The sequence below is a fragment of the Periplaneta americana genome, unplaced genomic scaffold (genome assembly GCF_040183065.1).
Source record: "Periplaneta americana isolate PAMFEO1 unplaced genomic scaffold, P.americana_PAMFEO1_priV1 scaffold_20, whole genome shotgun sequence".
Taxonomy (NCBI): Eukaryota; Metazoa; Arthropoda; class Insecta; order Blattodea; family Blattidae; genus Periplaneta; species Periplaneta americana.
Window position 1 is genome coordinate 1,146,793 of NW_027185501.1, and position 71,867 is coordinate 1,218,659.

At 43.5% G+C, this 71,867-nt stretch overlaps 12 non-coding genes across 12 annotated transcripts; all 12 read left to right on the forward strand.

Moving 5' to 3' along the window:
• The first annotated feature begins 2,008 nt into the window (after positions 1-2,008).
• On the forward strand, positions 2,009-2,080 carry TRNAN-GUU (transfer RNA asparagine (anticodon GUU)). The gene has a single exon. It is a non-coding gene; the product is annotated as a tRNA-Asn (tRNA).
• An 18,503-nt stretch (positions 2,081-20,583) lies between these two features.
• On the forward strand, positions 20,584-20,655 carry TRNAK-UUU (transfer RNA lysine (anticodon UUU)). The gene has a single exon. It is a non-coding gene; the product is annotated as a tRNA-Lys (tRNA).
• A 213-nt stretch (positions 20,656-20,868) lies between these two features.
• TRNAI-GAU (transfer RNA isoleucine (anticodon GAU)) lies at positions 20,869-20,940 on the forward strand. The gene has a single exon. It is a non-coding gene; the product is annotated as a tRNA-Ile (tRNA).
• Positions 20,941-24,912: 3,972 nt separating this feature from the next.
• TRNAK-UUU (transfer RNA lysine (anticodon UUU)) lies at positions 24,913-24,984 on the forward strand. Its single transcript has one exon. It is a non-coding gene; the product is annotated as a tRNA-Lys (tRNA).
• Positions 24,985-25,197: 213 nt separating this feature from the next.
• TRNAI-GAU (transfer RNA isoleucine (anticodon GAU)) lies at positions 25,198-25,269 on the forward strand. Its single transcript has one exon. It is a non-coding gene; the product is annotated as a tRNA-Ile (tRNA).
• A 7,208-nt stretch (positions 25,270-32,477) lies between these two features.
• Positions 32,478-32,549, forward strand: TRNAI-GAU (transfer RNA isoleucine (anticodon GAU)). The gene has a single exon. It is a non-coding gene; the product is annotated as a tRNA-Ile (tRNA).
• A 3,167-nt stretch (positions 32,550-35,716) lies between these two features.
• Positions 35,717-35,788, forward strand: TRNAI-GAU (transfer RNA isoleucine (anticodon GAU)). Its single transcript has one exon. It is a non-coding gene; the product is annotated as a tRNA-Ile (tRNA).
• Positions 35,789-38,616: 2,828 nt separating this feature from the next.
• On the forward strand, positions 38,617-38,688 carry TRNAI-GAU (transfer RNA isoleucine (anticodon GAU)). Its single transcript has one exon. It is a non-coding gene; the product is annotated as a tRNA-Ile (tRNA).
• Positions 38,689-42,140: 3,452 nt separating this feature from the next.
• Positions 42,141-42,212, forward strand: TRNAI-GAU (transfer RNA isoleucine (anticodon GAU)). The gene has a single exon. It is a non-coding gene; the product is annotated as a tRNA-Ile (tRNA).
• Positions 42,213-44,537: 2,325 nt separating this feature from the next.
• On the forward strand, positions 44,538-44,609 carry TRNAI-GAU (transfer RNA isoleucine (anticodon GAU)). Its single transcript has one exon. It is a non-coding gene; the product is annotated as a tRNA-Ile (tRNA).
• A 3,453-nt stretch (positions 44,610-48,062) lies between these two features.
• Positions 48,063-48,134, forward strand: TRNAN-AUU (transfer RNA asparagine (anticodon AUU)). The gene has a single exon. It is a non-coding gene; the product is annotated as a tRNA-Asn (tRNA).
• Positions 48,135-67,284: 19,150 nt separating this feature from the next.
• On the forward strand, positions 67,285-67,356 carry TRNAI-GAU (transfer RNA isoleucine (anticodon GAU)). The gene has a single exon. It is a non-coding gene; the product is annotated as a tRNA-Ile (tRNA).
• The last annotated feature ends 4,511 nt before the right edge of the window (positions 67,357-71,867 follow it).

Sequence of the window (71,867 nt, forward strand, 5' to 3'; positions counted from 1 at the left end):
CCAAAGGTCCCGGGTTCGATACCCGGCTCCGGAATAATTTTTCCCTCGAAATTATTCAAATCAACTTTACAGGCATTTATACCTGAAATCTTGATTTGCATAATACACGTCACTGTTCGTTAACAGAAAACCATAATTTAAGTCACACGGAGTTAGTGTGCACTCGAAGTTGGATGCTTGTCGGTTGTCAGCCCACTTTGATGTCTGTGGATATAGAGGGAAAAATTGGATCGGTGTCGGTTAGAGTTCCCGAGTAGCTCAGTGGTAGAGCGTTGGTACGTTAAACCAAATGTCCCGGGTATGATACCCGGCTCCGGAACAATTTTTCCCACGAAATTATTCAAATCAGCTATACAGGGAGTTATACCTGAAATCTTGATTTGCATAATACACGTCACTGTTCGTTAACAGAAAACCACAATTTAAGTCACACGGAGTTAGTGTGCACTCGAAGTTGGATGCTTGACGGTTGTCAGCCCACTTCGAGTTCTGTGGATACACAGGGAAAAATTGGATCGGTGTCGGTTAGAGTTCCCGAGTAGCTCAGTGGTAGAGCGTTGGTACGTTAAACCAAAGGTCCGGGTTCGATACTCGGCTCCGGAAAAATTTTTCCCTCGAAATTATTCAAATCAACTTTACAGGGAGTTATATCTGAAATCTTGATTTGCATAATACACGTCACTGTTCGTTAACAGAAAACCACAATTTAAGTCACACGGAGTTAGTGTGCACTCGAAGTTGGATGCTTGACTGTTGTCAGCCCAATTTGAGGTCTGTGGATATAGAGGGAAAAATTGGATCGGTGTCGGTTAGAGTTCCCGACTAGCTCAGTGGTAGAGCGTTGGTATGTTAAACGAAAAGTCCCGAGTTCGATACCAGGCTCAGGAACAATTTTTCCCTCGAAATTATCAAATCAACTTTACAGGGAGTTATACCTGAAATCTTGATTAGCATAATACACGTCACTGTTCGTTAACAGAAAACCACAATTTAAGTCACACGGAGTTAGTGTGCACTCGAAGTTGAATGCTTGACTGTTGTCAGCCCAATTTGAGGTCTGTGGATATAGAGGGAAAAATTGGATCTGTGTCGGTTAGAGTTCCCGAATAGCTCAGTGGTAGAGCGTTGGTACGTTAAACCAAAGGTCCCGGGTTCGATAACCGCCTCCGGAACAATTTTTGCCTCGAAATTATTCAAATCAACTTTATAGGGAGTTATACCTGAAATCGAGATTTGCATAATACACGTCACTGTTCGTTAACAGAAAACCACAATTTAAGTGACACGGAGTTAGTGTGCACACGAAGTTGGATGCTTGACGGTTGTCAGCCATATTTGAGGTCTGTGGATATAGAAGGAAAAATTGGATCCGTGTCGGTTAGAGTTCCCGAGTAGCTCAGTGGTAGAGCGTTGGTCCGTTAAACCAAAGGTCCCGGCTTCGATACCCGGCTCCGGAACAATTTTTCCCTCGAAATTATTCAAATCAACTTTACGGGGAGTTATACCTAAAATCTTGATTTGCATAATACACGTCACTGTTCGTTAACAGAAAACCACAATTTAAGTCACACGGATTTAGTGTGCACTCGAAGTTGAATGCTTGACGATTGTCAGCCCACTTTGAGGTCTGTGGATATAGAGGAAATATTGGATCTGTGTCGGTTAGATTTCCCGAGTAGCTCAGGAGTAGAGCGTTGGTACGTTAAACCAAAGGTCCCGGGATCGACACCCGGCCCCGTGGTAGTGCGTTGCTACGTTAAACCAAAGGTCCCGGGTTCGATACCCGGCTCCGGAACAATTTTTCCCTCGAAATTATTCAAATCAGCTTTACAGTTTGTTATTCCCGAAATCTTGATTTGCATAATACACGTCACTGTTCGTTAACAGAAAACCACAATTTAAGTCACACGGAGTTAGTGTGCACTCGAATTTGGATGCTTCACGGTTGTCAGCCCACTTTGAGCTCTGTGGATATAGAGGGAAAAATTGGATCGGTGTCGGTTAGAGTTCCCGAGTAGCTCAGTGGTAGAGCGTTGGTACGTTAAACCAAAGGTCCCGGGTTCGAGACCCGGCTCAGGAATAATTTTTCCCTCGAAATTATTCAAATCAACTTTACAGGGAGTTATACCTGAAATCTTGATTTGCATAATACACGTCACTGTTCGTTAACAGAAAACCATAATTTAAGTCACACGGAGTTAGTTTGCACTCGAAGTTGGATGCTTGTCGGTTGTCAGCCCACTTTTAGGTCTTTGGATATAGAGGGAAAAATTGGATCGGTGTCGGTTAGAATTCCCGAGTAGCTCAGTGGTAGAGCGTAGGTACGTTAAACCAAATGTCCCGGTTATGATACCCGGCTCCGGAACAATTTTTCCCACGAAATTATTCAAATCAGCTTTACAGGGAGTTATACCTGAAATCATGATTTGCATAATACACGTCACTGTTCGTTAACAGACAACCACAATTTAAGTCACACGGAGTTAGTGTGCACTCGATGTTGGATGCTTGACGGTTGTCAGCCCAATTTGAGGTCTGTGGATATAGAGGGAAAAATTGGATCGGTGTCGTTTAGAGTTCCCGAGTAGCTCAGTGGTAGAGCGCTGGTACGTTAAACCAAAGGTCCCGGGTTCGATACCCGGCTCCGGAACAATTTTTCCCTCGGAATTATTCAAATCAACTTTACAGGCAGTTATATCTGAAATCTTGATTTGCATAATACACGTCACTTTTCGTTAACAGAAAACCACAATTTAAGTCACACGGAGTTAGTGTGCACTCGAAGTTGGATGCTTGACGGTTGTGAGCCCACTTTGATGTCTGTGGATATAGAGGGAAAAATTGGATCGGCGTCGGTTAGAGTTCCCGAGTAGCTCAGTGGTAGGGCGTTTGTACGTTAAACCAAAGGCCCTGGGTTCGATACCCGGCCACGGAACAATTTTTCCCTTGAAATTATTCAAATCAACTTTACAGGGAGTTATACCTGAAATCTTGATTTGCATAATACACGTTACTGTTCGTTAACAGAAAACCACAATTTAATTCACACGGAGTTAGTGTGCACTCGAAGTTGGATGCCTGACGGTTGTCAGCCCACTTCGAGTTCTATGGATACAGAGGGAAAAATTGGATCGGTGTCGGTTAGAGTTCCCGAGTAGCTCAGTGGTAGAGCGTTGGTACGTTAAACCAAAGGTCCCGGGTTCGATACTCGGCTCCGGAAAAATTTTTCCCTCGAAATTATTCAAATCAACTTTACAGGGAGTTATACCTGAAATCTTGATTTGCATAATACACGTCACTCTTCGTTAACAGGAAACTACAATTTAAGTCACACGGAGTTAGTGTGCACTCGAAGTTGGATGATTGACGGTTATCAGCCCAATTTGAGGTCTGTGGATATAGAGGGAAAAATTGGATCGGTGTCGGTTAGAGTTCCCGAGTAGCTCAGTGGTAGAGCGTTAGTACGTTAAACCAAAGGTCCCGGGTTCGATACCCGGTTCCGGAACAATTTTTCCCTCGAAATTATTCAAATCAACTTTACAGGGATTTATATCTGAAATCTTGATTTGCATAATACACGTCACTGTTCGTTAACAGAAAACCACAATTTAAGTCACACGGAGTTAGTGTGCACTCGAAGTTGGATGCTTCACAGTTGTCAGCCCACTTTGAGCTCTGTGGATATAGAGGGAAATATTGGAACGGTGTCGGTTAGAGTTCCCGAGTAGCTCAGTGGTAGAGCGTTGGTACGTTAAACCAAAGGTCCCGGGTTCGATACCCGGCTACGGAAAAATTTTTCCCTCGAAATTATTCAAATCAACTTTACAGGGAGTTATACCTGAAGTCTTGATTTGCATTATACACGTCACTGTTCGTTAACAGAAAACCATAATTTAAGTCACACGGAGTTAGTGTGCGCTCGAAGTTGGATGCTTGTCGGTTGTCAGCCCACTTTGTGGTCTGTGGATATAGAGGGAAAAATTGGATCGGTGTCGGTTAGAGTTCCCGAGTAGCTCAGTGGTAGAGCGTTGGTACGTTAAACCAAATGTCCCGGGTACGATACCCGGCTCCGGAACAATTTTTCCCACGAAATTATTCAAATCAGCTATACAGGGAGTTATACCTGAAATCTTGATTTGCATAATACACGTCACTGTTCGTTAACAGACAACCACAATTTAAGTCACACGGAGTTAGTGTGCACTCGATGTTGGATGCTTGACGGTTGTCAGCCTAATTTGAGGTCTGTGGATATAGAGGGAAAAATTGGATCGGTGTCGGTTAGAGTTCCCGAGTAGCTCAGTGGTAGAGCGCTGGTACGTTAAACCAAAGGTCCCGTGTTCTATACCCGGCTCCGGAACAATTTTTCCCTCGAAATTATTCAAATCAACTTTACAGGCAGTTATATCTGAAATCTTGATTTGGATAATACACGTCACTTTTCGTTAACAGAAAACCACAATTTAAGTCACACGGAGTTAGTGTGCACTCGAAGTTGGATGCTTGACGGTTGTCAGCCCACTTTGAGGTCTGTGGATATAGATGGAAAAATTGGATCTGCGTCGGTTAGAGTTCCCGAGTAGCTCAGTGGTAGGGCGTTGGTACGTTAAACCAAAGGCCCTGGGTTCGATACCCGGCGACGGAACAATTTTTCCCTCGAAATTATTCAAATCAACTTTACAGGGATTTATACTTGAAATCTTGATTTTCATAATACACGTTACTGTTCGTTAACAGAAAACCACAATTTAAGTCACACGGAGTTAGTGTGCACTCGAAGTTGGATGCTTGACGGTTGTCAGCCCACTTCGAGTTCTGTGGATAGTGAGGGAAAAATTGGATCGGTGTCGGTTAGAGTTCCCGAGTAGTTCAGTGGTAGAGCGTTGGTACGTTAAACCAAAGGTCCCGGGTTCGATACTCGGCTCCGGAATAATTTTTCCCTCGAAATTATTCAAATCAACTTTACTGGGAGTTATACCTGAAATCTAGATTTGCATAATACACGTCACTGTTCGTTAACAGAAAACTACAATTTAAGTCACACGGAGTTAGTGTGCACTCGAAGTTGGATGCTTGACGGTTGTCAGCCCAATTTGAGGTCTGTGGATATAGAGGGAAAAATTGGATCGGTGTCGGTTAGAGTTCCCGAGTAGCTCAGTGGTAGAGCGTTATTACGTTAAACCAAAAGTCCCGGGTTCAATACCCGGCTCCGGAACAATTTTTCCCTCGAAATTGTTCAAATCAACTTTCCAGGGAGTTATATCTGAAATCTTGATTTGCATAATACACGTCACTGTTCGTTAACAGAAAACCACAATTTAAGTCACACGGAGTTAGTGTGCACTCGAAGTTGGATGCTTGACGGTTGTCAGCCCACTTTGAGGTCTGTGGATATAGAGGGAAAAATTGGATCGGTGTCGGTTAGATTTACCGAATAGCTCAGTGGTAGAGCGTTGGTACGTTAAACCAAAGGTCCCGGGTTCGATAACCGCCTCCGGAACAATTTTTCCCTCGAAATTATTCAAATCAACTTTATAGGGAGTTATACCTGAAATCGAGATTTGCATAATACACGTCACTGTTCGTTAACAGAAAACCACAATTTAAGTCACACGGAGTTAGTGTGCACACGAAGTTGGATGCTTGACGGTTGTCAGCCCAATTTGAGGTCTGTGGATATAGAGGGAAAAATTGGATCGGTGTCGGTTAGAGTTCCCGAGTAGCTCAGTGGTAGAGCGTTAGTACGTTAAACCAAAGGTCCCGGTTTCGATACCCGGCTCCGGAAGAATTTTTCCCTCGAAATTATTCAAATCAACTTTACAGGGATTTATGTCTGAAATCTTGATTTGCATAATACACGTCACTGTTCGTTAACAGAAAACCACAATTTAAGTCACACGGAGTTAGTGTGCACTCGAAGTTGGATGCTTCACGGTTGTCAGCCCACTTTGAGCTCTGTGGATATAGAGGGAAATATTGGATCGGTGTCGGTTAGAGTTCCCGAGTAGCTCAGTGGTAGAGCGTTGGTACGTTAAACCAAAGGTCCCGGGTTCGATACCCGGCTCCGGAATAATTTTTCCATCGAAATTATTCAAATCAACTTTACAGGGAGTTATACCTGAAGGGTTGATTTGCATAATACACGTCACTGTTCGTTAACAGAAAACCATAATTTAAGTCACACGGAGTTAGTGTGCGCTCGAAGTTGGATGCTTGTCGGTTGTCAGCCCACTTTGAGGTCTGTGAATATAGAGGGAAAAATTGGATCGGTGTCGGTTAGAGTTCCCGAGTAGCTCAGTGGTAGAGCGTTGGTACGTTAAACCAAATGTCCCGGGTACGATACCCGGCTCCGGAACAATTTTTCCCACGAAATTATTCAAATCAGCTATACAGGGAGTTATACCTGAAATCTTGATTTGCATAATACACGTCACTGTTCGTTAACAGACAACCACAAATTAAGTCACACGGAGTTAGTGTGCACTCGATGATGGATGCTTGACTGTTGTCAGCCCACTTTGAGGTCTGTGGATATAGAGGGAAAAATTGGATCGGTGTCGGTTAGAGTTCCCGAGTAGCTCAGTGGTAGAGCGCTGGTACGTTAAACCAAAGGTCCCGTGTTCTATACCCGGCTCCGGAACAATTTTTCCCTCGAAATTATTCAAATCAACTTTACAGGCAGTTATATCTGAAATCTTGATTTGCATAATACACGTCACTTTTAGTTAACAGAAAACCACAATTTAAGTCACACGGAGTTAGTGTGCACTCGAAGTTGGATGCTTGACGGTTGTCAGCCCACTTTGAGGTCTGTGGATATAGAGGGAAAAATTGGATCTGCGTCGGTTAGAGTTCCCGAGTAGCTCAGTGGTAGGGCGTTGGTACGTTAAACCAAAGGCCCTGGGTTCGATACCCGGCCACGGAACAATTTTTCCCTCGAAATTATTCAAATCAACTTTACAGGGAGTTATACTTGAAATCTTGATTTCCATAATACACGTTACTGTTCGTTAACAGAAAACCACAATTTAAGTCACACGGAGTTAGGGTGCACTCGAAGTTGGAAGCTTGACGGTTGTCAGCCCACTTCGAGTTCTGTGGATACAGAGGGAAAAATTGGATCGGTGTCGGTTAGAGTTCCCGAGTAGCTCAGTGGTAGAGCGTTGGTACGTTAAACCAAAGGTCCCGGGTTCGATACTCGGCTCCGGAAAAATTTTTCCCTCGAAATTATTCAAATCAACTTTACAGGGAGTTATACCTGAAATCTTGATTTGCATTATACACGTCACTGTTCGTTAACAGAAAACTACAAATTAAGTCACACGGAGTTAGTGTGCACTCGAAGTTGGATGCTTGACGGTTGTCAGCCCAATTTGAGGTCTGTGGATATAAAGGGAAAAATTGGATCGGTGTCGGTTAGAGTTCCCGAGTAGCTCAGTGGTAGAGCGTTATTACGTTAAACCAAAGGTCCCGGGTTCAATACCCGGCTCCGGAACAATTTTTCCCTCGAAATTATTCAAATCAACTTTACAGGGAGTTATATCTGAAATCTTGATTTGTATAATACACGTCACTGTTCGTTAACAGAAAACCACAATTTAAGTCACACGGAGTTAGTGTGCACTCGAAGTTGGATGCTTGACGGTTGTCAGCCCACTTTGAGGTCTGTGGATATAGAGGGAAAAATTGGATCGGTGTCGGTTAGAGTTCCCGAATAGCTCAGTGGTAGAGCGTTGGTACGTTAAACCAAAAGTCCCGGGTTCGATAACCGCCTCTGGAACAATTTTTCCCTCGAAATTATTCAAATCAACTTTATAGGGAGTTATACCTGAAATCGAGATTTGCATAATACACGTCACTGTTCGTTAACACAAAACCACAATTTAAGTCACACGGAGTTAGTGTGCACACGAAGTTGGATGCTTGACGGTTGTCAGCCCAATTTGAGGTCTGTGGATATAGAGGGAAAAATTGGATCGGTGTCGGTTAGAGTTCCCGAGTAGCTCAGTGGTAGAGCGTTGGTCCGTTAAACCAAAGGTCCCGGCTTCGATACCCGGCTCCGGAACAATTTTTCCCTCGAAATTATTCAAATCAACTTTACAGGGAGTTATACATTAAATCTTGATTTGCATAATACACGTCACTGTTCGTTAACAGAAAACCACAATTTAAGTCACACGGAGTTAGTGTGCACTCGAAGTTGGATGCTTGACGGTTGTCAGCCCACTTTGAGGTCTGTGGATATAGAGGGAAAATTGGATCGGTGTCGGTTAGATTTCCCGACTAGCTCAGTGGTAGAGCGTTGGTATGTTAAACGAAAGGTCCCGAGTTCGATACCAGGCTCAGGAACAATTTTTCCCTCGAAATTATTCAAATCAACTTTACAGGGAGTTATACCTGAAATCTTGATTAGCATAATACACGTCACTGTTCGTTAACAGAAAACCACAATTTAAGTCACACGGAGTTAGTGTGCACTCGAAGTTGGATGCTTGACTGTTGTCAGCCCAATTTGACGTCTGTGGATATAGAGGGAAAAATTGGATCGGTGTCGGTTAGAGTTCCCGAATAGCTCAGTGGTAGAGCGTTGGTACGTTAAACCAAAGGTCCCGGGTTCGATAACCGCCTCCGGAACAATTTTTGCCTCGAAATAATTCAAATCAACTTTATAGGGAGTTATACCTGAAATCGAGATTTGCATAATACACGTCACTGTTCGTTAACAGAATACCTCAATTTAAGTCACACGGAGTTAGTCTGCACTCGAAGTTGGATGCTTGACGGTTGTCAGCCCACCTTGAGGTGTGTGAATATAGAGGGAAAAATTGGATCGGTGTCGGTTAGAGTTCCCGAGTAGGTCAGTGGTAGAACGTTGGACGTTAAACCAAAGGTGCCGTGTTCGATACCGAGCTCTGGAACAATTTTTCCCTCGAAATTATTCAAATCAACTTTACAGGGAGTTATACTTGAAATCTTGATTTGCATAATACACGTCACTGTTCGTTAACAGAAAACCACAATTTAAGTCACACGGAGTTAGTGTGCACTCGAAGTTGGATGCTTGACGGTTGTCAGCCCACTTTGAGATCTGTGGATATAGAGGAAAAAATTGGATCGGTGTCGGTTAGAGTTCTCGAGTAGCTCAGTGGTAGAGCGTTGGTACGTTAAACCAAAGGTCCCGGGTTCGATACCCGGCACAGGAAAAAATTTTCCCTCCAAATTATTCAAATCAACTTTACAGGGAGTTATACCTGAAATCTTGATTTACATAATACACGTCACTGTTCGTTAACAGAAAACCACAATTTAAGTCACACGGAGTTAGTGTGCACTCGAAGTTGGATGCTTGACGGTTGTCAGCCCAATTTGAGGTCTGTGGATATAGAAGGAAAATTTGGATCGGTGTCGGTTATAGTTCCCGAGTAGCTCAGTGGTAGAGCGTTGGTACGTTAAACCAAAGGTCACGGGTTCGACACCCGGCTCCGCAACATTTTTTCCCTCGAAATTATTCAAATCAACTTTACATGGAATTATACCTGAAATCTTGATTTGCATAATACACTTCACTGTACGTTAACAGAAAACCACAATTTAAATCACACGGAGTTAGTGTGCACTCGAAGTTGGATGCTTGACGGTTGTCAGCCCACTTTGAGGTCTGTGGATATAGAGGGAAAAATTGGATCGGTGTCGGTCAGAGTTCCCGAGAAGCTCAGTGGTAGAGCGATGGTACGTTAAACCAAAGGTCCCGGGTTCGATACCCGGCTCCGGAACAATTTTATCCTCGATATTATTCAAATCAACTTTACAGGGATTTATACCTGCAATCTTGATTTGCATAATACACGTCACTGTTCGTTAACAGAAAACCACAATTTAAGTCAAACGGAGTTAGTGTGCACTCGAAGTTGGATGCTTGACTGTTGTCAGCCCACTATGAGGTCTGTGGATATAGAGGAAAAAATTGGATCGGTGTCGGCTAGAGTTCCCAAGTAGCTCAGTGGTAGAGCGTTGGTACGTTAAACCAAAGGTCCTGGGTTCGATTCCCGGCTCCGGAACAATTTTTCCCTCGAAATTATTCAAATCAAATTTACAGGGTGTTATAGCTGAAATCTTGATTTGCATAATACACGTCTCTGTTCGTTAACAGAAAACCACAATTTAAGTCACACGGAGTTGGTGTGCACTCGAAGTTGGATGGTTGACGGTTGTCAGCCCACTTTGAGGTCTGTGGATATAGAGGGAAAAATTGGATCGGTGTCGGTTAGAGTTCCCGAGTAGCTCAGTGGTAGAGCGTTGGTAAGTTAAACCAAAGGTCCCGTGTTCGATACCCGGCTCCGGAAAAATTTTTCCCTCGAAATTATTCAAATCAACTTTACAGGGAGTTATACCTGAAATCTTGATTTCCATAATACACGTTACTGTTCGTTACCAGAAAACCACAATTTTATCACACGGAGTTAGTGTGCACTCGAAGTTGGATGCTTGACGGTTGTCAGCCCAATTCGAGTTCTGTGGATACAGAGGGAAAAATTGGATCGGTGTCGGTTAGAGTTCCCGGGTAGTTCAGTGGTAGAGCGTTGGTACGTTAAACCAAAGGTCCCGGGTTCGATACCCGGCTCCGGAACAATTTTTCCCTCGAAATTATTCAATTCAACTTTACAGGGAGTTATACCTGAAATCTTGAATCGCATAATACACGTCACTGTTCGTTAACAGAAAACTACAATTTAAGTCAAACGGAGTTAGTGTGCACTCGAAGTTGGAAGCTTGACGTTTGTCAGCCCAAATTGAGGTCTGTGGATATAGAGGGAAAAATTGGATCGGTGTCGGTTAGAGTTCCCGAGTAGCTTAGTGGTAGAGCGTTAGTACGTTAAACCAAAGGTCCCGGGTTCGATACCCGGCTCCGGAACAATTTTTCCCTCGAAATTATTCAAATCAACTTTACAGGGAGTAATTCCTGAAATCTTGATTTGCATAATACACGTCACTGTTCGTTAACAGAATACCACAATTTAAGTCACACGGAGTTAGTGTGCACTCGAAGTTGGATGCTTGACGGTTGTCAGCCCACCTTGAGGTCTGTGAATATAGAAGGAAAAATTGGATCGGTGTCGGTTAGAGTTCCCGAGTAGGTCAGTGGTAGAGCGTTGGTACGTTATACCAAAGGTCCCGGGTTCGATACCCGGCTCAGGAAAATTTTTCCCTCGAAATTATTCAAATCAACTTTACAGGGAGTTATACCTGAAATCTTGATTTGCATAATACACGTCACTGTTCGTTAACAGAAAACCACAATTTAAGTCACACGGAGTTAGTGTGCACTCGAAGTTGGATGCTTGACGGTTGTCAGCCCAATTTGAGATCTGTGGATATAGAAGGAAAAATTGGATCGGTGACGGTTTGTGTTCCCGAGTAGTTCAGTGGTAGAGCGTTGGTACGTTAAACCAAAGGTCCCGGGTTCGATACCCGGCTCCGGAACAATTTTTTCCTCGAAATTATTCAAATCAACTTTACAGGGATTTATACCTGCAATTTTGATTTGCATAATACACGTCACTGTTCGTTAACAGAAAACCACAATTTAAGTCACACGGAATTAGTGTGCACTCGAAGTTGGATGCTTGACGGTTGTCAGCCCACTTTGAGGTCTGTGGATATAGAGGAAAAAATTGAATCGGTGTCGATTAGAGTTCCCGTGTATCTCAGTGGAAGAGCGTTGGTACGTTAAACCAAAGGTCACGGGTTCGATACCCGGCTCCGGAACAATTTTTTCCTCGAAATTATTCAAATCAACTTTACAGGGATTTATATCTGCAATTTTGATTTGCATAATACACGTCACTGTTCGTTAACAGACAACCACAATTTGAGTCACACGGAGTTAGTGTGTATTCGAAGTTGGATGCTTGACGGTTGTCAGCCCACTTTGAGGTCTGTGGATATAGAGGGAAAAATTGGATCGGCGTCGGTTAGAGTTCCCGAGTAGCTCAGTGGTAGTGCGTTGGTACGTTAAACCAAAGGTCCTGGGTTCGATACCCAGCTACGGTACAATTTTTCCCTCGAAATTATTCAAATCAACTTTACAGGGTGTTATACCTGAAATCTTGATTTGCATAATACACGTCTCTGTTCGTTAACAGAAAACCACAATTTAAGTCTCACGGAGTTGGTGTGCACTCGAAGTTGGATGCTTGACGGTTGTCAGCCCACTTTGAGGTCTGTGGATATAGAGGGAAAAATTGGATCGGTGTCGGTTAGAGTTCCCGAGTAGCTCAGTGGTAGGGCGTTGGTAAGTTAAACCAAAGGTCCCGGGTTCGATACCCGGCTGCGGAACAATTTTTCCCTCGAAATTATTCAAATCAACTTTACAGGGAGTTATACCTGAAACCTTGATTTGCATAATACACGTTACTGTTCGTTAACAGAAAACCACAATTTAAGTCACACGGAGTTAGTGTGCACTCGAAGTTGGATGCTTGACGGTTGTCAGCCCAATTTGAGGTCTGTGGATATAGAGGAAAAAAATTGGAACGGTGTCGGTTAGAGTTCCCGAGTAGCTCAGTGGTAGAGCGTTAGTACGTTAAACCAAAGGTCCCGGGTTAGATACCCGGCACCGGAACAATTTTTCCCTCGAAATTATTCAAATCAACTTTACAGGGAGTTATACCTGAAATCTTGATTTGCATAATACACGTCACTCTTCGTTAACAGAATACCACAATTTAAGTCACACGGAGTTAGTGTGCACTCGAAGTTGGATGCTTGACGGTTGTCAGCCCACCTTGAGGTCAGTGAATATAGAGGGAAAAATTGGATCGGTTTCGGTTAGAGTTCCCGAGTAGGTCAGTGGTAGAACGTTGGACGTTAATCCAAAGGTCCCGGGTTCGATACCCAGCTCCGGAACAATATTTCCCTCGAAATTATTCAAATCAACTTTACAGGAAGTTATACCTGAAACCTTGATTTGCATAATACACGTCACTGTTCGTTAACAGAAAACCACAATTTAAGTCACACGGAGGTAGTGTGCACTCGAAGTTGGATGCTTGACGGTTGTCAGCCCAATTTGAGGTCTGTGGATATAGAAGGAAAAATTGGATCGGTGTCGGTTAGAGTTCCCGAGTAGCTCAGTGGTAGAGCGTTGGTACGTTAAACCAAAAGTCAAGGGTTCCATACCCGGCTCCGGAACATTTTTTCCCTCGAAATTATTCAAATCAACTTTACAGCGATTTATACTTGCAATCTTGATTTGCATAATACACGTCACTGTTCGTTAACAGAAAACCACAATTTAAGTCACACGGAGTTAGTGTGCACTCGAAGTTGGATGCTTGACGGTTGTCAGCCCACTTTGAGGTCTGTGGATATAGTGGAAAAAATTGGATCGGTGTCGGTTAGAGTTCCCGAGTAGCTTAGTGGTAGAGCGTTAGTACGTTAAGCCAAATGTCCCGGGTTCGATACCAGGCTCCGGAACAATTTTTCCCTCGAAATTATTCAAATCAACTTTACAGGGAGTTATACCTGAAATCTTGATTTGCATAATACACGTCACTGTTCGTTAACAGAATACCACAATTTAAGTCACACGGAGTTAGTGTGCACTCGAAGTTGGATGCTTGACGGTTGTCAGCCCAATTTGAGATCTGTGGATATAGAAGGAAAAATTGGATCGGTGTCGGTTAGAGGTCCCGAGTAGTTCAGTGGTAGAGCGTTGGTACGTTAATCCAAAGGTCCCGGGTTCGATACCCGGCTCCGGAACAATTCTTTCCTCGAAATTATTCAAATCAACTTTACTCGGATTTATACCTGCAATCTTGATTTTCATAATACACGTCACTGTTCGTTAACAGACAACCACAATTTAAGTCACACGGAGTTAGTGTGCACTCGAAGTTGGATGCTTGACGGTTGTCAGCCCACTTTGAGGTCTGTGGATATAGTGGAAAAAATTGGATCGGTGTCGGTTAGATTTCCCGAGTAGCTTAGTGGTAGAGCGTTAGTACGTTAAACCAAAGGTCCCGGGTTCGATAACAGGCTCCGGAACAATTTTTCCCTCGAAATTATTCAAATCAACTTTACAGGGAGTTATACCTGAAATCTTGATTTGCATAATACACGTCACTGTTCGTTAACAGAATACCACAATTTAAGTCACACGGAGTTAGTGTGCACTCGAAGTTGGATGCTTGACGGTTGTCAGCCCAATTTGAGATCTGTGGATATAGAAGGAAAAATTGGATCGGTGTCGGTTAGAGTTCCCGAGTAGTTCAGTGGTAGAGCGTTGGTACGTTAATCCAAAGGTCCCGGGTTCGATACCCGGCTCCGGAACAATTCTTTCCTCGAAATTATTCAAATCAACTTTACTCGGATTTATACCTGCAATCTTGATTTGCATAATACACGTCACTGTTCGTTAACAGAAAACCACAATTTAAGTCACACGGAGTTAGTGTGCACTCGAAGTTGGATGCTTGACGGTTGTCAGCCCACTTTGAGGTCTGTGGATATAGGGGGAAAAATTGGATCGGTGTCGGTCAGAGTTCCCGAGTAGCTCAGTGGTAGAGCGTTGGTACGTTAAACCAAAGGTCCCGGGATCGATACGCGGCCCCGTGGTAGAGCGTTGCTACGTTAAACCAAATGTCCCGGGTTATATACCCGACTCCGGAACAATTTTTCAGTCGAAATTATTCAAATCAACTTTACAGTTAGTTATACCTGAAATCTTGATTTGCATAATACACGTCACTGTTCGTTAACAGAAAACCACAATTTAAGTCACACGGAGTTAGTGTGCACTCGAAGTTGGATGCTTGACGGTTGTCAGCCCACTTTGAGGTCTGTGGATATAGAGGGAAAAATTGAATCGGTGTCGGTTAGAGTTACCGAGTAGCTCAGTGGAAGAGCTTTGGTACGTTAAACCAAAGGTCCCGGGTTCGACACCCGCCTCCGGAACAATTTTTCCCTCGAAATTATTCAAATCAACTTTACAGGGAGTTATACCTGAAATTTTGATTTGCATAATACACGTCACTGTTCGTTAACAGAAAACCACAATTTAAGTCACACGGAGTTAGTGTGCACTCGAATTTGGATGCTTGACGGTTGTCAGCCCACTTTGAGGTCTGTGGATATAGAGAGAAAAATTGGAACGGTGTCGGTTAGAGTTCCCGAGTAGCTCAGTGGTAGAGCGGTGGTACGTTAAACCAAAGTTCCCGGGTTCGATACCCGGCTCCGGAACAATTTTTCCCTCGAAATTATTCAAATCAACTTTACAGGGAGTTATACCTGAAATCTTGATTTGCATAATACACGTCACTGTTCGTTAACAGAAAACCACAATTTAAGTCACACGGAGTTAGTGTGCACTCGAAGTTGGATGCTTGACGGTTGTCAGCCCAAATTGAGGTCTGTGTATATAGAGGGAAAAATTGGATCGGTGTCGGTTAGAGTTCCCGAGTAGCTCAGTGATAGAGTGTTGGTACGTTAAACCAAATGTCCCGGGTTCAATACCCGGCTCCGGAACAATTTTTTCCTCGAAATTATTCAAATCAACTTTATAGGGAGTTATACCTGACATCTTGATTTGCATAATACACGTCACTGTTCGCTAACAGAAAACCACAATTTAAGTCACACGGAGTTAGTGTGCACTCGAAGTTGGATGCTTGAAGGTTGTCAACCCACTTTGAGGTCTATGGATATAGAGGGAAAAATTAGAACGGTGTCGGTTAGAGTTCCCGAGTAGATCAGTGGTTGAGCGTTGGTACGTTAAACCAAATGTCCCGTGTTCAATACCCGGCTCCGGAACCATTTTTTCCTCGAAATTATTCAAATCAACTTTATAGGGTGTTATACCTGAAATCTTGATTTGCATAATACACGTCACTGTTCGTTAACAGAAAACCAAAATTTAAGTCACACGGAGTTAGTGTGCACTCGAAGTTGGATGCTTGACGGTTGTCAGCCCATTTTGAACTCTGTGGATATATTGGAAAAAATTGAATCGGTGTCGGTTAGAATTCCCGTGTATCTCAGTGGAAGAGCGTTGGTACGTTAAACCAAAGGTCACGGGTTCGATACCCGGCTCCGGAACAATTTTTCCCTCGAAATTATTCAAATCAACTTTACAGGGAGTTATACCTGAAATCTTGATTTGCATAATACACGTCACTGTTCGTTAACAGAAAACCACAATTTAAGTCACACGGAGTTAGTGTGCACTCGAAGTTGGATGCTTGACGGTTGTCAGCCCACTTTGAGGTCTGTGGATATAGAGGGAAAAATTGGATCGGTGACGGTTAGAGTTCCCGAGTAGCTCAGTGGTAGAGCGTTGGTCCGTTAAACCAAAGGTCCCGTGTTCGATACCCGGCTCCGGAACAATTATTCCCACGAAATTATTCAAATCAACTTTACAGGGAGTTATACCTGAAATCTTGATTTGCATAATACACGTCACTGTTCGTTAACAGAAAACCATAATTTAAGTCACACGGTGTTAGTGTGCACTCGAAGTTGGATGCTTGACGGTTGTCAGCCCACTTTCAGGTCTGTGGATATAGAGGGAAAAATTGGATCGGTGTCGGTTAGAGTTCCCGAGTAGCTCAGTGGTAGAGCGTTGGTACGTTAAACCAAATGTCCCGCGTACGATACCCGGCTCCGGAACAATTTTTCCCACGAAATTATTCAAATCAGCATTACAGGGAGTTATACCAAAAATCTTGATTTGCATAATACACGTCACTGTTCGTTAACAGACAACCACAATTTAAGTCACACGGAGTTAGTGTGCACTCGATGTTGGATGCTTGACGGTTGTCAGCCCAATTTGAGGTCTGTGGATATAGAGGGAAAAATTGGATCGGTGTCGGTTAGAGTTCCCGAGTAGCTCAGTGGTACAGCGCTCGTACGTTAAACCAAAGGTCCCGGGTTCGATACCCGGCTCCGGAACAATTTTTCCCTCGAAATTATTCAAATCAAGTTTACAGGGAGTTATATCTGAAATCTTGATTTGCATAATACACGTCTCTGTTCGTTAACAGAAAACCACAATTTAAGTCACACGGAGTTAGTGTGCACTCGAAGTTGGATGCTTGACGGTTGTCAGCCCACTTTGAGGTCTGTGGATATAGAGGTAAAAATTGGATCGGCGTCGGTTAGAGTTCCCGAATAGCTCAGTGGTAGAGCATTGGTACGTTAAACCAAAGGCCCTGGGTTCGATACTCGGCTCCGGAACAATTTTTCCCTCGAAATTATTCAAATCAACTTTCCAGGGTGTTATACTTGAAATCTTGATTTGCATAATACACGTCTCTGTTCGTTAACAGAAAACCACAATTTAAGTCACACGGAGTTGGTGTGCACTCGAAGTTGGATGCTTGACGGTTGTCAGCCCACTTTGAGGTCTGTGGATATAGAGGGAAAAGTTGGATCGGTGTCGGTTAGAGTTCCCGAGTAGCTCAGTGGTAGAGCGTTGGTACGTTAAACCAAAGATCCCGAGTTCGATACACGGCTCCGGAACAATTTCTCCCTCGAAATTATTCAAATCAACTTTACAGGGAGTTATACCTGAAATCTTGATTTGCATAATACACGTTACTCTTCGTTAACAGAAAACCACAATTTAAGTCACACGGAGTTAGTGTGCACTCGAAGTTGGATGCTTAACGGTTGTCAGCCCACTTCGAGGTCTGTGGATACAGAGGGAAAAATTTGATCGGTGTCGGTTAGAGTTCCCGAGTAGCTCAGTGGTAGAGCGTTGGTACGTTAAACCAAAGGTCCCGGGTTCGATACCCGTCTCCGGAAAAATTTTTCCCTCGAAATTATTCAAATCAACTTTACAGGGAGTTATACCTCAAATCTTGATTTGCATAATACACGTCACTGTTCGTTAACAGAAAACTACAATTTAAGTCACACGGAGTTAGTGTGCACTCGAAGTTGGATGCTTGAGGGTTGTCAGCCCACTTTGAGGTCTGTGGATAAAGAGGGAAAAATTGGATCGGTGTCGGTTAGAGTTCCCGACTAGCTCAGTTGTAGAGCGTTGGTATGTTAAACCAAAGGTCCCGGGTTCGATACCAGGCTCCGGAACAATTTTTCCCTCGAAATTATTCAAATCAACTTTACAGTTAGTTATACCTGAAGTCTTGATTAGCATAATACACGTCACTGTTCGTTAACAGAAAACCACAATTTAAGTCACACGGAGTTAATGTGCACTCGAAGTTGGATGCTTGACGGTTGTCAGCCCAATTTGAGGTCTGTGGATATAGAGGGAAAAATAGGATTGCTGTCGGTTAGAGTTCCCGAATAGCTCAGTGGTAGAGCGTTGGTACATTAAACCAAAGGTCCCGGGTTCGATAACAGGCTCCGGAACAATTTTTCCCTCGAAATTATTCAAATCAACTTTATAGGGAGTTATAGCTGAAATCGAGATTTGCATAATACACGTCACTGTTCGTTAACAGAAAACCACAATTTAAGTCACACGGAGTTAGTGTGCACTCGAAGTTGGATGCTTGACGGTTGTCAGCCCACTTTGAGATCTGTGGATATAGAGGGAAAAATTGGTTCGGTGTCGGTTAGAGTTCCCGAGTAGCTCAGTGGTAGAGCTTTGGTACGTTAAACCAAAGGTCCCGGGTTCGATACTCGGCGCCGGAACAATTTATCCCACGAAATTATTCAAATCATCTTAACAGGGATTTATACCTGAAATCTTGATTTGCATAATTCACGTCACTGTTCGTTAACAGAAAACCTCAATTAAAGTCACACGGAGTTAGTGTGCACTCGAAGTTGGATGCTTGACGGTTGTCAGCCCACTTTGAGGTCTGTGGATATGGAGGGAAAAATTGGATCGGTGTCGGTTAGAGTTCCCGAGAAGCTCAGTGGTAGAGCGTTGGTACGTTAAACCAAAGGTCCCGGGTTCGATACCCGGCTCCGGAACAATTTTTCTCTCGAAATTATTCAAATCAACTTTACAGGGATTTATACCTGAAATCTTGATTTGCATAATACACGTCACTGTTCGTTAACAGAAAACCACAATTTAAGTCACACGGAGTTAGTGTGCACTCGAAGTTGAATGCTTGAAGGTTGTCAGCCCACTTTGAGGTCTGTGGACATAGAGGGAAAAATTGGATCGGTGTCGGTTAGAGTTCCCGAGTTGCTGAGTGGAACAGCGTTGGTGCGTTAAATCAAAGGTCCCGGGTACGATACCCGGCTCCGGAACAATTTTTCCTACGAAATTATTCAAATTAACTTTACAGGGAGTTATACCTGAAATCTTGATTTGCATAATACACGTCACTGTTCGTTAACAGACAACCACAATTTAAGTCACACGTAGTTAGTGTGCACTCAATTTTGGATGCTTGACGGCTGTCAGCCCAATTTGAGGTCTGTGGATATAGAGGGAAAAATTGGATCGGTGTCGGTTAGAGTTCCCGAGTTGCTCAGTGGTAGAGCGTTGGTACGTTAAACCAAAGGTCCCGGGTTCGATACCCGGCTCCGGAACAATTTTTCCTACGAAATTATTCAAATCAACTTTATAGGGAGTTATATCTGAAATCTTGATTTGCATAATACACGTCACTTTTCGTTAACAGAAAACGACAATTTAATTCACTCGGAGTTAGTGTGCACTCGAAGTTGGATGCTTGACGGTTATCGGCCCACTTTGATTTCTGAGGATATAGAGGGAAAAATTGGATCGGCGTCGGTTAGAGTTCCCGAGTAGCTCAGTGGTAGAGCGTTGGTAAATTAAACCAAAGGTCCTGGGTTCGATATCCGGCTCCGGAACAATTTTTCCCTCGAAATTATTCAAATCAACTTTAAAGGGTGTTATACCTGAAAACTTGATTTGCATAATACATATCTCTGTTCGTTAACAGAAAACCACAATTTAAGTCACACGGAGTTGGTGTGCACTCGAAGTTGGATGCTTGACGGTTGTCAGCCCACTTTGAGGTCTGTGGATATATAGGGAAAAATTGGATCGGTGTCGGTTAGAGTTCCCGAATAGCTCAGTGGTAGAGCGTTGGTACGTTAAACCAAAGGTCCCTGGTTCGATACCCTGCTCCGGAACAATTTTTCCCTCGAAATTATTCAAATCAACTTTACAGGGAGTTATACCTGAAATCTTGATTTGCATAATACACGTTACTGTTCGTTAACAGAAAACCACAATTTAAGTCACACGGAGTTAGTGTGCACTCGAAGTTGGATGCTTGACGGTTGTCAGCCCACTTCGAGGTCTGTGGATACAGAGGCAAAAATTGGATCGGTGTCGGTTAGAGTTCCCGAGTAGCTCAGTGGTAGAGCGTTGGTACGTTAAACCAAAGGTCCCGGGTTCGATACCCGGCTCCGGAACAATTTTTTCCACGAAATTATTCAAATCAACTTTACAGGGAGTTATACCTGAAATCTTGATTCGCATAATACACGTCACTGTTCGTTAACAGAAAACTACAATTTAAGTCACACGGAGTTAGTGTGCCCTCAAAGTTGGATGCTTGACGGTTGTCAGCCCACTTTGAGGTCTGTGGATATAGAGGAAAATATTGGATCGGTGGCGGTTAGAGTTCCCGAGTAGCTCAGTGGTAGAGCGTTAGTACTTTAAACCAAAGGTCCCGGGTTCGATACCCGGCTCCGGAACAATTTTTCCCTCGAAATTATTCAAATCAACTTTACAGAGATTTATATCTGAAATCTTGATTTGCATAATTCACGTCATTTTTCGTTAACAGTAAACTACAATTTAAGTCACACGGAGTTAGTGTGCACTCGGAGTTGGATGCTTGACGGTTGTCAGCCCACTTTGAGGTCTGTGGATATAGAGGGAAAAATTGGACTGGCGTCGGTTAGAGTTCGAGAGTAGCTCAGTGATAGAGCGTTGGTACGATAAACCAAAGGTCCCGGGTTCGATACCCGGCTCCGGAACAAGTTTTCCCTCGAAATTATTCAAATCAACTTTACAGCTTTTTATACCTGAAATCTTGATTTGCATAATACACGACACTGTTCGTTAACAGAAATCCACAATTTAAGTCACACGGAGTTGTTGTACACTCGAAGTTGGATGCTTGACGGTTGTCAGCTCACTTTAAGGTCTGTGGATATAGAGGGAAAAATTGGATCGGTGTCGGTTAGAGTTCCCGAGCAGCTCAGTGGTAGAGCGTTGGTACGTTAAACCAAAGGTCCCGGGTTCGATAAACGGCCCCGGAACATTTTTTCCCTCGAAATTATTCAAATCAACTTTACAGGGAGTTATACCTGAAATCTTGATTTGCATAATACACGTCACTGTTCGTTAACAGAAAACCAATATTTAAGTCACACGGAGTTAGTGTGCACTCGAAGTTGGATGCTTGACGGTTGTCAGCCCACTTTGAGGTCTGTGGATATAGAGGGAAAAATTGAATCGGTGTGGGTTAGAGTTCCCGAGAAGCTCAGTGGTAGAGCGTTGGTACGTTAAACCAAAGGACCCGCGTTCGATACCCGGCTCCGGAACAATTTTTCCCTCGAAATTATTCAAATCAACTTTACAGGGAGTTATACCTGAAATCTTGATTTGCATAATACACGTCACTGTTCGTTAACAGAAAACCACAATTTAAGTCACACGGAGTTAGTGTGAACTCGAAGTTGAATGCTTGACGGTTGTCAGCCCACTTTGAGGTCTGTGCATATAGAGGAAATATTGGATCGGTGTCGGTTAGAGTTCCCGAGTAGCTCAGTGGTAGAGCGTTGGTACGTAAAACCAAAGGTCCCGGGATTAATACCCGGCTCCGTGGTAAAGCGTTGCTACGTTAAACCAAAGGTCCCGGGTTAGATACGCGGCTCCGGAACAATTTTTCTCTCGAAATTATTCAAATCAACTTTACAGTTAGTTATACCTGAAATCTTTATTTGCATAATACACGTCACTGTTCGTTAACAGAAAACCACAATTTAAGTCACACGGAGTTAGTGTGCACTCGAAGTTGGATGCTTGACGGTTGTCAGCCCACTTTGAGGTCTGTGGATATAGAGGGAAAAATTGAATCGGTGTCGGTTAGAGTTACCGAGTAGCTCAGTGGAAGAGCGTTGGTACGTTAAACCAAAGGCCCCGGGTTCGACACCCGGCTCCGGAACAATTTTTCCCTCGAAATTATTCAAATCAACTTAACAGGGTGTTATACCTGAAATTTTGATTTGCATAATACACGTCACTGTTCGTTAACAGAAAACCACAATTTAAGTCACACGGAGTTAGTGTGCACTCGACGTTGGATGCTTGACGGTTGTCAGCAACACTTTGAGGTCTGTGGATATAGAGAGAAAAATTGGATTGGTGTCGGTTAGAGTTCCCGAGTAGCTCAGTGGTAGAGCGTTGGTACGTTAAACCAAAGTTCCCGGGTTCGATACCCGGCTCCGGAACAATTTTTCCCTCGAAATTATTCAAATCAACTTTACAGTTAGTTATACCTGAAGTCTTGATTAGCATAATACACGTCACTGTTCGTTAACAGAAAACCACAATTTAAGTCACACGGAGTTAATGTGCACTCGAAGTTGGATGCTTGACGGTTGTCAGCCCAATTTGAGGTCTGTGGATATAGAGGGAAAAATAGGATTGCTGTCGGTTAGAGTTCCCGAATAGCTCAGTGGTAGAGCGTTGGTACATTAAACCAAAGGTCCCGGGTTCGATAACAGGCTCCGGAACAATTTTTCCCTCGAAATTATTCAAATCAACTTTATAGGGAGTTATAGCTGAAATCGAGATTTGCATAATACACGTCACTGTTCGTTAACAGAAAACCACAATTTAAGTCACACGGAGTTAGTGTGCACTCGAAGTTGGATGCTTGACGGTTGTCAGCCCACTTTGAGATCTGTGGATATAGAGGGAAAAATTGGTTCGGTGTCGGTTAGAGTTCCCGAGTAGCTCAGTGGTAGAGCTTTGGTACGTTAAACCAAAGGTCCCGGGTTCGATACTCGGCGCCGGAACAATTTATCCCACGAAATTATTCAAATCATCTTAACAGGGATTTATACCAGAAATCTTGATTTGCATAATTCACGTCACTGTTCGTTAACAGAAAACCTCAATTAAAGTCACACGGAGTTAGTGTGCACTCGAAGTTGGATGCTTGACGGTTGTCAGCCCACTTTGAGGTCTGTGGATATGGAGGGAAAAATTGGATCGGTGTCGGTTAGAGTTCCCGAGAAGCTCAGTGGTAGAGCGTTGGTACGTTAAACCAAAGGTCCCGGGTTCGATACCCGGCTCCGGAACAATTTTTCTCTCGAAATTATTCAAATCAACTTTACAGGGATTTATACCTGAAATCTTGATTTGCATAATACACGTCACTGTTCGTTAACAGAAAACCACAATTTAAGTCACACGGAGTTAGTGTGCACTCGAAGTTGAATGCTTGAAGGTTGTCAGCCCACTTTGAGGTCTGTGGACATAGAGGGAAAAATTGGATCGGTGTCGGTTAGAGTTCCCGAGTTGCTGAGTGGAACAGCGTTGGTGCGTTAAATCAAAGGTCCCGGGTACGATACCCGGCTCCGGAACAATTTTTCCTACGAAATTATTCAAATTAACTTTACAGGGAGTTATACCTGAAATCTTGATTTGCATAATACACGTCACTGTTCGTTAACAGACAACCACAATTTAAGTCACACGTAGTTAGTGTGCACTCAATTTTGGATGCTTGACGGCTGTCAGCCCAATTTGAGGTCTGTGGATATAGAGGGAAAAATTGGATCGGTGTCGGTTAGAGTTCCCGAGTTGCTCAGTGGTAGAGCGTTGGTACGTTAAACCAAAGGTCCCGGGTTCGATACCCGGCTCCGGAACAATTTTTCCTACGAAATTATTCAAATCAACTTTATAGGGAGTTATATCTGAAATCTTGATTTGCATAATACACGTCACTTTTCGTTAACAGAAAACGACAATTTAATTCACTCGGAGTTAGTGTGCACTCGAAGTTGGATGCTTGACGGTTATCGGCCCACTTTGATTTCTGAGGATATAGAGGGAAAAATTGGATCGGCGTCGGTTAGAGTTCCCGAGTAGCTCAGTGGTAGAGCGTTGGTAAATTAAACCAAAGGTCCTGGGTTCGATATCCGGCTCCGGAACAATTTTTCCCTCGAAATTATTCAAATCAACTTTAAAGGGTGTTATACCTGAAAACTTGATTTGCATAATACATATCTCTGTTCGTTAACAGAAAACCACAATTTAAGTCACACGGAGTTGGTGTGCACTCGAAGTTGGATGCTTGACGGTTGTCAGCCCACTTTGAGGTCTGTGGATATATAGGGAAAAATTGGATCGGTGTCGGTTAGAGTTCCCGAATAGCTCAGTGGTAGAGCGTTGGTACGTTAAACCAAAGGTCCCTGGTTCGATACCCTGCTCCGGAACAATTTTTCCCTCGAAATTATTCAAATCAACTTTACAGGGAGTTATACCTGAAATCTTGATTTGCATAATACACGTTACTGTTCGTTAACAGAAAACCACAATTTAAGTCACACGGAGTTAGTGTGCACTCGAAGTTGGATGCTTGACGGTTGTCAGCCCACTTCGAGGTCTGTGGATACAGAGGCAAAAATTGGATCGGTGTCGGTTAGAGTTCCCGAGTAGCTCAGTGGTAGAGCGTTGGTACGTTAAACCAAAGGTCCCGGGTTCGATACCCGGCTCCGGAACAATTTTTTCCACGAAATTATTCAAATCAACTTTACAGGGAGTTATACCTGAAATCTTGATTCGCATAATACACGTCACTGTTCGTTAACAGAAAACTACAATTTAAGTCACACGGAGTTAGTGTGCCCTCAAAGTTGGATGCTTGACGGTTGTCAGCCCACTTTGAGGTCTGTGGATATAGAGGAAAATATTGGATCGGTGGCGGTTAGAGTTCCCGAGTAGCTCAGTGGTAGAGCGTTAGTACTTTAAACCAAAGGTCCCGGGTTCGATACCCGGCTCCGGAACAATTTTTCCCTCGAAATTATTCAAATCAACTTTACAGAGATTTATATCTGAAATCTTGATTTGCATAATTCACGTCATTTTTCGTTAACAGTAAACTACAATTTAAGTCACACGGAGTTAGTGTGCACTCGGAGTTGGATGCTTGACGGTTGTCAGCCCACTTTGAGGTCTGTGGATATAGAGGGAAAAATTGGACTGGCGTCGGTTAGAGTTCGAGAGTAGCTCAGTGATAGAGCGTTGGTACGATAAACCAAAGGTCCCGGGTTCGATACCCGGCTCCGGAACAAGTTTTCCCTCGAAATTATTCAAATCAACTTTACAGCTTTTTATACCTGAAATCTTGATTTGCATAATACACGACACTGTTCGTTAACAGAAATCCACAATTTAAGTCACACGGAGTTGTTGTACACTCGAAGTTGGATGCTTGACGGTTGTCAGCTCACTTTAAGGTCTGTGGATATAGAGGGAAAAATTGGATCGGTGTCGGTTAGAGTTCCCGAGCAGCTCAGTGGTAGAGCGTTGGTACGTTAAACCAAAGGTCCCGGGTTCGATAAACGGCCCCGGAACATTTTTTCCCTCGAAATTATTCAAATCAACTTTACAGGGAGTTATACCTGAAATCTTGATTTGCATAATACACGTCACTGTTCGTTAACAGAAAACCAATATTTAAGTCACACGGAGTTAGTGTGCACTCGAAGTTGGATGCTTGACGGTTGTCAGCCCACTTTGAGGTCTGTGGATATAGAGGGAAAAATTGAATCGGTGTGGGTTAGAGTTCCCGAGAAGCTCAGTGGTAGAGCGTTGGTACGTTAAACCAAAGGACCCGCGTTCGATACCCGGCTCCGGAACAATTTTTCCCTCGAAATTATTCAAATCAACTTTACAGGGAGTTATACCTGAAATCTTGATTTGCATAATACACGTCACTGTTCGTTAACAGAAAACCACAATTTAAGTCACACGGAGTTAGTGTGAACTCGAAGTTGAATGCTTGACGGTTGTCAGCCCACTTTGAGGTCTGTGCATATAGAGGAAATATTGGATCGGTGTCGGTTAGAGTTCCCGAGTAGCTCAGTGGTAGAGCGTTGGTACGTAAAACCAAAGGTCCCGGGATTAATACCCGGCTCCGTGGTAAAGCGTTGCTACGTTAAACCAAAGGTCCCGGGTTAGATACGCGGCTCCGGAACAATTTTTCTCTCGAAATTATTCAAATCAACTTTACAGTTAGTTATACCTGAAATCTTTATTTGCATAATACACGTCACTGTTCGTTAACAGAAAACCACAATTTAAGTCACACGGAGTTAGTGTGCACTCGAAGTTGGATGCTTGACGGTTGTCAGCCCACTTTGAGGTCTGTGGATATAGAGGGAAAAATTGAATCGGTGTCGGTTAGAGTTACCGAGTAGCTCAGTGGAAGAGCGTTGGTACGTTAAACCAAAGGCCCCGGGTTCGACACCCGGCTCCGGAACAATTTTTCCCTCGAAATTATTCAAATCAACTTAACAGGGTGTTATACCTGAAATTTTGATTTGCATAATACACGTCACTGTTCGTTAACAGAAAACCACAATTTAAGTCACACGGAGTTAGTGTGCACTCGACGTTGGATGCTTGACGGTTGTCAGCAACACTTTGAGGTCTGTGGATATAGAGAGAAAAATTGGATTGGTGTCGGTTAGAGTTCCCGAGTAGCTCAGTGGTAGAGCGTTGGTACGTTAAACCAAAGTTCCCGGGTTCGATACCCGGCTCCGGAACAATTTTTCCCTCGAAATTATTCAAATCAACTTTACAGGGAGTTATACCTGAAATCTTGATTTGCATAATACACGTCACTGTTCGTTAACAGAAAACCACAATTTAAGTCACACGGAGTTAGTGTGCACTCGAAGTTGGATGCTTGACGGTTGTCAGCCCAATTTGAGGTCTGTGGATATAGAGGGAAAAATTGGATCGGTGTCGGTTAGAGTTCCCGAGTAGCTCAGTGGTAGAGCGTTGGTACGTTAAACCAACGGTCGCGGGATCGATACCCGGCCCCGTGGTAGAGCGTTGCTACGTTAAACCAAAGGTCCCGGGTTCGATACCCGGCTCCGGACCAATTTTTCCCTCGAAATTATTCAAATCAACTTTACAGTTAGTTATACCTGAAATCTTGATTTGCATAATACACGACACTGTTCGTTAACAGAAAACCACAATTTAAGTCACACGGAGTTAGTGTGCACTCGAAGTTGGATGCTTGACGGTTGTCAGCCCACTTTGAGGTCTGTGGATATAGAGGGAAAAATTGAATCGCTGTCGGTTAGAGTTCCCGAGAAGCTCAGTGGTAGAGCGTTGGTACATTAAACCAAAGGCCCCAGGTTCGATACCCGGATCCGGAACAATTTATCCCTCGAAATTATTCAAATCAACTTTACAGGGAGTTATACCTGAAATCTTGATTTGCATAATACACGTCACTGTTCGTTAACTGAAAACCTTAATTTAAGTCACACGGAGTTAGTGTGCACTCGAAGTTGGATGCTTGACGGTTGTCAGCCCACTTTGAATTCTGTGTATATAGAGGAAATATTGGATCGGTGTCGGTTAGAGTTCCCGAGTAGCTCAGTGGTAGAGCTTTGGTACGTTAAACCAAAGGCCCCGGGTTCGATACCCGGCTCCGGAAAAATTTTTCCCTCTAAATTATTCAAATCAACTTTACAGAGAGTTATACCTGAAATCTTGATTTGCATAATCACGTTACTGTTCGTTAACAGAAAACCACAATTTAAGTCACACGGAGTTAGTGTGCACTCGAGGTTGAATGCTTGACGGTTGTCAGCCCACTTCGAGGTCTGTGGATACAGAGGGAAAAATTGGATCGGTGTCGGTTGGAGTTCCCGATTAGCTCAGTGGTAGGGCGTTGGTACGTTAAACCAAATGTCCCGGGTTCGATACCCGGCTCCGGAACAATTTTTCCCTCGAAATTATTCAAATCAACTTTACAGGGATTTATACCTGAAATCTTGATTTGCATAATACACGTCACTGTTCGTTAACAGAAAACCACAATTTAAGTCACACGGAGTTAGTGTGCACTCGAAGTTGGATGCTTGACGGTTGTCAGCCCAATTTGAGGTCTGTGTATATAGAGGGAAAAATTGAATCGGTGTCGGTTAGAGTTCCCGAGAAGCTCAATGGTAGAGCGTTGGTACGTTAAACCAAAGGCCACCCGTTCGATACCCGGCTCCGGAACAATTTTTCCCTCGAAATTATTCAAATCAACTTTACAGGGAGTTATACCTGAAATCTTGATTTGCATAATACACGTCACTGTTCGTTAACAGAAAACCACAATTTAAGTCACACGGAGTTAGTGTGCACTCGAAGTTGGATGCTTGACGGTTGTCAGCCCACTTTGAGGTCTGTGGATATAGAGGAAATATTGGATCGGTGTCGGTTAGAGTTCCCGAGTAGCTCAGTGGTAGAGCGTTGGTACGTTAAACCAAAGGTCCCGGGATCGATACCCGGCCCCGTGGTAGAGCTTTGCTACGTTAAACCAAAGGTCCCGGGTTCGATACCCGGCTCCGGAACAATATTTCCCTCGAAATTATTCAAATCAACTTTACAGGGAGTTATACCTGAAATCTTGATTTGCATAATACACGTCACTCTTCGTTAACAGAAAACCACAATTTAAGTCACACGGAGTTAGTGTGCACTCGAAGTTGGATGCTTGACGGTTGTCAGCCCACTTTGAGGGCTGTGGATATAGAGGGAAAAATTGAATCGGTGTCAGTTAGAGTTACCGAGTACCTCTGTGGAAGAGCGTTGGTACGTTAAACCAAAGGTCCCGGGTACGATACCCGGCTCCGGAACAATTTTTCCCTCGAAATTATTCAAATCAACTTTACAGGGAATTATACATGAAATTTTGATTTGCATAATACACGTCACTGTTCGTTAACAGAAAACCACAATTTAAGTCACACGGAGTTAGTGTGCACTCGAAGTTGGATGCTTGACGGTTGTCAGCCCACTTTGAGGTCTGTGGATATAGAGAGAAAAATTGGATCGTTGTCGGTTAGAGTTCCCGAGTAGCTCTGGGGTAGAGCGTTGGTACGTTAAACCAAAGTTCTCGGGTTCGATACCCGGCTCCGGAACAATTTTTCCCTCGAAATTATTCAAATCAACTTTACAGGGATTTATACCTGAAATCTTTATTTGCATAATACACGTCACTGTTCTTCAACAGAAAACCACAATTTATGTCACACGGATTTAGTGTGCACTCGAAGTTGGATGCTTGACGGTTGTCAGCCCAATTTGAGGTCTGTTGATATAGAGGGAAAAATTGGATCGGTGTTGGTTAGAGTTCCCGAGTAGCTCAGTGGTAGAGCGTTGGTACGTTAAACCAAAGGTCCCGGGTTCGATATCCGGCTCCGGAACAATTCTTCCCTCGAAATTATTCAAATCAACTTTACAGGGATTTATACCTGATATCTTGATTTGCATAATACACGTCACTGTTCGTTAACAGAAAACCACAATTTAAGTCACACGGAGTTAGTGTGCACTCGAAGTTGGATGCTTGACGGTTGTCAGCCCACTTTGAGGTCTGTTGATATAGAGGGAAAAATTGGATCGGCGTCGGTTAGAGTTCTCGAGTAGCTCAGTGGTAGTGCCTTGGTACGTTAAACCAAAGGTACCGGGTTCGATACCCGGCTCCGGAATAATTTTTCCCTCGAAATTATTCAAATCAACTTTACAGGGTGTTATACCTGAAATCTTTATTTGCATAATACACGTCACTGTTCGTTAACAGAAAACCACAATTTAAGTCACACGGAGTTGGTGTGCACTCGAAGTTGGATGCTTGACGGTTGTCAGCCCACTTTGAGGTCTCTGGATAAAGAGGGAAAAATTGGATCTGTGTCGGTTAGAGTTCCCGAGAAGCTCAGTGGTGGTGCTTTGGTACGTTAAACCAAAGGTACCGGGTTCGATACCCGGCTCCGGAACAATTATTCCCTCGAAATTATTCATATCAACTTTGCAGGGAGTCATACCTGAAATCTTGATTTGCATAATACACGTACTGTTCGTTAACAGACAACCACAATTTAAGTCACACGGAGTTAGTGTGCACTCGTTGTTGGATGCTTGACGGTTGTCAGCCCAATTAGAGGTCTGTGAATATAGAGGGAGAAATTGGATCGGTGTCAGTTACAGTTCCCGAGTAGGTCAGTGGTAGAGCGTTGGACGTTAAACCAAAGGTCCCTGGATCGATACCCATCTCCGGAATAATTTTTCCCTCGAAATTATTCAAATCAACTTTACTTTGAGTTATACTTGAAATCTTGATTTGCATAATACAAATCACTGTTCGTTAACAGGAAACCACAATTAAAGTCACACGGAGTTAGTGTGCACTCGAAGTTGGATGCTTGACGGTTGTCAGCCCAATTTGAGGTCTGTGGATATAGAGGGAAAAATTGGATCTGTGTCGGTTAGAGTTCCCGAGTAGGTCAGTGGTAGAGCGTTGGATGTTAAACTAAAGGTCCCGGGTTCGATACCCGGCTCCGGAACAATTTTTCCCTCGAAATTATTCGAATCAACTTTACAGGGTGTTATACCTGAAATCTTGATTTGCATAATACACGTCACTGTTCGTTAACAGAAAACCACAATATAAGTCACACGGAGTTGGTGTGCACTCGAAGTTGGATGCTTGACGGTTGTCAGCCCACTTTGATGTCTGTGGATATAGAGGGAAAAATTGGATCTGTGTCGGTTAGAGTTACCGAGTAGCTCAGTGGAAGAGCGTTGGTACGTTAAACCAAAGGTCCCGGGTTCGATACCCGGCTCCGGAACAATTTTTCCCTCGAAAGTATTCAAATCAACTTTACAGGGAGTTATACCTGAAATCTTGATTTGCATAATACACGTCACTGTTCGTTAATAGAAAACCACAATTTAAGTCACACGGAGTTAGTGTGCAATCGAAGTTGGATGCTTGACGGTTGTCAGCCCACTTTGAGTTCTGTGGATATAGAGGGAAAAATTGAATCGGTGTAGGTTAGAGTTACCGAGTAGCACAGTGGAAGAGCGTTGGTACGTTAAACCAAAGGTCCCGGGTTCGATACCCGGCTCCGGAACAATTTTTCCCTCGAAATTATTCAAATCAACTTTACAATGAGTTATACCTGAAATTTTGATTTGCATAATACACGTCACTGTTCGTATCAGAAAATCACAATTTAAGTCACACGGAGTTATTGTGCACTCGAAGTTGGATGCTTGACGGTTGTCAGCCCACTTTGAGGTCTGTGGATATAGAGAGAAAAATTGGATCGGTGTCGGTTAGAGTTCCCGAGTAGCTCAGTGGTAGAGCGATGGTGCTTTAAACCAAAGGTCCCGGGTTCGATATCCGGCTCCGGAACAATTTTTCCCTCGAAATTATTGAAATCAACTTTACAGTTAGTTATACCTGAAATCTTGATTTGCATAATACACGTCACTGTTCGTTAACAGAAAACCACAATTTAAGTCACACGGAGTTGGTGTGCACTCGAAGTTGGATGCTTGTCAGTTGTCAGCCCACTTTGATGTCTGTGGATATAGAGGATAAAATTGGATCTGTGACGGTTAGAGTTCCCGAGTAGCTCAGTGGTAGAGCGTTGGTACGTTAAACCAAAGGTACCGGGTTCGATACCCGGCTCCGGAACAATTTTTCCCTCGAAATTATTCAAATCAACTTTACAGGGAGTCATACCTGAAATCTTGTTTTGCATAAAACACGTCACTGTTAGTTAACAGAAAACCACAATTTAAGTCACACGGAGTTAGTGTGCACTCGAATTTGGATGCTTGACGGTTGTCACCCCACTTAGAATTCTGTGGATATAGAGGGAATAATTGGATCGGTGTCGGTTAGAGTTCCAGAGAAGCTCAGTGGTAGAGCGTTGGTACGATAAACCAAAGGTCCCGGGTTCCATACCCGGCTCCGGAACAATTTTTCACTCAAAATTATTCTAATCAACTTTACAGGGAGTTATACCTGCAATCTTGATTTGCATAATACACGTCACTGTTCGTTAACAGAAAACCACAATTTAAGTCACACGGAGTTAGTGTGCACTCGAAGTTGGATGCTTGACGGTTGTCAGCCCACTATGAGGTCTGTGAATGTAGAGAGAAAAATTGGATCGGTGTCGGTTAGAGTTCCCGAGTAGCTCAGTGGTAGAGCGTTGGTACGTTAAACCAAAGTTCACGGGTTCGATACCGGGCTCCGGAACAATTTTTCCCTCGAAATTATTCAAATCAACTTTACAGGGAGTTATACCTGAAATCTTGATTTGCATAATACACGTCACTGTTCTTCAACAGAAAACCACAATTTATGTCACACGGATTTAGTGTGCACTCGAAGTTGGATACTTGACGGTTGTCAGCCCACTTTGAGGTCTGTGGATATAGAGGGAAAAATTGGACTGGCGTCTGTTAGAGTTCCCGAGTAGCTCAGTGGTAGATCGTTGGTACGATAAACCAAAGGTCCCGGGTTCGATACCCGGCTCCGGAACAAGTTTTCCCTCGAAATTATTCAAATCAACTTTACAGTTAGTTATACCTGAAATCTTGATTTGCATAATACACGTCACTGTTCGTTAACAGAAAACCACAATTTAAGTCACACGGAGTTTGTGTGCACTCGAAGTTGGATGCATGACGGTTGTCAGCCAACTTTGAGGTCTGTGGATTTAGAGTGAAAAATTGGAACGGTGTCGGTTAGAGTTCCCGAGTAGCTCAGTGGTAGAGCGTTGGTACGTTAAACCAAAGGTCCCGGGTTCGATAACCGGCCCCGGAACAATTTTTCCGTCGATATTATTCATATCAACTTTACTGGGATTTATACCTCAAATCTTGATTTGCATAATACACGTCACTGTTCGTTAACAGAAAACCACAATTTAAGTCACACGGAGTTAGTGTGCACTCGAAGTTGGATGCTTGACGGTTGTAAGCCCACTTTGAGGTCTGTGGATATAGAGGGAAAAATTGAATCGGTGTCGGTTAGAGTTCCCAAGAAGCTTAGTGGTAGAGCGTTGGCACGTTAAACCAAAGGCCACCCGTTCGATACCCGGATCCGGAACAATTTTTCCCTCGAAATTATTCAAATCAACTTTACAGGCAGTTACACCTGAAATCTTGATTTGCATAATACACGTCACTGTTCGTTAACAGAAAACCAAAATTTAAGTCACACGGAGTTATAGTGCACTCGAAGTTGGATGCTTGACGGTTGTCAGCCCACTTTGAGGTCTGTGGATATAGAGGGAAAAATTGAATCGGTGTCGGTTAGAGTTCCCGAGAAGCTCAGTGGTAGAGCGTTTGTACGTTAAACCAAAGGACCCGCGTTCGATACCCGGCTCCGGAACAATTTTTCCCTCGAAATTATTCAATTTAACTTTACAGGGAGTTATACCTGAAATCTTGATTTGCATAATACACGTCACTGTTCGTTAACAGAAAACCACAATTTAAGTCACACGGAGTTAGTGTGAACTCGAAGTTGGATGCTTGACGGTTGTCAGCCCACTTTGAGGTCTGTGTATATAGAGGGAAAAATTGGATCGGTGTCGGTTAGAGTTCCCGAGAAGCTCAGTGGTAGAACGTTGGTACGATAAACCAAAGGTCCCGGTTTCGATACCCGGCTCCGGAACAATTTTTCCCTCGAAATTATTCAAATCAACTTTACAGGGAGTTATACCTGAAATCTTGATTAGCATAATACACGTCACTGTTCGTTAACAGAAAACCACAATTTAAGTCACACGGAGTTAGTGTGCACTCGAAGTTGGATGCTTGACGGTTGTCAGCCCACTTTGAGGTCTGTGGATATAGAGGAAATATTGGATCGGTGTCGGTTAGAGTTCCCGAGTAGCTCAGTGTTAGAGCGTTGGTACGTTAAACCAAAGGTCCCGGGTTCGATACCCGGCCCCGTGGTAGAGCTTTGCTACGTTAAACCAAATGTCCCGGGTTCGATACCCGGCTCCGGAACAATTTTTCCCTCGAAATTATTCAAATCAACTTTACAGTTAGTTATACCTGAAATCTTGATTTGCATAATACACGTCACTGTTCGTTAACAGAAAACAACATTTTAAGTCACACGGAGTTAGTGTGCACTCGAATTTGGATGCTTGACGGTTGTGAGCCCAATTTGAGGTCTGTGGATATAGAGGGAAAAATTGGATCGGTGTCGGTTAGAGTTCCCGAGTAGCTCAGTGGTAGAGCGTTGGTACGTTAAACCAACGGTCCCGGGATCGATACCCGGCCCCGTGGTAGAGCGTTGCTACGTTAAACCAAAGGTCCCGGGTTCGATACCCGGCTCCGGAACAATTTTTCCCTCGAAATTATTCAAATCAACTTTACAGTTAGTTATACCTGAAATCTATTTTGCATAATACACGTCACTGTTCGTTAACAGAAAACCACAATTGAAGTCACACGGATTTAGTGTGCACTCGAAGTTGGATGCTTGACGGTTGTCAGCCCACTTTGAGGTCTATGGATATAGAGGGAAAAATTGAATCGCTGTCGGTTAGAGTTCCCGAGAAGCTCAGTGGTAGAGCGTTGGTACATTAAACCAAAGGCCCCAGGTTCGATACCCGGCTCCGGAACAATTTATCCCTCGAAATTATTCAAATCAACTTTACAGGGAGTTATACCTGAAATCTTGATTTGCATAATACACGTCACTGTTCGTTAACAGAAAACCTTAATTTAAGTCACACGGAGTTAGTGTGCACTCGAAGTTGGATGCTTGACGGTTGTCAGCCCACTTTGAATTCTGTATATATAGAGGAAATATTGGATCGGTGTAGGTTAGAGTTCCCGAGTAGCTCAGTGGAAGAGCGTTGGTACGTTAAAGCAAAGGTCCCGGGTTCGATACCCGGCTCCGGAACAATTTTTCCCCCTAAATTATTCAAATCAACTTTACAGGGAGTTATACCTGAAATCTTGATTTGCATAATACACGTTACTGTTCGTTAACAGAAAACCACAATTTAAGTCACACGGAGTTAGTGTGCACTCGAAGTTGAATGCTTGACGGTTGTCAGCCCACTTCCAGGTTTGTGGATACAGAGGGAAAAATTGGATCGGTGTCGGTTAGAGTTCCCGAGTAGCTCAGTGGTAGAGCGTTGGAACGTTAAACCAAATGTCCCGGGTTCGATACCCGGCTCCGGAACAATTTTTCCCTCGAAATTATTCAAATCAACTTTACAGGGAGTTATACCTGAAATCTTGATTCGCATAATACACGTCACTGTTCGTTTACAGAAAACAACAATTTAAGTCACACGGAGTTAGTGTGCACTCGAAGTTGGATGCTTGATGGTTGTCAGCCCACTTTGAGGTCTGTGGATATAGAGGAAAACATTGGATCGGTGGCGGTTAGAGTTCCCGAGTAGCTCAGTGGTAGAGCGTTAGTACGCTAAACCAAAGTCCCGGGTTCGATACCCGGCTCCGGAAAAATTTTTCCCTCGAAATTATTCAAATCAACTTTACAGAGAATTATATCTGAAATCTTGATTTGCATAATACTCGTCATTTTTCGTTAACAGTAAACCACAATTTAAGTCACACGGAGTTAGTGTGCACACGAAGTTGGATGCTTGACGGTTGTCAGCCCACTTTGAGGTCTGTGGATATAGAGGGAAAAATTGGATTGGCGTCGGTTAGAGTTCCCGAGTAGCTCAGTGGTAGAGCGTTGGTACGATAAACCAAAGGTTCCGGGTTCGATACCCGGTTCCGGAACAATTTTTCCCTCGAAATTATTCAAATCAACTTTACAGGGTGTTATACCTGAAATCTTGATTTGCATAATACACGTCACTGTTCGTTAACAGAAAACCACAATTTAAGTCACACGGAGTTGGTGTGCACTCGAAGTTGGATGCTTGACGGTTGTCAGCCCACTTTGAGGTCTGTGGATATAAAGGGAAAAATTGGATCGGTGTCGGTTAGAGTTCCCGAGTAGCTCAGTGGTAGAGCGTTGGTACGTTAAACCAACGGTCCCGGGTTCGATAACCGGCCCCGGAACAATTTTTCCCTCGAAATTATTCAAATCAACTTTACAGGGATTTATACCTGAAATCTTGATTTGCATAATACACGTCACATTTCGTTAACAGAAAACCACAATTTAAGTCACACGGAGTTAGTGTGCACTCGAAGTTGGATGCTTGACGGTTGTCAGCCCACTTTGAGGTCTGTGGATATAGAGGGAAAAATTGAATCGCTGTCGGATAGAGTTCCCGAGAAGCTCAGTGGTAGAGCGTTGGTACATTAAACCAAAGGCCCCAGGTTCGATACCCGGCTCCGGAACAATTTATCCCTCGAAATTATTCAAATCAACTTTACAGGGAGTTATACCTGAAATCTTGATTTGCATAAAACACGTCACTGTTCGTTAACAGAAAACCACAATTTAAGTCACACGGGGTTAGTGTGCACTCGAAGTTGGATGCTTGACGGTTGTCAGCCCACTTTGAATTCCGTGTATATAGAGGAAATATTGGATCGGTATCGGTTAGAGTTCCCGAGTAGCTCAGTGGTAGAGCTTTGGTACGTTAAACCAAAGGTCCCGGGTTCGATACCCGGCTCCGGAACAATTTTTCCCTCTAAATTATTCAAATCAACTTTACAGGGAGTTATACCTGAAATCTTGATTTGCATAATACACGTTACTGTTCGTTAACAGAAAACCACAATTTAAGTCACACGGAGTTAGTGTGCACTCGAAGTTGGATGCTTGACAGTTGTCAGCCCACTTCGAGGTCTGTGGATACAGAGGGAAAAATTGGATCGGTGTCGGTTAGAGTTCCCGAGTAGCTCAGTGGTAGAGCGTTGGTACGTTAAACCAAATGTCCCGGGTTCGATACCCGGCTCCGGAACAATTTTTCCCTCGAAATTATTCAAATCAACTTTACAGGGAGTTATACCTGAAATCTTGATTCGCATAATACACGTCACTGTTCGTTAACAGAAAACTACAATTTAAGTCACACGGAGTTAGTGTGCACTCGAAGTTGGATGCTTGACGGTTGTCAGCCCAATTTGAGGTCTGTGGATATAGAGGGAAAAATTGGATCGGTGTCGGTTAGAGTTCCCGAGTAGCTCAGTGGTAGAGCGTTGGTACGTTAAACCAACGGTCCCGGGATCGATACCAGGCCCCGTGGTAGAGCGTTGCTACGTTAAACCAAAGGTCCCGGGTTCGATACCCGGCTCCGGAACAATTTTTCCCTCGAAATTATTCAAATCAACTTTACAGTTAGTTATACCTGAAATCTATTTTGCATAATACACGTCCCTGTTCGTTAACAGAAAACCACAATTTAAGTCACACGGAGTTAGTGTGCACTCGAAGTTGGATGCTTGACGGTTGTCAGCCCACTTTGAGGTCTATGGATATAGAGGGAAAAATTGAATCGCTGTCGGTTAGAGTTCCCGAGAAGCTCAGTGGTAGAGCGTTGGTACATTAAACCAAAGGCCCCAGGTTCGATACCCGGCTCCGGAACAATTTATTCCTCGAAATTATTCAAATCAACTTTACAGGGAGTTATACCTGAAATCTTGATTTGCATAATACACGTCACTGTTCGTTAACAGAAAACCTTAATTTAAGTCACACGGAGTTAGTGTGCACTCGAAGTTGGATGCTTGACGGTTGTCAGCCCACTTTGAATTCTGTATATATAGAGGAAATATTGGATCGGTGTAGGTTAGAGTTCCCGAGTAGCTCAGTGGTAGAGTTTTGGTACGTTAAAGCAAAGGTCCCGGGTTCGATACGCGGCTCCGGAACAATTTTTCCCCCTAAATAATTCAAATCAACTTTACAGGGAGTTATACCTGAAATCTTGATTTGCATAATACACGTTACTGTTCGTTAACAGAAAACCACAATTTAAGTCACACGGAGTTAGTGTGCACTCGAAGTTGAATACTTGACGGTTGTCAGCCCACTTCCAGGTTTGTGGATACAGAGGGAAAAATTGGATCGGTGTCGGTTAGAGTTCCCGAGTAGCACAGTGGTAGAGCGTTGGTACGTTAAACCAAATGTCCCGGGTTCGATACCCGGCTCCGGAACAATTTTTCCCTCGAAATTATTCAAATCAACTTTACAGGGAGTTATACCTGAAATCTTGATTCGCATAATACACGTCACTGTTCGTTAACAGAAAACAACAATTTAAGTCACACGGAGTTAGTGTGCACTCGAAGTTGGATGCTTGATGGTTGTCAGCCCACTTTGAGGTCTGTGGATATAGAGGAAAAAATTGGATCGGTGGCGGTTAGAGTTCCCGAGTAGCTCAGTGGTAGAGCGTTAGTACGCTAAACCAAAGTCCCGGGTTCGTTACCCGGCTCCGGAAAAATTTTTCCCTCGAAATTATTCAAATCAACTTTACAGAGAATTATATCTGAAATCTTGATTTGCATAATACTCGTCATTTTTCGTTAACAGTAAACCACAATTTAAGTCACACGGAGTTAGTGTGCACACGAAGTTGGATGCTTGACGGTTGTCAGCCCACTTTGAGGTCTGTGGATATAGAGGGAAAAATTGGATTGGCGTCGGTTAGAGTTCCCGAGTAGCTCAGTGGTAGAGCGTTGGTACGATAAACCAAAGGTTCCGGGTTCGATACCCGGTTCCGGAACAATTTTTCCCTCGAAATTATTCAAATCAACTTTACAGTGTGTTATACCTGAAATCTTGATTTGCATAATACACGTCACTGTTCGTTAACAGAAAACCACAATTTAAGTCACACGGAGTTGGTGTGCACTCGAAGTTGGATGCTTGACGGTTGTCAGCCCACTTTGAGGTCTGTGGATATAAAGGGAAAAATTGGATCGGTGTCGGTTAGAGTTCCCGAGTAGCTCAGTGGTAGAGCGTTGGTACGTTAAACCAACGGTCCCGGGTTCGATAACCGGCCCCGGAACAATTTTTCCCTCGAAATTATTCAAATCAACTTTACAGGGATTTATACCTGAAATCTTGATTTGCATAATACACGTCACTGTTCGTTAACAGAAAACCACAATTTAAGTCACACGGAATTAGTGTGCACTCGAAGTTGGATGCTTGACGGTTGTCAGCCCACTTTGAGGTCTGTGGATATAGAGGGAAAAATTGAATCGCTGTCGGTTAGAGTTCCCGAGAAGCTCAGTGGTAGAGCGTTGGTACATTAAACCAAAGGCCCCAGGTTCGATACCCGGCTCCGGAACAATTTATCCCTCGAAATTATTCAAATCAACTTTACAGGGAGTTATACCTGAAATCTTGATTTGCATAAGACACGTCACTGTTCGTTAACAGAAAACCATAATTTAAGTCACACGGAGTTAGTGTGCACTCGAAGTTGGATGCTTGACGGTTGTCAGCCCACTTTGAATTCCGTGTATATAGAGGAAATATTGGATCGGTGTCGGTTAGAGTTCCCGAGTAGCTCAGTGGTAGAGCTTTGGTACGTTAAACCAAAGGTCCCGGGTTCGATACCCGGCTCCGGAACAATTTTTCCCTCTAAATTATTCAAATCAACTTTACAGGGAGTTATACCTGAAATCTTGATTTGCATAATACACGTCACTGTTCGTTAACAGAAAACCACAATTTAAGTCACACGGAGTTAGTGTGAACTCGAAGTTGGATGCTTGACGGTTGTCAGCCCACGTTGAGGTCTGTGTATATTGAGGGAAAAATTGGATCGGTGTCGGTTAGAGTTCCCGAGAAGCTCAGTGGTAGAACGTTGGTACGATAAACCAAAGGTCCCGGTTTCGATAAACGGCTCCGGAACAATATTTCCCTCGAAATTATTCAAATCAACTTTACAGGGAGTTATACCTGAAATCTTGATTAGCATAATACACGTCACTGTTCGTTAACAGAAAACCACAATTTAAGTCACACGGAGTTAGTGTGCACTCGAAGTTGGATGCTTGACGGTTGTCAGCCCACTTTGAGATCTGTGGATATAGAGGAAATATTGGATAGGTGTCGGTTAGAGTTCCCGAGTAGCTCAGTGGTAGAGCGTTGGTACGTTAAACCAAAGGTCCCGGGATCGATACCCGGCCCCGTGGTAGAGCTTTGCTACGGTAAAACAAAAGTCCCGGGTTCGATACCCGGCTCCGGAACAATTTTTCCCTCGAAATTATTCAAATCAACTTTACAGTTAATTATACCTGAAATCTTGATTTGCATAATACACGTCACTGTTCGTTAACAGAAAACCACAATTTAAGTCACACGGAGTTAGTGTGCACTCGAAGTTGGATGCTTGACGGTTGTCAGCCCACTTTCAGGTCTGTGGATATAGAGGGAAAAATTGAATCGGTGTCGGTTAGAGTTACCGAGTAGCTCAGTGGAAGAGCGTTGGTACGTTAAACCAAAGGCCCCGGGTTCGACACCCGGCTCCGGAACAATTTTTCCCTCGAAATTATTCAAATCAACTTAACAGGGAGTTATACCTGAAATTTTGATTTGCACAATACACGTCACTGTTCGTTACAAGAAAACCACAATTTAAGTCACACGGAGTTAGTGTGCACTCGAAGTTGGATGCTTGACCGTTGTCAGCCCACTTTGAGGTCTGTGGATATAGAGAGAAAAATTGGATTGTTGTCGGTTAGAGTTCCCGAGTAGCTCAGTGGTAGAGCGTTGGTACGTTAAACCAAAGTTCCCGGGTTCGATACCCGGCTCCGGAACAATTTTTCCCTCGAAATTATTCAAATCAACTTTACAGGTTGTTATACCTGAAATCTTGATTTGCATAATACACGTCACTGTTCGTTAACAGAAAACCACAATTTAAGTCACACGGAGTTAGTGTGCACTCGAAGTTGGATGCTTGACGGTTGTCAGCCCACTTTCAGGTCTGTGGATATAGAGGGAAAAATTGAATCGGTGTCGGTTAGAGTTACCGAGTAGCTCAGTGGTAGTGCGTTGGTACGTTAAACCAACGGTCCCGGGATCGATACCCGGCCCCGTGGTAGAGCGTTGCTACGTTAAACCAAAGGTCCCGGGTTCGATACCCGGCTCCGGAACAATTTTTCCCTCGAAATTATTCAAATCAACTTTACAGTTAGTTATACCTGAAATCTTTTTTGCATAATACACGTCACTGTTCGTTAACAGAAAACCACAATTTAAGTCACACGGAGTTAGTGTGCACTCGAATTTGGATGCTTGACGGTTGTCAGCCCACTTTGAGGTCTATGGATATAGAGGGAAAAATTGAATCGCTGTCGGTTAGAGTTCCCGAGAAGCTCAGTGGTAGAGCGTTGGTACATTAAACCAAAGGCCCCAGGTTCGATACCCGGCTCCGGAACAATTTATCCCTCGAAATTATTCAAATCAACTTTACAGGGAGTTATACCTGAAATCTTGATTTGCATAATACACGACACTGTTCGTTAACAGAAAACCTTAATTTAAGTCACACGGAGTTAGTGTGCACTCGAAGTTGGATGCTTGACGGTTGTCAGCCCACTTTGAATTCTGTGTATATAGAGGAAATATTGGATCGGTGTAGGTTAGAGTTCCCGAGTAGTTCAGTGGTAGAGTTTTGGTACATTAAAGCAAAGGTCCCGGGTTCGATACACGGCTCCGGAACAATTTTTCCCTCTAAATTATTCAAATCAACTTTACAGGGAGTTATACCTGAAATCTTGATTTGCATATTACACGTTACTTTTCGTTAACAGAAAACCACAATATAAGTCACACGGAGTTAGTGTGCACTCGAAGTTGGATGCTTGACGGTTGTCAGCCCACTTCGAGGTCTGTGGATACAGAGGGAAAAATTGGATCGGTGTCGGTTAGAGTTCCCGAGTAGCTCAGTGGTAGAGCGTTGGTACGTTAAACCAAATGTCCCGGGTTCGATACCCGGCTCCGGAACAATTTTTCCCTCGAAATTATTCAAATCAACTTTACAGGGAGTTATACCTGAAATCTTGATTTGCATAATACTCGTCATTTTTCGTTAACAGTAAACAACAATTTAAGTCACACGGAGTTAGTGTGCACACGAAGTTGGATGCTTGACGGTTGTCAGCCCACTTTGAGGTCTGTGGATATAGAGGGAAAAATTGGATTGGCGTCGGTTAGAGTTCCCGAGTAGCTCAGTGGTAGAGCGTTGGTACGATAAACCAAAGGTCCCGGGTTCGATACCCGCTTCCGGAACAAATTTTCCCTCGAAATAATTCAAATCAACTTTACAGGGTGTTATACATGAAATCTTGATTTGCATAATACACGTCACTGTTCGTTAACAGAAAACCACAATTTAAGTCACACGGAGTTGGTGTGCACTCGAAGTTGGATGCTTGACGGTTGTCAGCCCACCTTTAGGTCTGAGGATTTAGAGGGAAAAATTGGATCGGTGTCGGTTAGAGTTCCCGAGTAGCTCAGTGGTAGAGCGTTGGTACGTTAAACCAAAGGTCCCGGGTTCGATAACCGGCCCCGGAACAATTTTTCCCTCGAAATTATTCAAATCAACTTTACAGGGATTTATACCTGAAATCTTGATTTGCATAATACACGTCACTGTTCGTTAACAGAAAACCACAATTTAAGTCACACGGAGTTAGTGTGAACTCGAAGTTGGATGCTTGAAGGTTGTCAGCCCACTTTGAGGTCTGTGTATATAGAGGGAAAAATTGGATCGGTGTCGGTTAGAGTTCCCGAGAAGCTCAGTGGTAGAACGTTGGTACGATAAACCAAAGGTCCCGGTTTCGATACCCGGCTCCGGAACAATTTTTCCCTCGAAATTATTCAAATCAACTTTACAGGGAGTTATACCTGAAATCTTGATTAGCATAATACACGTCACTGTTCGTTAACAGAAAACCACATTTTAAGTCACACGGAGTTAGTGTGCACTCGAAGTTGGATGCTTGACGGTTGTCAGCCCACTTTGAGGTCTGTGGATATAGAGGAAATATTGGATCGGTGTCGGTTAGAGTTCCCGAGTAGCTCAGTGGTAGAGCGTTGGTACGTTAAACCAAAGGTCCCGGGATCGATACCCGGCCCCGTGGTAGAGCTTTGCTACGTTAAACCAAAAGTCCCGGATTCGATACCCGGCTCCGGAACAATTTTTCCCTCGAAATTATTCAAATCAACTTTACAGTTAGTTATACCTGAAATCTTGATTTGCATAATACACGTCACTGTTCGTTAACAGAAAACCACAATTTAAGTCACACGGAGTTAGTGTGCACTCGAATTTGGATGCTTGACGGTTGTCAGCCCAATTTGAGGTCTGTGGATATAGAGGGAAAAATTGGATCGGTGTCGGTTAGAGTTCCCGAGTAGCTCAGTGGTAGAGCGTTGGTACGTTAAACCAACGGTCCCGGGATCGATACCCGGCCCCGTGGTAGAGCGTTGCTACGTTAAACCAAAGGTCCCGGGTTCGATACCCGGGTTCGATACCCGGCTCCGGAACAATTTTTCCCTCGAAATTATTCAAATCAACTTTACAGTTAGTTATACCTGAAATCTTTTTTGCATAATACACGACACTGTTCGTTAACAGAAAACCACAATTTAAGTCACACGGAGTTAGTGTGCACTCGAAGTTGGATGCTTGACGGTTGTCAGCCCACTTTGAGGTCTATGGATATAGAGGGAAAAATTGAATCGCTGTCGGTTAGAGTTCCTGAGAAGCTCAGTGGTAGAGCGTTGGTACATTAAACCAAAGGCCCCAGGTTCGATACCCGGCTCCGGAACAATTTATCCCTCGAAATTATTCAAATCAACTTTACAGGGCGTTATACCTGAAATCTTGATTTGCATAATACACGTCACTGTTCGTTAACAGAAAACCTTTATTTAAGTCACACGGAGTTAGTGTGCACTCGAAGTTGGATGCTTGACGGTTGTCAGCCCACTTTGAATTCTGTGTATATAGAGGAAATATTGGATCGGTGTAGGTTAGAGTTCCCGAGTAGCTCAGTGGTAGAGCGTTGTTACGTTAAACCAAATGTCCCGGGTTCGATACCCGGCTCCGGAACAATTTTTCCCTCGAAATTATTCAAATCAACTTTACAGGGAGTTATACCTGAAATCTTGATTCGCATAATACACGTCACTGTTCGTTAACAGAAAACAACAATTTAAGTCACACGGAGTTAGTGTGCACTCGAAGTTGGATGCTTGATGGTTGTCAGCCCACTTTGAGGTCTGTGGATATAGAGGAAAAAATTGGATCGGTGGCGGTTAGAGTTCCCGAGTAGCTCAGTGGTAGAGCGTTAGTACGTTAAACCAAAGTCCCGGGTTCGATACCCGGCTCCGGAAAAATTTTTCCCTCGAAATTATTCAAATCAACTTTACAGAGAATTATATCTGAAATCTTGATTTGCATAATACTCGTCATTTTTCGTTAACAGTAAACCACAATTTAAGTCACACGGAGTTAGTGTGCACACGAAGTTGGATGCTTGACGGTTGTCAGCCCACTTTGAGGTCTGTGGATATAGAGGGAAAAATTGGATTGGCGTCGGTTAGAGTTCCCGAGTAGCTCAGTGGTAGAGCGTTGGTACGATAAACCAAAGGTTCCGGGTTCGAAACCCGGTTCCGGAACAATTTTTCTCTCGAAATTATTCAAATCAACTTTACAGGGTGTTATACCTGAAATCTTGATTTGCATAATACACGTCACTGTTCGTTAACAGAAAACCACAATTTAAGTCACACGGAGTTGGTGTGCACTCGAAGTTGGATGCTTGACGGTTGTCAGCCCACTTTGAGGTCTGTGGATATAAAGGGAAAAATTGAATCGGTGTCGGTTAGAGTTCCCGAGTAGCTCAGTGGTAGAGCGTTGGTACGTTAAACCAACGATCCCGGGTTCGATAACCGGCCCCGGAACAATTTTTCCCTCGAAATTATTCAAATCAACTTTACAGGGATTTATACCTGAAATCTTGATTTGCATAATACACGTCACTGTTCGTTAACAGAAAACCACAATTTAAGTCACACGGAGTTAGTGTGCACTCGAAGTTGGATGCTTGACGGTTGTCAGCCCACTTTGAGGTCTGTGGATATAAAGGGAAAAATTGAATCGCTGTCGGTTAGAGTTCCCGAGAAGCTCAGTTGTAGAGCGTTGGTACATTAAACCAAAGGCCCCAGGTTCGATACCCGGCTCGGGAACAATTTATCCCTCGAAATTATTCAAATCAACTTTACAGGGTGTTATACCTGAAATCTTGATTTGCATAAAACACGTCACTGTTCGTTAACAGAAAACCTTAATTTAAGTCACACGGAGTTAGTGTGCACTCGAAGTTGGATGCTTGACAGTTGTCAGCCCACTTCGAGGTCTGTGGATACAGAGGGAAAAATTGGGTCGGTGTCGGTTAGAGTTCCCGAGTAGCTCAGTGGTAGAGCGTTGGTACGTTAAACCAAATGTCTCGGGTTCGATACCCGGCTCCGGAACAATTTTTCCCTCGAAATTATTCAAATCAACTTTACAGGGAGTTATACCTGAAATCATGATTCGCATAATACACGTCACTGTTCGTTAACAGAAAACTACAATTTAAGTCAGACGGAGTTAGTGTGCACTCGAAGTTGGATGCTTGACGGTTGTCAGCCCACTTTGAGGTCTGTGGATATAGAGGGAAAAATTGAATCGGTGTCGGTTAGAGTTCCCAAGAAGCTTAGTTGTAGAGCGTTGGTACGTTAAACCAAAGGCCACCCGTTCGATACCCGGATCCGGAACAATTTTTCCCTCGAAATTATTCAAATCAACTTTACAGGGAATTACACCTGAAATCTTGATTTGCATAATACACGTCACTGTTCGTTAACAGAAAACCAAAATTTAAGTCACACGGAGTTATTGTGCACTCGAAGTTGGATGCTTGACGGTTGTCAGCCCACTTTGAGGTCTGTGGATATAGAGGGAAAAATTGAATCGGTGTCGGTTAGAGTTCCCGAGAAGCTCAGTGGTAGTGCGTTGGTACGTTAAACCAAAGGACCCGCGTTCGATAACCGGCTCCGGAACAATTTTTCCCTCGAAATTATTCAAATTAACTTTACAGGGAGTTATACCTGAAATCTTGATTTGCATAATACACGTCACTGTTCGTTAACAGAAAACCACAATTTAAGTCACACGGAGTTAGTCTGAACACGAAGTTGGATGCTTGACGGTTGTCAGCCCACTTTGAGTTCTGTGTATATAGAGGGAAAAATTGGATCGGTGTCGGTTAGAGTTCCCGAGAAGCTCAGTGGTAGAACGTTGGTACGATAAACCAAAGGTCCCGGTTTCGATACCCGGCTCCGGAACAATATTTCCCTCGAAATTATTCAAATCAACTTTACAGGGAGTTATACCTGAAATCTTGATTAGCATAATACACGTCACTGTTCGTTAACAGAAAACCACAATTTAAGTCACACGGAGTTAGTGTGCACTCGAAGTTGGATGCTTGACGGTTGTCAGCCCACTTTGAGGTCTGTGGATATAGAGGAAATATTGGATCGGTGTCGGTTAGAGTTCCCGAGTAGCTCAGTGGTAGAGCGTTGGTACGTTAAACCAAAGGTCCCGGGATCGATACCCGGCCCCGTGGTAGAGCTTTGCTACGTTAAACCAAAAGTCCCGGTTTCGATACCCGGCTCCGGAACAATTTTTCCCTCGAAATTATTCAAATCAACTTTACAGTTAATTATACCTGAAATCTTGATTTGCATAATACACGTCACTGTTCGTTAACAGAAAACCACAATTTAAGTCACACGGAGTTAGTGTGCACTCGAAGTTGAATGCTTGACTGTTGTCAGCCCACTTTGAGGTCTGTGGATATAGAGGGAAAAATTGAATCGGTGTCGGTTAGAGTTACGGAGTAGCTCAGTGGAAGAGCGTTGGTACGTTAAACCAAAGGCCCCGGGTTCGACACCCGGCTCCGGAACAATTTTTCCCTCGAAATTATTCAAATCAACTTAACAGGGAGTTATACCTGAAATTTTGATTTCCACAATACACGTCACTGTTCGTTACAAGAAAACCACAATTTAATTCACACGGAGTTAGTGTGCACTCGAAGTTGGATGCTTGACGGTTGTCAGCCCACTTTGAGGTCTGTGGATATAGAGAGAAAAATTGGATTGGTGTCGGTTAGAGTTCCCGAGTAGCTCAGTGGTAGAGCGTTGGTACGTTAAACCAAAGTTCCCGTGTTCGATACCCGGCTCCGGAACAATTTTTCCCTCGAAATTATTCAAATCAACTTTACAGGTTGTTATACCTGAAATCTTGATTTGCATAATACACGTCACTGTTCGTTAACAGAAAACCACAATTTAAGTCACACGGAGTTAGTGTGCACTCGAATTTGAATGCTTGACGGTTGTCAGCCCAATTTGAGGTCTGTGGATATAGAGGGAAAAATTGGATCGGTGTCGGTTAGAGTTCCCGAGTAGCTCAGTGGTAGAGCGTTGGTACGTTAAACCAACGGTCCCGGGATCGATACCCGGCCCCGTGGTAGAGCGTTGCTACGTTAAACCAAAGGTCCCGGGTTCGATACCCGGCTCCGGAACAATTTTTCCCTCGAAATTATTCAAATCAACCTTACAGTTAGTTATACCTGAAATCTTTTTTGCATAATACACGTCACTGTTCGTTAACAGAAAACCACAATTTAAGTCACACGGAGTTAGTGTGCACTCGAAGTTGGATGCTTGACGGTTGTCAGCCCACTTTGAGGTCTATGGATATAGAGGGAAAAATTGAATCGCTGTCGGTTAGAGTTCCCGAGAAGCTCAGTGGTAGAGCGTTGGTACATTAAACCAAAGGCCCCAGGTTCGATACACATCTCCGGAGCAATTTATCCCTCGAAATTATTCAAATCAACTTTACAGGGAGTTATACCTGAAATCTTGATTTGCATAATACACGTCACTGTTCGTTAACAGAAAACCTTAATTTAAGTCACACGGAGTTAGTGTGCACTCGAAGTTGGATGCTTGACGGTTGTCAGCCCACTTTGAATTCTGTGTATATAGAGGAAATATTGGATCGGTGTCGGTTAGAGTTCCCGAGTAGCTCTGTGGTAGAGCTTTGGTACATTAAACCAAAGGTCCCGGGTTCGATACCCGGCTCCGGAACAATTTTTCCCTCTAAATTATTCAAATCAACTTAACAGGGAGTTATACCTGAAATCTTGATTTGCATAATACACGTTTCTGTTCGTTAACAGAAAACCACAATTTAAGTCACACGGAGTTAGTGTGCACTCGAAGTTGGATGCTTGACGGTTGTCAGCCCACTTCGAGGTCTGTGGATACAGAGGGAAAAATTGGATCGGTGTCGGTTAGAGTTCCCGAGTAGCTCAGTGGTAGAGCGTTGGTACGTTAAACCAAATGTCCCGGGTTCGATACAAGGCTCCGGAACAATTTTTCCCTCGAAATTATTCAAATCAACTTTACAGGGAGTTATACCTGAAATCTTGATTCGCATAATACACGTCACTGTTCGTTAACAGAAAACTACAATTTAAGTCACACGGAGTTAGTGTGCACTCGAAGTTGGATGCTTGACGGTTGTCAGCCCACTTTGAGTTCCGTGGATATAGTGAAAAAAATTGGATCGGTGGCGGTTAGAGTTCCCGAGTAGCTCAGTGGTAGAGCGTTAGTACGTTAAACCAAAGTCCCGGGTACGATACCCGGCTCCGGAACAATTTTTCCCTCGAAATTATTCAAATCAACTTTACAGAGAATTATATCTGAAATCTTGATTTGCATAATACACGTCACTGTTCGTTAACAGAAAACCAAAATTTAAGTCACACGGAGTTATTGTGCACTCGAAGTTGGATGCTTGACGGTTGTCAGCCCACTTTGAGGTCTGTGGATATAGAGGGAAAAATTGAATCGGTGTCGGTTAGAGTTCCCGAGAAGCTCAGTGGTAGAGCTTTGGTACGTTAAACCAAAGGACCCGCGTTCGATAACCGGCTCCGGAACAATTTTTCCCTCGAAATTATTCAAATTAACTTTACAGGGAGTTATACCTGAAATCTTGATTTGCATAATACACGTCACTGTTCGTTAACAGAAAACCACAATTTAAGTCACACGGAGTTAGTGTGAACTCGAAGTTGGATGCTTGACGGTTGTCAGCCCACTTTGAGGTCTGTGTATATAGAGGGAAAAATTGGATCGGTGTCGGTTAGAGTTCCCGAGAAGCTCAGTGGTAGAACGTTGGTACGATAAACCGAAGGTCCCGGTTTCGATACCCGGCTCCGGAACAATATTTCCCTCGAAATTATTCAAATCAACTTTACAGGGAGTTATACCTGAAATCTTGATTAGCATAATACACGTCACTGTTCGTTAACAGAAAACCACAATTTAAGTCACACGGAGTTAGTGTGCACTCGAAGTTGGATGCTTGACGGTTGTCAGCCCACTTTGAGGTCTGTGGATATAGAGGAAATATTGGATCGGTGTCGGTTAGAGTTCCCGAGTAGCTCAGTGGTAGAGCGTTGGTACGTTAAACCAAAGGTCCCGGGATCGATACCCGGCCCCGTGGTAGAGCTTTGCTACGTTAAACCAAAAGTCCCGGGTTCGATACCCGGCTCCGGAACAATTTTTCCCTCGAAATTATTCAAATCAACTTTACAGTTAATTATACCTGAATTCTTGATTTGCATAATACACGTCACTGTTCGTTAACAGAAAACCACAATTTAAGTCACACGGAGATAGTGTGTACTCGAAGTTGGATGCTTGACGGTTGTCAGCCCACTTTGAGGTCTGTGGATATAGAGGGAAAAATTGAATCGGTGTCGGTTAGAGTTACCGAGTAGCTCAGTGGAAGAGCGTTGGTACGTTAAACCAAAGGCCCCGGGTTCGACACCCGGCTCCGGAACAATTTTTCCCTCGAAATTATTCAAATCAACTTAACAGGGAGTTATACCTGAAATTTTGATTTCCACAATACACGTCACTGTTCGTTACAAGAAAACCACAATTTAAGTCACACGGAGTTAGTGTGCACTCGAAGTTGGATGCTTGACGGTTGTCAGTCCACTTTGAGGTCTGTGGATATAGAGAGAAAAATTGGATTGGTGTCGGTTAGAGTTCCCGAGTAGCTCAGTGGTAGAGCGTTGGTACGTTAAACCAAAGTTCCCGTGTTCGATACCCGGCTCCGGAACAATTTTTCCCTCGAAATTATTCAAATCAACTTTACAGGTTGTTATACCTGAAATCTTGATTTGCATAATACACGTCACTGTTCGTTAACAGAAAACCACAATTTAAGTCACACGGAGTTAGTGTGCACTCGAATTTGGATGCTTGACGGTTGTCAGCCCAATTTGAGTTCTGTGGATATAGAGGGAAAAATTGGATCGGTGTCGGTTAGAGTTCCCGAGTAGCTCAGTGGTAGAGCGTTGGTACGTTAAACCAACGGTCCCGGGATCGATACCCGGCCCCGTGGTAGAGCGTTGCTACGTTAAACCAAATGTCCCGGGTTCGATACCCGGCTCCGGAACAATTTTTCCCTCGAAATTATTCAAATCAACTTTACAGTTAGTTATACCTGAAATCTTTTTTGCATAATACACGTCACTGTTCGTTAACAGAAAACCACAATTTAAGTCACACGGAGTTAGTGTGCACTCGAAGTTGGATGCTTGACGGTTGTCAGCCCACTTTGAGGTCTATGGATATAGGGGGAAAAATTGAATCGCTGTCGGTTAGAGTTACCGAGAAGCTCAGTGGTAGAGCGTTGGTACATTAAACCAAAGGCCCCAGGTTCGATACCCGGCTCCGGAGCAATTTATCCCTCGAAATTATTCAAATCAACTTTACAGGGAGTTATACCTGAAATCTTGATTTGCATAATACACGTCACTGTTCGTTAACAGAAAACCTTAATTTAAGTCACACGGAGTTAGTGTGCACTCGAAGTTGGATGCTTGACGGTTGTCAGCCCACTTTGAATTCTGTGTATATAGAAGAAATATTGGATCGGTGTCGGTTAGAGTTCCCGAGTAGCTCAGTGGTAGAGCTTTGGTACGTTAAACCAAAGGTCCCGTGTTCGATACCCGGCTCCGGAACAATTTTTCCCTCTAAATTATTCAAATCAACTTTACAGGGAGTTATACCTGAAATCTTGATTTGCATAATACACGTTTCTGTTCGTTAACAGAAAACCACAATTTAAGTCACACGGAGTTAGTGTGCACTCGAAGTTGGATGCTTGACGGTTGTCAGCCCACTTCGAGGTATGTGGATACAGAGGGAAAAATTGGATCGGTGTCGGTTAGAGTTCCCGAGTAGCTCAGTGGTAGAGCGTTGGTACGTTAAACCAAATGTCCCGGGTTCGATACCCGGCTCCGGAACAATTTTTCCCTCGAAATTATTCAAATCAACTTTACAGGGAGTTATACCTGAAATCTTGATTCGCATAATACACGTCACTATTCGTTAACAGAAAACTACAATTTAAGTCACACGGAGTTAGTGTGCACTCGAAGTTGGATGCTTGACGGTTGTCAGCCCACTTTGAGTTCCGTGGATATAGTGAAAAAAATTGGATCGGTGGCGGTTAGAGTTCCCGAGTAGCTCAGTGGTAGAGCGTTAGTACGTTAAACCAAAGTCCCGGGTACGATACCCGGCTCCGGAACAATTTTTCCCTCGAAATTATTCAAATCAACTTTACAGAGAATTGTATCTGAAATCTTGATTTGCATAATACTCGTCATTTTTCGTTAACAGTAAACCACAATTTAAGTCACACGGAGTTAGTGTGCACACGAAGTTGGATGCTTGACGGTTGTCAGCCCACTTTGAGGTCTGTGGATATAGAGGGAAAAATTGGATTGGCGTCGGTTAGAGTTCCCGAGTAGCTCAGTGGTAGAGCGTTGGTACGATAAACCAAAGGTCCCGGGTTGGATACCCGGTTCCGGAACAATTTTTCCCTCGAAATTATTCAAATCAACTTTACAGTTAGTTATACCTGAAATCTTTTTTGCATAATACACGTCACTGTTCGTTAACAGAAAACCACAATTTAAGTCACACGGAGTTGGTGTGCACTCGAAGTTGGATGCTTGACGGTTGTCAGCCCAATTTGAGGTCTGTGGATATAGAGGGAAAAATTGGATCGGTGTCGGTTAGAGTTTTCGAGTAGCTCAGTGGTAAAGCGTTGGTACGTTAAACCAAAGGTCCCGGGTTCGATAACCGGCCCCGGAATAATTTTTCCCTCGAAATTATTCAAATCAACTTTACAGGGATTTATACCTGAAATCTTGATTTGCATAATACACGTCACTGTTCGTTAACAGAAAACCACAATTTAAGTCACACGGAGTTAGTGTGCACTCGAAGTTGGATGCTTGACGGTTGTCAGCCCACTTTGAGGTCTATGGATATAGAGGGAAAAATTGAATCGCTGTCGGTTAGAGTTCCCGAGAAGCTCAGTGGTAGAGCGTTGGTACATTAAACCAAAGGCCCCAGGTTCGATACCCGGCTCCGGAGCAATTTATCCCTCGAAATTATTCAAATCAACTTTACAGGGAGTTATACCTGAAATCTTGATTTGCATAATACACGTTTCTGTTCGTTAACAGAAAACCACAATTTAAGTCACACGGAGTTAGTGTGCACTCGAAGTTGGATGCTTGACGGTTGTCAGCCCACTTCGAGGTCTGTGGATACAGAGGGAAAAATTGGATCGGTGTCGGTTAGAGTTCCCGAGTAGCTCAGTGGTAGAGCGTTGGTACGTTAAACCAAATGTCCCGGGTTCGATACAAGGCTCGGGAACAATTTTTCCCTCGAAATTATTCAAATCAACTTTACAGGGAGTTATACCTGAAATCTTGATTCGCATAATACACGTCACTGTTCGTTAACAGAAAACTACAATTTAAGTCACACGGAGTTAGTGTGCACTCGAAGTTGGATGCTTGACGGTCGTCAGCCCACTTTGAATTCTGTGTATATAGAGGAAATATTGGATCGGTGTCGGTTAGAGTTCCCGAGTAGCTCAGTGGTAGAGCGTTGGTACGTTAAACCAAAGTTCCCGTGTTCGATACCCGGCTCCGGAACAATTTTTCCCTCGAAATTATTCAAATCAACTTTACAGGTTGTTATACCTGAAATCTTGATTTGCATAATACACGTCACTGTTCGTTAACAGAAAACCACAATTTAAGTCACACGGAGTTAGTGTGCACTCGAATTTGGATGCTTGACGGTTGTCAGCCCAATTTGAGGTCTGTGGATATAGAGGGAAAAATTGGATCGGTGTCGGTTAGAGTTCCCGAGTAGCTCAGTGGTAGAGCGTTGGTACGTTAAACCAACGGTCCCGGGATCGATACCCGGCCCCGTGGTAGAGCGTTGCTACGTTAAACCAAAGGTCCCGGGTTCGATACCCGGCTCCGGAACAATTTTTCCCTCGAAATTATTCAAATCAACTTTACAGTTAGTTATACCTGAAATCTTTTTTGCATAATACACGTCACTGTTCGTTAACAGAAAACCACAATTTAAGTCACACGGAGTTAGTGTGCACTCGAAGTTGGATGCTTGACGGTTGTCAGCCCACTTTGAGGTCTATGGATATAGAGGGAAAAATTGAATCGCTGTCGGTTAGAGTTACCGAGAAGCTCAGTGGTAGAGCGTTGGTACATTAAACCAAAGGCCCCAGGTTCGATACCCGGCTCCGGAGCAATTTATCCCTCGAAATTATTCAAATCAACTTTACAGGGAATTATACCTGAAATCTTGATTTGCATAATACACGTCACTGTTCGTTAACAGAAAACCTTAATTTAAGTCACACGGAGTTAGTGTGCACTCGAAGTTGGATGCTTGACGGTTGTCAGCCCACTTTGAATTCTGTGTATATAGAGGAAATATTGGATCGGTGTCGGTTAGAGTTCCCGAGTAGCTCAGTGGTAGAGCTTTGGTACGTTAAACCAAAGGTCCCGGGTTCGATACCCGGCTCCGGAACAATTTTTCCCTCTAAATTATTCAAATCAACTTTACAGGGAGTTATACCTGAAATCTTGATTTGCATAATACACGTTTCTGTTCGTTAACAGAAAACCACAATTTAAGTCACACGGAGTTAGTGTGCACTCGAAGTTGGATGCTTGACGGTTGTCAGCCCACTTCGGGGTCTGTTGATACAGAGGGAAAAATTGGATCGGTGTCGGTTAGAGTTCCCGAGTAGCTCAGTGGTAGAGCGTTGGTACGTTAAACCAAATGTCCCGGGTTCGATACCCGGCTCCGGAACAATTTTTCCCTCGAAATTATTCAAATCAACTTTACAGGGAGTTATACCTGAAATCTTGATTCGCATAATACACGTCACTGTTCGTTAACAGTAAACCACAATTTAAGTCACACGGAGTTAGTGTGCACACGAAGTTGGATGCTTGACGGTTGTCAGCCCACTTTGAGGTCTGTGGATATAGAGGGAAAAATTGGATTGGCGTCGGTTAGAGTTCCCGAGTAGCTCAGTGGTAGAGCGTTGGTACGATAAAACAAAGGTCCCGGGTTGGATACCCGGTTCCGGAACAATTTTTCCCTCGAAATTATTCAAATCAACTTTACAGGGTGTTATACCTGAAATCTTGATTTGCATAATACACGTCACTGTTCGTTAACAGAAAACCACAATTTAAGTCACACGGAGTTGGTGTGCACTCGAAGTTGGATGCTTGACGGTTGTCAGCCCAATTTGAGGTCTGTGGATATAGAGGGAAAAATTGGATCGGTGTCGGTTAGAGTTTTCGAGTAGCTCAGTGGTAGAGCGTTGGTACGTTAAACCAAAGGTCCCGGGTTCGATAACCGGCCCCGGAATAATTTTTCCCTCGAAATTATTCAAATCAACTTTACAGGGATTTATACCTGAAATCTTGATTTGCATAATACACGTCACTGTTCGTTAACAGAAAACCACAATTTAAGTCACACGGAGTTAGTGTACACTCGAAGTTGGATGCTTGACGGTTGTCAGCCCACTTTGAGGTCTGTGGATATAGAGGGAAAAATTGAATCGGTGTCGGTTAGAGTTCCCAAGAAGCTTAGTGGTAGAGCGTTGGTACGTTAAACCAAAGGCCACCCGTTCGATACCCGGCTCCGGAACAATTTTTCCCACGAAATTATTCAAATCAACTTTACAGGGAGTTATACCTGAAATCTTGATTTGCATAATACACGTCACTGTTCGTTAACAGAAAACCACAATTTAAGTCACACGGAGTTAGTGTGAACTCGAAGTTGGATGCTTGACGGTTGTCAGCCCACTTTGAAGTCTGTGTATATAGAGGGAAAAATTGGATCGGTGTCGGTTAGAGTTCCCGAGAAGCTCAGTGGTAGAGCGTTGGTACGATAAACCAAAGGTCCCGGGATCGATACCCGGCTCCGGAACAATTTATCCCTCGAAATTATTCAAATCAACTTTACAGGGAGTTATACCTGAAATCTTGATTTGCATAATACACGTCACTCTTCGTTAACAGAAAACCACAATTTAAGTCACACGGAGTTAGTGTGCACACGAAGTTGGATGCTTGACGGTTGTCAGCCCACTTTGAGGTCTGTGGATATAGAGGAAATATTGGATCGGTGTCGGTTAGAGTTCCCGAGTAGCTCAGTGGTAGAGCGTTGGTACGTTAAACCAAAGGTCCCGGGATCGATACCCGGCCCCGTGGTAGAGCTTTGCTACGTTAAACCAAAGTTCCCGGGTTCGATACCCGGCTCCGGAACAATTTTTCCCTCGAAATTATTCAAATCAACTTTACAGGGATTTATACCTGAAATCTTGATTTGCATAATACACGTCACTCTTCGTTAACAGAAAACCACAATTTAAGTCACACGGAGTTAGTGTGCACACGAAGTTGGATGCTTGACGGTTGTCAGCCCACTTTGAGGTCTGTGGATATAGAGGAAAAATTGGATCGGTGTCGGTTAGAGTTCCCGAGTAGATCAGTGGTAGAGCGTTGGTACGTTAAACCAAAGGTCCCTGGATCGATACCCGGCCCCGTGGTAGAGCTTTGCTACGTTAAACCAAAGGTCACGGGTTCGATACCCGGCTCCGGAACAATTTTTCCCTCGAAATTATTCAAATCAACTTTACAGGGAGTTATACCTGAAATCTTGATTTGCATAATACACGTCACTCTTCGTTAACAGAAAACCACAATTTAAGTCACACGGAGTTAGTGTGCACTCGAAGTTGAATGCTTGACGGTTGTCAGCCCACTTTGAGGTCTGTGGATATAGAGGGAAAAATTGAATCGGTGTCGGTTAGAGTTACCGAGTAGCTCTGTGGAAGAGCGTTGGTACGTTAAACCAAATGTCCCGGGTACGATACCCGGCTCCGGAACAATTTTTCCCTCGAAATTATTCAAATCAACTTTACTGGGAATTATACCTGAAATTTTGATTTGCATAATACACGTCACTGTTCGTTAACAGAAAGCCACAATTTAAGTCACACGGAGTTAGTGTGCACTCGAAGTTGGATGCTTGACGGTTGTCAGCCCACTTTGAGGTCTGTGGACATAGAGAGAAAAATTGGATCGGTGTCGGTTAGAGTTCCCGAGTAGCTCAGTGGTAGAGCGTTGGTACGTTAAACCAAAGTTCTCGTGTTCGATACCCGGCTCCGGAACAATTTTTCCCTCCAAATTATTCAAATCAACTTTACAGGGAGTTATACCTAAAATCTTGATTTGCATAATACACGTCACTGTTCTTCAACAGAAAACCACAATTTATGTCACACGGATTTATTGTGCACTCGAAGTTGAATGCTTGACGTTTGTCAGCCCAATTTGAGGTCTGTTGATATAGAGGGAAAAATTGGATCGGCGTCGGTTAGAGTTCCCGAGTAGCTCAGTGGTAGAGCGTTGGTACGTTAAACCAAAGGTACCGGGTTCGATAACCGGCTCCGGAACAATTTTTCCCTCGAAATTATTCAAATCAACTTTACAGGATGTTATACCTGATCTTGATTTGCATAATACACGTCACTGTTCGTTAACAGAAAACCACAATTTAAGTCACACGGAGTTGGTGTGCACTCGAAGTTGGATGCTTGACGGTTGTCAGCCCACTTTGAGGTCTGTGGATATAGAGGGAAAAATTGGATCTGTGTCGGTTAGAGTTCCCGAGAAGCTCAGTGGTGGAGCTTTGGTACGTTAAACCAAAGGTACCGGATTCGATACCCGGCTCCGGAACAATTTTTCCCTCGAAATTATTCATATCAACTTTACAGGGAGTCATACCTGAAATCTTGATTTGCATAATACACGTCACTGTTCGTTAACAGACAACCACAATTTAAGTCACACGGAGTTAGTGTGCACTCGTTGTTTGATGCTTGACGGTTGTCAGCCCAATTTGAGGTCTGTGGATATAGAGGGAAAAATTTGATCGGTGTCGGTTAGAGTTCCCGAGTAGCTCAGTGGGAGAGCGTTGGTACGTTAAACCAAAGGTCCCGGGTTCGATACCCGGCTCCGGAACAATTTTTCCCTCGAAATTATTCGAATCAACTTTACAGGGTGTTATACCTGAAATCTTGATTTGCATAATACACGTCACTGTTCGTTAACAGAAAACCACAATATAAGTCACACGGAGTTGGTGTGCACTCGAAGTTGGATGCTTGACGGTTGTCAGCCCACTTTGATGTCTGTGGATATAGAGGGAAAAATTGGATCTGTGTCGGTTAGAGTTCCGCGAGTAGCTCAGTGGTAGAGCGTTGGTACGTTAAACCAAAGGTACCGGGTTCGATACACGACTCCGGAAGAATTTTTCCCTCGAAAGTATTCAAATCAACTTTACAGGGAGTTATACCTGAAATCTTGATTTGCATAATACACGTCACTGTTCGTTAACAGAAAACCACAATTTAAGTCACACGGAGTTAGTGTCAACTCGAAGTTGGATGCTTGACGGTTGTCAGCCCACTTTGAGATCTGTGGATATAGAGGGAAAAATTGAATCGGTGTCGGTTAGAGTTACCGAGTAGCTCAGTGGAAGAGCGTTGGTACGTTAATACAAAGGTCCCGGGTTCGATACCCGGCTCCGGAACAATTTTTCCCTCGAAATTATTCAAATCAACTTTACAATGAGTTATACCTGAAATTTTGATTTGCATAATACACGTCACTGTTCGTTATCAGAAAATCACAATTTAAGTCACACGGAGTTAGTGTGCACTCGAAGTTGGATGCTTGACGGTTGTCAGCCCACTTTGAGGTCTGTGGATATAGAGAGAAAAATTGGATCGGTGTCGGTTAGAGTTCCCGAGTAGCTCAGTGGTAGAGCGTTGGTGATTTAAACCAAAGGTCCCGTGTTCGATATCCGGCTCCGGAACAATTTTTCCCTCGAAATTATTCAAATCAACTTTACAGTTAGTTATACCTGAAATCTTGATTTGCATAATACACGTCACTGTTCGTTAACTGAAAACCACAATTTAAGTCACACGGAGTTGGTGTGCACTCGAAGTTGAATGCTTGTCAGTTGTCAGCCCAATTTGATGTCTGTGGATATAGTGGGAAAAATTGGATCTGTGTCGGTTAGAGTTCCCGAGTAGCTCAGTGGTAGAGCGTTGGTACGTTAAACCAAAGGTACCGGGTTCGATACCCTGCTCCGGAACAATTTTTCCCTCGAAATTATTCAAATCAACTTTACAGGGAGTAATACCTGAAATCTTGTTTTTCATAAAAGACGTCACTGTTCGTTAACAGAAAACCACAATTTAAGTCACACGGAGTTAGTGTGCACTCGAAGTTGGATGCTTGACGCTTGTCACCCCACTTGGAATTCTGTGGATATAGAGGGAAAAATTGGATCGGTGTCGGTTAGAGTTCCCGAGAAGCTCAGTGGTAGAGCGTTGGTACATTAAACCAAAGGTCCCGGGTTCGATACCCATCTCCGGAACAATTTTTCCCTCGAAATTATTCTAATCAACTTTACAGGGAGTTATACCTGAAATCTTGATTTGCATAATACACGTTACTGTTCGTTAACAGAAAACCACAATTTAAGTCACACGGAGTTAGTGTGCACTCGAAGTTGGATGCTTGACGGTTGTCAGCCCACTTCAAGGTCTGTGGATACAGAGGGAAAAATTGGATCGGTGTCGGTTAGAGTCCCCGAGTAGCTCAGTGGTAGAGCGTTGGTACGTTAAACCAAATGTCCCGGGTTCGATACCCGGCTCCGGAACAATTTTTCCCTCGAAAATATTCAAATCAACTTTACAGGGAGTTATACCTGAAATCTTGATTCGCATAATACACGTCACTGTTCGTTAACAGAAAACTACAATTTAAGTCACACGGAGTTGGTGTGCACTCGAAGTTGGATGCTTGACGGTTGTCAGCCCACTTTGAGGTCTGTGGATATAGAGGAAAAAATTGGATCGGTGGTGGTTAGAGTTCCCGAGTAGCTCAGTGGTAGAGCGTTAGTACGTTAAACCAAAGTCCCGGGTTCGATACCCGGCTCCGGAACAATTTTTCCCTCGAAATTATTCAAATCAACTTTACAGAGAGTAATATCTGAAATCTTGATTTGCATAATACTCGTCATTTTTCGTTAACAGTAAACCACAATTTAAGTCACACGGAGTTAGTGTGCACACGAAGTTGAATGCTTGACGGTTGTCAGCCCACATTGAGGTCTGTGGATATAGAGGGAAAAATTGAATTGGTGTCGGTTAGAGTTCCCGAGAAGCTTAGTGGTAGAGCGTTGGTACGTTAAACCAAAAACCACCCGTTCGATACCCGGCTCCGGAACAATTTTGCCCTCGAAATTATTCAAATCAACTTTACAGGGAGTTATACCTGAAATCTTGATTTGCATAATACACGTCACTGTTCGTTAACAGAAAACCAAAATTTAAGTCACCCGGAGTTATTGTGCACTCGTAGTTGGATGCTTGACGGTTGTCAGCCCACTTTGAGGTCTGTGGATATAGAGGGAAAAATTGAATCGGTGTCTGTTAGAGTTCCCGAGAAGCTCAGTGGTAGAGCGTTGGTACGTTAAACCAAAGGACCCGCGTTCGATACCCGGCTCCGGAACAATTTTTCCCTCGAAATTATTCAAATCAACTTTACAGGGAGTTATACCTGAAATCTTGATTTGCATAATACACGTCACTGTTCGATAACAGAAAACCACAATTTAAGTCACACGGAGTTAGTGTGAACTCGAAGTTGGTTGCTTGACGGTTGTCAGCCCACTTTGAGGTCTGTGGATATAAAGGGAAAAATTGGAACGGTGTCGGTTAGAGTTCCCGAGAAGCTCAGTGGTAGAGCGTTGGTACGATAAACCAAAGGTCCCGGGTACGATACCCGGCTCCGGAACAATTTTTCCCTCGAAATTATTCAAATCAACTTTACAGGGAGTTATACCTGAAATCTTGATTAGCATAATACACGTCACTGTTCGTTAACAGAAAACCACAATTTAAGTCACACGGAGTTAGTGTGCACTCGAAGTTGGATGCTTGACGGTTGTCAGCCCACTTTGAGGTCTGTGGATATAGAGAGAAAAATTGGATCGGTGTCTGTTAGAGTTCCCGAGTAGCTCAGTGGTAGAGCGTTGGTGCGTTAAACCAAAGGTCCCGGGTTCGATATCCGGCTCCGGAACAATTTTTCCCTCGAAATTATTCAAATCAACTTTACAGTTAGTTATACCTGAAATCTTGATTTGCATAATACACGTCACTGTTCGTTAACTGAAAACCACAATTTAAGTCACACGGAGTTGGTGTGCACTCGAAGTTGGATGCTTGTCAGTTGTCAGCCCAATTTGATGTCTGTGGATATAGAGGGAAAAATTGGATCTGTGTCGGTTAGAGTTCCCGAGTAGCTCAGTGGTAGAGCGTTGGTACGTTAAACCAAAGGTACCGGGTTCGATACCCGGCTCCGGAACAATTTTTCCCTCGAAATTATTCAAATCAACTTCACAGGGAGTAATACCTGAAATCTTGTTTTTCATAAAAGACGTCACTGTTCGTTAACAGAAAACCACAATTTAAGTCACACGGATTTAGTGTGCACTCGAAGTTGGATGCTTGACGCTTGTCACCCCACTTAGAATTCTGTGGATATAGAGGGAAAAATTGGATCGGTGTCGGTTAGAGTTCCCGAGTAGCTCAGTGGTAGAGCGTTGGTACGTTAAACCAAAGTTCTCGGGTTCGATACCCGGCTCCGGAACAATTTTTCCCTCGAAATTATTCAAATCAACTTTACAGGGAGTTATACCTGATATCTTGATTTGCATAATACACGTCACTGTTCGTTAACAGAAAACCACAATTTAATTACACGGAGTTAGTGTGCACTCGAAGTTGGATGCTTGACGGTTGTCAGCCCACTTTGAGGTCTGTGGATATAGAGAGAAAAATTGGATCGGTGTCGGTTAGAGTTCCCGAGTAGCTCAGTGGTAGAGCGTTGGTACGTTAAACCAAAGTTCTCGGGTTCGATACCCGGCTCCGGAACAATTTTTCCCTCGAAATTATTCAAATCAACTTTACAGGGAGTTATACCTGATATCTTGATTTGCATAATACACGTCACTGTTCGTTAACAGAAAACCACAATTTAATTACACGGAGTTAGTGTGCACTCGAAGTTGGATGCTTGACGGTTGTCAGCCCACTTTGAGGTCTGTGGATATAGAGGAAATATTGGATCGGTGTCGGTTAGAGTTCCCGACTAGCTCAGTGGTAGAGCGTTGGTACGTTAAACCAAAGGTCCCGGCATCGATACCCGGCCCCGTGGTAGAGCTTTGCTACGTTAAACCAAAGGTCCCGGGTTCGATACCCGGCTCCGGAACAATTTTTCCCTCGAAATTATTCAAATCAACTTTACAGGGAGTTATACCTGAAATCTTGATTTGCATAATACACGTCACTCTTCGTTAACAGAAAACCACAATTTAAGTCACACGGAGTTAGTGTGCACTCGAAGTTGGATGCTTGACGGTTGTCAGCCCACTTTGAGGTCTGTGGATATAGAGGGAAAAATTGAATCGGTGTCGGTTAGAGTTACCGAGTAGCTCTGTGGAAGAGCGTTGGTACGTTAAACCAAAGGTCCCGGGTACGATACCCGGCTCCGGAACAATTTTTCCCTCGAAATTATTCAAATCAACTTTACAGGGAATTATACCTGAAATTTTGATTTGCATAATACACGTCACTGTTCGTTAACAGAAAACCACAATTTAAGTCACACGGAGTTAGTGTGCACTCGAAGTTGGATGCTTGACGGTTGTCAGAGCACTTTGAGGTCTGTGGATATAGAGAGAAAAATTGGATCGGTGTCGGTTAGAGTTCCCGAGTAGCTCAGTGGTAGAGCGTTGGTACGTTAAACCAAAGTTCTCGGGTTCGATACCCGGCTCCGGAACAATTTTTCCCTCCAAATTATTCAAATCAACTTTACAGGGAGTTATACCTGAAATCTTGATTTGCATAATACACGTCACTGTTCTTCAACAGAAAACCACAATTTATGTCACACGGATTTAGTGTGCACACGAAGTTGGATGCTTGACGGTTGTCAGCCCAATTTGAGGTCTGTTGATATAGAGGGAAAAATTGGATCGGTGTCGGTTAGAGTTCCCGAGTAGCTCAGTAGTAGAGCGTTGGTACGTTAAACCAAAGGTCCCGGGTTCGATATCCGGCTCCGGAAAAATTTTTCCCTCGAAATTATTCAAATCAACTTTACAGGGAGTTATACCTGATATCTTGATTTGCATAATACACGTCACTGTTCGTTAACAGAAAACCACAATTTAAGTCACACGGAGTTAGTGTGCACTCGAAGTTCGTTGCTTGACGGTTGTCAGCCCTCTTTGAGGTCTGTGGATATAGAGGGAAAAATTGGATCGGTGTCGGATAGAGTTCCCGATTAGCTCAGTGGTAGAGCGCTGGTACGTTAAACCAAAGGTCCCGGGTTCGATACCCGGCTCCGGAACAATTTTTCCCTCGAAATTATTCAAATCAACTTTACAGGGAGTTATATCTGAAATCTTGATTTGTATAATACATGTCACTTTTCGTTAACAGAAAACCACAATTTAAGTCACACGGAGTTAGTGTGCACTCGAAGTTGGATGCTTGACGGTTGTCAGCCCACTTTGAGGTCTGTGGATATAGAGGGAAAAATTGGATCTGTGTCGGTTAGAGTTTACGAGAAGATCAGTGGTGGAGCTTTGGTACGTTAAACCAAAGGTACCGGGTTCGATACCCGGCTACGGAACAATTTTTCCCTCGAAATTATTCATATCAACTTTACAGGGGGTCATACCTGAAATCTTGATTTGCATAATACACATCACTGTTCGTTAACAGACAACCACAATTTAAGTCACACGGAGTTAGTGTGCACTCGTTGTTGGATGCTTGACGGTTGTCAGCCCAATTTGAGGTCTGCGGATATAGAGGGAAAAATTTGATCGGTGTCGGTTAGAGTTCCCGAGTAGCTCAGTGGGAGAGCGCTGGTACGTTAAACCAAAGGTCCCGGGTTCGATATCCGGCTCCGGAACAATTTTTCCCTCGAAATTATTCAAATCAACTTAACAGTGAGTTATACCTAAAATCTTGATTTGCATAATACACATCACTGTTCGTTAACAGAATACCACAATTTAAGTCACACGGAGTTAGGGTGCACTCGAAGTTGGATGCTTGACTGTTGTCAGCCCACTTTGAGGTCTGTGATTATAGAGGGAAAAATTGGATCGGTGTCGGTTAGATTTCCCGAGTAGGTCAGTGGTAGAACGTTGGACGTTAAACCAAAGGTCCCTGGATCGATACCCATCTCCGGAATAATTTTTCCCTCGAAATTATTCAAATCAACTTTACTGGGAGTTATACCTGAAATCTTGATTAGCATAATACACATCACTGTTCGTTAACAGAAAACCACAATTTAAGTCACACGGAGTTTGTGTGCACTCGAAGTTCGATGCTTGACGGTTGTCAGCCCACTTTGAGGTCTGTGAATATAGAGGGAAAAATTGGATCGGTGTCAGTTAGAGTTCCCGAGTAGGTCAGATGTAGAGCGTTGGACGTTAAACCAAAGGTCCCGGGTTCGATACCCAGCTCCGGAATAATTTTTCCCTCGAAATTATTCAAATCAACTTTACTGGGAGTTATACCTGAAATCTTGATTTGCATAATACACGTCACTGTTCGTTAACAGAAAACCACAATATAAGTCACACGGAGTTGGTGTGCACTCGAAGTTGGATGCTTGACGGTTGTCAGCCCACTTTGATATCTGTGGTTATAGAGGGAAAAATTGGATCTGTGTCGATTAGAGTTCCGCGAGTAGTTCAGTGGTAGAGCGTTGGTACGTTAAACCAAAGGTACCGGGTTCGATACACGACTCCGGAAGAATTTTTCCCTCGAAAGTATTCAAATCAACTTTACAGGGAGTTATACCTGAAATCTTGATTTGCATAATACACGTCACTGTTCGTTAACAGAAAACCACAATTTAAGTCACACGGTGTTAGTGTGCATTCGAAGTTGGATGCTTGACGGTTGTCAGCCCACTTTGAGTTCTGTGGATATAGAGGGAAAAATTGAATCGGTGTCGGTTAGAGTTACCGAGTAGCTCAGTGGAAGAGCGTTGGTACGTTAATACAAAGGTCCGGGTTCGATACCCGGCTCCGGAACAATTGCTCCCTCGAAATTATTCAAATCAACTTTACAATGAGTTATACCTGAAATTTTGATTTGCATAATACACGTTACTGTTCGTTATCAGAAAATCACAATCTAAGTCACACGGAGTTAGTGTGCACTCGAAGTTGGATGCTTGACGGTTGTCAGCCCACTTTGAGGTCTGTGGATATAGAGAGAAAAATTGGATCGGTGTCGGTTAGAGTTCCCGAGTAGGTCAGTGGTAGAGCGTTGGTGCGTTAAACCAAAGGTCCCGGGTTCGATACCAGTTTCCGGAACAGTTTTTCCCTCGAAATTATTCAAATCAACTTTACAGGGAGTTATACCTGAAATCTTGATTTGCATAATACACGTCACTGTTCGTTAACAGAAAACCACAATTTAAGTCTCACGGAGTTAGTGTGGACTCGAAGTTGGATGTTTGACGGTTGTCAGCCCAATTTGAGGTCTGTGGATATGCAGGGAAAAATTGGATCGGTTTCGGTTAGAGTTCCCGAGAAGCTCAGTGGCAGAGCGTTGGTACGATAAACCAAAGGTCCCGGGTTCGATACCCGGCTCCGGAACAATTTTTCCCTCGAAATTATTCTAATCAACTTTACAGGGAGTTATACCTGAAATCTTGATTTGCATAATACACGTCACTGTTCGTTAACAGAAAACCACAATTTAAGTCACACGGAGTTAGTGTGCACTCGAAGTTGGATGCTTGACGGTTGTCAGCCCACTATGAGGTCTGTGGATATAGAGAGAAAAATTGGATCGGTGTCGGTTAGAGTTCCCGAGTAGGTCAGTGGTAGAGCGTTGGACGTTAAACCAAAGGTCCCGGGATCGATACCCGGCCCCGTGGTAGAGCGTTGCTACGTTAAACCAAGGTCCCGGGTTCGATACCCGGCTCCGGAACAATTTTTCCCTCGAAATTATTCAAATCTACTTTACAGGGAGTTATTCCTGAAATCTTGATTTGCATAATACACGTCACTGTTCGTTAACAGAAAACCACAATTTAAGTCACACGGAGTTAGTGTGCACTCGAAGTTGGATGCTTGACGGTTGTTAGCCCACTTTGAGGTATGTGGTTATAGAGGGAAAAATTGAATCCGTGTCTGTTAGAGTTCCCGACTAGCTCAGTGGAAGAGCGTTGGTACGTTAAACCAAAGGTCCCGGGTTCGATACCCGGCTCCGGAACAATTTCTCCCTCGAAATTATTCAAATCAACTTTACAGGGAGTTATACTTGAAATCTTGATTTGCATAATACACGTCACTGTTCGTTAACAGAAAACCACAATTTAAGTCTCACGGAGTTAGTGTGGACTCGAAGTTGGATGTTTGACGGTTGTCAGCCCAATTTGAGGTCTGTGGATATGCAGGGAAAAATTGGATCGGTGTCGGTTAGAGTTCCCGTGTAGCTCAGTGGTAGAGCGTTGGTACGTTAAACCAAAGGTCCCGGGATCGATACCCTGCCCCGTGGTAGAGAGTTGCTACGTTAAACCAAAGGTCCCGGGTTCGATACCCGGCTCCGTAACAATTTTTCCCTCCAAATTATTCAAATCAACTTTACAGTTAGTTATACCTGAAATCTTGAATTGCATACTACACGTCACTGTTCGTTAACAGAAAACCACAATTTAAGTCACACGGAGTTAGTGTGCACTCGAAGTAGGATGCTTGACGGTTGTCAGCCCACTTTGAGGTCTGTGGATACAGAGGGAAAAATTGAATCCGTGTCTTTTAGAGTTCCCGAGTAGCTCAGTGGAAGTGCGTTGGTACGTTAAACCAAAGTTCCCGGGTTCGATACCCGGCTCCGGAACAATTTTTCCATCGAAATTGTTCAAATCAACTTTACAGGGAGTTATACCTGAAATTTTGATTTGCATAATACACGTCACTGTTCGTTAACAGAAAACCACAATTTAAGTCACACGGAGTTAGTGTGCACTCGAAGTTGGATGCTTGACGGTTGTCAGCCCACTTTGAGGTCTGTGGATATGGAGGGAATAATTGGATTGGTGTCGGTTAGAGTTCTCGAGTAGCTCAGTGGTAGAGCGTTGGTGCGTTAAACCAAAGGTCCCGGGTTCGATATCCGGCTCCGGAACAATTTTTCCCTCGAAATTATTCAAATCAACATTACAGTTAGTTATACCTGAAATCTTGATTTGCATAATACACGTCACTGTTCGTTAACAGAAAACCACAATTTAAATCACACGGAGTTGGTGTGCACTCGAAGTTGGATGCTTGTCAGTTGTCAGCCCACTTTGATGTCTGTGGATATAGAGGGAAAAATTGGATCTGTGTCGGTTAGAGTTCCCGAGTAGCTCAGTGGTAGAGCGTTGGTACGTAAAACCAAACGTACCGGGTTCGATTCCCGGCTCCGGAACAATTTTTCCCTCGAAATTATTCAATTCAACTTTACAGGGAGTCATACCTGAAATCTTGTTTTGCATAAAACACGTCACTGTTCGTTAACAGAAAACCACAATTTACGTCACACGGAGTTAGTGTGCACTCGAAGTTGGATACTTGACGGTTGTCACCCCACTTAGAATTCTGTGGATATAGAGGGAAAAATGGGATCGGTTTCGGTTAGAGTTCCCGAGAAGCTCAGTGGTAGAGCGTTGGTACGATAAACCAAAGGTCCCGGGTTCGATACCCGGCTCCGGAACAACTTTTCCCTCGAAATTATTCTAATCAACTTTACAAGGAGTTATACTTGAAATCATGATTTGCATAATACACGTCACTGTTCGTTAAGAGAAAACCACAATTTAGGTCACACGGAGTTAGTGTGCACTCGAATTTGGATGCTAGACGGTTGTCAGCCCAATTTGAGGTCTGTGGATATAGAGGGAAAAATTGGATTGGTGTGGGTTAGAGTTCCCGAGTAGGTCAGTGGTAGAGCGATGGACGTTAAACCAAAGGTCCCGGGATCGATACCCGGCCCCTTGGTAGAGCGTTGCTACGTTAAACCAAGGTCCCGGTTTCGATACCCGGCTCCGGAACAATTTTTCCCTCGAAATTATTCAAATCTACTTTACAGGGAGTTATTCCTGAAATCTTGATTTGCATAATACACGTCACTGTTCGTTAACAGAAAACCACAATTTAAGTCACACGGAGTTAGTGTGCACTCGAAGTTGGATGCTTGACGGTTGTCAGCCCACTTTGAGGTCTGTGGATATAGAGGGAAAAATTGAATCCGTGTCGGTTAGAGTTCCCGACTAGCTCAGTGGAAGAGCGTTGGTACGTTAGACCAAAGGTCCCGGGTTCGATACCCGGCTCCGGAACAATTTCTCCCTCGAAATTATTCAAATCAACTTTACAGGGAGTTATACCTGAAATATTGATTTGCATAATACACGTCACTGTTCGTTAACAGAAAACCACAATTTAAGTCTCACGGAGTTAGTGTGCACTCGAAGTTGGATGTTTGACGGTTGTCAGCCCAATTTGAGGTCTGTGGATATGCAGGGAAAAATTGGATCGGTGTCGGTTAGAGTTCCCGTGTAGCTCAGTGGTAGAGCGTTGGTACGTTAAACCAAAGGTCCCGGGATCGATACCCTGCCCCGTGGTAGAGAGTTGCTACGTTAAACCAAAGGTCCCGGGTTCGATACCCGGCTCCGGAAAAATTTTTCCCTCCAAATTATTCAAATCAACTTTACAGTTATTTATACTTGAAATCTTGAATTGCATAATACACGTCACTGTTCGTTAACAGAAAACCACAATTTAAGTCAAACGGAGTTAGTGTGCACTCGAAGTAGGATGCTTGACGGTTGTCAGCCCACTATGAGGTCTGTGGATACAGAGGGAAAAATTGAATCCTTGTCTTTTAGAGTTCCCGAGTAACTCAGTGGAAGAGCGATGGTACGTTAAACCAATGGTCCCGGGTTCGATACCCGGCTCCGGAACAATTTTTCCCTCGAAATTATTCAAATCAACTTTACAGGGAGTTATACCTGAAATTTTGATTTGCATAATACACGTCACTGTTCGTTAACAGAAAACCACAATTTAAGTCACACGGAGTTAGTGTGCACTCGTATTTGGATGCTTGACGGTTGTCAGCCCAATTTGAGGTCTGTGGATATAGAGGGAAAAATTGGATCCGTGTCGGTTAGAGTTCCCAAGTAGCTCAGTGGTATAGCGTTGGTACGTTAAACCAAAGGTCCCGGGTTCGATATCCGCCTCCGGAACAATTTTTCCCTCGGAATTATTCAAATCAACTTTACAGGGAGTTATACCTGAAATATTAATTTGCATAATACACGCCACTGTTCGTTAACAGAAAACCACAATTTAAGTCACACGGAGTTAATGTGCACCCGAAGTTGGATGCTTGACGGTTGTCAGCCCAATTTGAGGTCTGTGGATATAGAGGGACAAATTGGAACGGTTTCGGTTAGAGTTCCCGAGAAGCTCAGTGGTAGAGCATTGGTACGTGAAACCAAATGTCCCGGGTTCGATACCCTGCTCCGGAACGATATTTACCTCGAAATTATTCAAATCAACTTTACAGGGAGTTATACCTGAAATCTTGATTTGCATAATACACATCAGTGATCGTTAACAGAAAACCACAATTTAAATCACACGGTGTTAGTGTGCACTCGAAGTTGGATGCTTGACGGTTGTCAGCCCACTTTGAGATCTGTGGATATAGAGGAAATATTGGTTCGATGTCGGTTAGAGTTCCCTAGTAGCTCAGTGGTAGAGCGTTGGTACGTTAAACCAAAGGTCTCGAGATCGGTACCCGGGCCCGTGGTAGAGCATTGCTACGTTAAACCAAGGTCCCGGGTTCGATACCCGGCTCCGGAACAATTTTTCCCTCGAAATTATTCAAATCAACTTTACAGGGAGTTATACCTGAAATCTTGATTTGCATAATACACGTCAGTGTACGTTATCAGAAAACCACAATTTAAGTAACACGGAGTTAGTGTGCACTCGAAGTTGGATGCTTGACGGTTGTCAGCCCACTTTGAGGTCTGTGGATATAGAGGGAAAAATTGAATCGGTGTCGGTTAGAGTTCCCGAGTAGCTCAGTGGAAGTGCGTTGGTACGTTAAACCACAGTTCCCGGGTTCGATACCCGGCTCCGGAAAAATTTTTCCCTCGAAATTGTTCAAATCAACTTTACAGGGAGTTATACCTGAAATTTTGATTTGCATAATACACGTCACTGTTCGTTAACAGAAAACCACAATTTAAGTCACACGGAGTTAGTGTGCACTCGAAGTTGGATGCTTGACGGTTGTCAGCCCACATTGAGGTCTGTGGATATGGAGGGAATAATTGGATTGGTGTCGGTTAGAGTTCTCGAGTAGCTCAGTGGTAGAGCGTTGGTACGTTAAACCAAAGGTCCCGGGTTTGATACCAGGCTCCGGAACAATTTTACCCTCGAAATTATTCAAATCAACTTTACAGGGAGATATACATGAAATCTTGATTTGCATAATACACGTCACTGTTCGTTAAGAGAAAACCACAATTTAGTTCACACGGAGTTAGTGTGCACTCGAATTTGGATGCTAGACGGTTGTCAGCCCAATTTGAGGTCTGTGGATATAGAGGGAAAAATTGGATTGGTGTCGGTTAGAATTCCCGAGTAGCTCAGTTGTAGAGCGTTGGTACGTTAAACCGAAGGTCCCGGTATCGATACCCGGCCCCGTGGTAGAGCGTTGCTACGTTAAACCTAAGGTCCCGGGTTCGATACCCGGCTCCGGAACAATTTTTCCCTCGAAATTATTCACATCAACTTTACAGTTAGTTATACCTGAAATCATGATATGCATAATACACGTCACTGTTCGTTAACAGAAAACCACAATTTAAGTCACACGGAGTTAGTGTGCACTCGAAGTTGGATGCTTGACGGTTGTCAACCCACTTTGAGGTCTGTGGATATAGAGGGAAAAATTGGATCGGTGTCGGTTAGAGTTCCCGAGTAGCTCAGTGGTAGATCGTTGGTACGTTAAACCAAAGGTCCCGGTTTCGATACCCGGCTCCGGAACAATTTTTCCCACGAAATTATTCAAATCAACTTTACAATTAGTTATACTTGAAATCTTGATTTGCATAATACACGTCACTGTTATTTAAGAGACAACTACAATTTAAGTCACACGGAGTTAGTGTGCACTCGATGTTGGATGCTTGACGGTTGTCAGCCCAATATGAGGTCTGTGGAAATAGAGGGAAAAATTGGATCGGTGTCGGTTAGAGTTCCCGAGTAGCTTAGTGGTAGAGCGCTGGTACGTTAAACCAAAGGTCCCGGGTTCGATATCCGGCTCCGGAACAATTTTTCCCTTGAAATTATTCAAATCAACTTTACAGGGAGTTATACCTGACATCTAGATTTGCATAATACACGTCACTGTTCGTTAACAGAAAACCACAATTTAAGTCACACGGAGTCAGTGTGCACTCGAAGTTGGATGCTTTTTCGGTTGTCAGCCCAATTTGACGTCTGTGGATATAGAAGGAAAAATTGGATCGGTGTCGGTTAGAGTTCCCGAGTAGCTCAGTGGTAGAGCGTTGGTACGTTAAACCAAAGGGCCCGGGTTCGATACCCGGCTCCGGAACAATTTTTCCCTCGAAATTATTCAAATCAACTTTACAGGGAGTTATATCTGAAATCTTGATTTGCATAATACACGTCACTTTTCGTTAACAGAAAACCACAATTTAAGTCACACGGAGTTAGTGTGCACTCGAAGTTGGATGCTTGAAAGTTGTCAGCCCACTTTGAGGTCCTTGGATATAGAGGGAAAAATTGGATCGGTGTCGGTTAGAGTTCCCGAGTAGCTCAGTGGTAGAGTGTTGGTACGTTAAACCAAAGGTCCAGGGTTCGATACCCGGCTCCGGAACTATATTTCCCTCGAAATTACACAAATCAACTTTACAGGCAGTTATACCTGAAATCTTGATTTGCATAATACATGTCACTGTTCGTTAACACAAAACCACAATTTAAGTCACACGGAGTTAGTGTGCACTCGAAGTTGGTTGCTTGACGGTAGTCAGCCCACTTTGAGGTCTGTGGATATAGAGGGAAAAATTGGATCGGTGTCGCTTAGAGTTCCCGAGAAGCTCAATGGTAGAGCGTTGGTACGTTAAACCAAAGGTCCCGGGTTCGATACCCGGCTCCGGAACAATTTTTCCTTCGAAATTATTC